The sequence below is a fragment of the Carex rostrata genome, chromosome 3 (assembly GCF_964058835.1).
Source record: "Carex rostrata chromosome 3, lpCarRost1.2, whole genome shotgun sequence".
In the NCBI taxonomy this organism is placed as follows: domain Eukaryota; kingdom Viridiplantae; phylum Streptophyta; class Magnoliopsida; order Poales; family Cyperaceae; genus Carex; species Carex rostrata.
Genome location: NC_135920.1, coordinates 9634476 through 9696811, shown reverse-complemented (window position 1 = coordinate 9696811; position 62336 = coordinate 9634476). Strand labels below are relative to the sequence as shown.

Here is a 62336-nt window from a genome sequence, read left to right as displayed (position 1 = left end):
AGAAGAAATATACATTAGTGGGTACAACCACAATTAATAAAAAGATAGACCAAGATATGTACTACTATAACAGGGAATTGAATGCGAAGACTCATAGTTGTTAGAGGATGCGCGTACCTGTCGTTTCATGTCCTTGGAAAATGATCAATGCATCACTTTCCTTCTTTATTTGGAGTTAATAATCTGAAATTGACCTATATGATATGATCTATAAAAATATACAATGATTCCCGCCTACATTAGAAAAAATTGTATAAACCATAATTTTTTTTTTTATGAAACTAACATAATTACTTCTTTTTTTTTTTTTTTACAAAAATCATAAAAACTGAAACGTCATTTCAATTCGAACTTTTTTTTTTTGGAGACCGGAATGACAATTCAATCCGAGGTATTTTCACAAGTTTTACAACATCATTGTTTTCAAAATTCATGAAAACGGTTTGGACCGAAATGACAATTCGGTCCGAAAAAAAAATACTTCGGACCGAAATGGCATCTCGGTTCTTATAATTTTTTTAAAAATCAAAACAACCTAGTTGATTTGATCAAATTTATTTTTTTATTTATGGTTTCTAAACAAATTAACCTACATTAGAAAGGGACAACTTCAATAATTTTTCCTTTTCTGATCCAGACCGTCTATTTAAAACAATCTATCAGATCAATACAGTGATATATATGTCTAGGATAGATATTTGATGATATCGCCAGATCAAGATATTCATCCGTTTTGGATCGTGCAATACAAATGGGGGCGTTCAATGTCTCTAGCTTTGTCGAATGATAACATAACATTCCATCGAAACCTAATAAGTATTATTTTAGTTGTAGTGAAAGTTGACTTCAAAGTCATGTGATCCTGAGACATAATCTCAGCTGCAGTGTTCCAAGGAAAAGACTAGTCAAGATAATATCTAAAATAGGTTAATTATCTTCTCTTATCTTTATACGGTAAAGAAGCCGGTCGTCAATTTCATACAATTGCAAGCGAACCCGCGATTTCTAGGCCATACAATTTGTTCTCCTTCTAGAAACAAACAATACAATTTGGTCAAATCAAATTCAAATTATTAGTCTCCATTTGGGTTAGCCTCTCATCATAATGGCCTGGCTTTTCTTACCCTACAAGTCTACAACGCTGAAATGGGCTACAGCCGTGCAATTCGTAAAGATGGTTGATGATAGATAGCACGCACTTAAGGCAAAAGGAGCTTCTGATCTGCACTACACCTTGCACAGCCGGAGAGGATTCTAATTTTCTGAAACTGTAAGCCCCTTCTTGATACGTTCGGATGAATTAAAGAATAGCTAGGAATAGCATGCTAACTTTAAATTTGGAATAGCTGCTAATTCAACATTTTAATGAAATAGCAGAATAGCAGCTAATTCGAGCTATTTCTTGTGTTGAGAATAACGTTTTTTTTCATCCAAATGTGAAATAGTGAGAATAACATGCAAGAAATAGCAGCTATTCCTGAGTTAGCGCTATTCCAGCTCAATCCAAACGCACCCAATTATTAATGAAGAATTTGAGTTAGCACTATTTCAGAACGAAGAGATGAATTTGAGTTCAGCACAAATAACTTTTAATTTTAGAGAGAGAGAGAGATCGCAGGACCTGCTCTAAGACAAATCTTTTATGTTGCAGAATTATCAATCACTGTCTTTCTTGAGGCTCATCTTAACGATAGTAATTGAGATCAAATTGTAACTGTCAACCATTTTGAAGTTTGAAATTTGAACATATAATTTTTTGTTCTCTCCTAGAGAACAGAGATTGTCATTAATCATCACTGACGCTTTTATAATGTTCCTTTTTCAGCAATTTCATTTGTTGTACACTTGTACAGTTGTACTACTGTCCCTATGCCTCTTAAGCCAAAAGTTCCAATTCCGATCTGTAATAATGATAGCGGTAAAGTACATTTGTTGAAAACATAAAAAGATTGTTTGTTTGTCACGGAATGAGATTTGGCGTAGAAGGAAATTTACTTTTGAAAATATGAGAACCTATGAGTATGGATGTGCACATAATTAATTTTAAAAATATACTAAAATTAGTGTTCAGTTGTACTTACGATTAATTGTGAGATATCTTAAATTATTTTAAAATTATTAATTTCTATTTAGTTAAACCAATAATGTGCTATAAATTTTTCCATGACTATTTAATTTTTTTTCATCTATTTAGTTAGACCAATAATGTGCTATATATTTTATCGTATACTAAATTTTAATTGGTAGTAAAAAAAGGAGAGAGGGCGTCTGGGAAAGATTTTATTCTGTCAGATTGCACAAAAAAAATTCCCAACATTTTACACTGTCGTGGAAATTTGGGTGGGAAAAAAAATGGAAAGCACTAGAAAATTTTGACTTTTAGAGTCATCCGAACGGGTATGGAAAATTATGTTGGTATAAATTTTCAGAATATTCGGATAGTTAGAAATTAATTGAAATAATCAAATTGAAATAGAGTTATTCGGATCATGCGAAACACTTTTCTTAAGCATATTCCGTCTTATCGTGAAAGATGGAACCGCAACCAAGATAATTTGGAGTTGTTGCTCTTTAAGTATGCCATAGAAGCAACTGACGATAACTCCGCAATATTAGCATATATCATAATTTGATAATTAGGATAAAATGAAAAGTTATGTGGAAGAGTAAGAAATAGATATATTTCCTTTTCCTATTCTTGGATACAAAAGAGAGATAGGAGATCCGATTAGATAGTGAAAATCGATCCGTCCAAAATAAACTTAGTCAGTTTTATAGAGAGAAAGCATGTAATTAAAAGAAATGCTAATGAGAATTGAATTAGAAAACAAACGCATCCTTTTGACTTATTTCCTGTCCAAAAGAGTGATACCGTTTTCAAATAATAAAAGGGTTTTAAAAAAAATTAATTAAAGTCATTAATTAGAAAATAAATGGAATGATTTAATGCAAAGAGAGAACAGAGAGTGCCCAGGCGCCTCTCTAGTTTTCAATTTAATTTGATATGGATATATTCGGTTTAGTCCTCAATATTACAAAATATTACAGACAAAGATTTTAGTTTATAATTTTGAGTTTTTAGTACTCAAGTTCCAACAATCCCCCACAAAACTCAAAATTTAAGAACATCAAACGGTATATGAAATAGAAACAAATTGCTGGATATTAATATTGTGCATCGATGAAGTAATTTAGAAACTTTTAACTTCATCTAGTATCGATAAGAAACAGAGTGAACTATGTCTTGAACTCGTTCCTTTTATTCAAAATTCAACCACCACACACACAATATGGAACTTCTCGTCGCGGTATGCGCATTAATGGCCTTACGCAAGTCTTGGATTTTCATGAGAGTCTTAAAGGCTTACCCATGCCTCACACCGCGACCGTTACAGACACTCTCATATAGGTGAGTTCCTATCAAGGATATGTGTAGATTCATATCCTGCGAAAATTACCGCCTCGGTTCTCATTAAGAGCTAAATTGCCTAACCTACCATCTACATAGAGCACACTCATCATAGGAATGAGATTGCCACTGCAAGAAGACCCATTAGGGCAAACACCCATCCCCTCGATAGACTTTAATTGTTGTCCATCATCAACATTTTCATGACAATGAATTATCATTCATTGCTTAAGTTTGTAAGTAATTTATTTTACTTTATTTATTTGTGATTACTGATTAGTAATAATCTTTAAAAGTTTATCAATAAATTTAAATAATTAATCATAGTATCATGCTATATAAAATTAATCAAATATATTATTATTTATGTATATTATCATAACATGTTTATTATAGCATGAGTTAAATATTTCAATGAGCATTTAAATTCTCAATAACTACAATATCATTTCATTTAATTATATTTTAAATATAACATTATAATTAAATACATATTAGTCATCATGATCAACTAAATGAGCATCACATTTTTGTTTTCCTATCAAACTTATCATTATATCATTTTGCTCATTAAATAAAGGACATGTATTTAATCTTTATATATGTTTATATGATATGTATACATATCGTAGGGTTAATATAATATTTCTTCAAATATTTAAACCCCCGCATTTTCAATACACTAAATTTAATTAGTTTTCTTGATAAATTCAATAAAATGAAATTCAAGCATTAAAACTGATCATTAATTATTTTTATGATTAATTTTATTTTATTTTTAATTTACACCTCCAAATTTCGTACAATAGTATCTGTAAAAGATCATATATCTTGATATCTCCAAATTTATTCAAAGTTATCAAGACAAATTTGATATAATGCGATTCAATCATAAATTGATGGTTATATATTCTTTTTTCATAGATTTTTTTTAATATTAACATAATTAGACTATAAAAAATCATGTTAATAAACATTCGGGTCATAGTAAAGGTAACAATTTATTCAACCAAAACTGAAGAATAATAATGAGAAGGATTCATTCATTAATTATTTGTTTAATTAATCATAAAGATGAATTGAATCCTTATTACTTATTACTCTTTTTTTTTTATCCGGTCAATAATGAAGACCGTTATAATCAATTCATAATTACAAAGGTAATTATAAGGGCATTTAATTAGGGCTTTTCAGTTTTCTTAGTCATAATAATAAATTATATTAATCGGTTATACAATATAGAGTTAATAATTATGACAACGGTTTGATACTCTGATGTCTCGTAAATTCTTAGATTATTAATTTTTTATTATTTTATTTAATGATAATTTTTCAACAATAGCCCTAAAAATTTATTTGCCGATGATTTTAAATTTATTTTTATTACAAATAGGTTCATTATTAAATATTTACCAAAAATTGTATTCTTCATTTTAAGAAAAATAATTCGTAAATCCAATTAACTAAAAAGTATGATTTATATTGTGATCCGATAGTATGATTTATATTGATCAATACCTCTAATTAGATCTTTAAAGTATATTTCTGAAATACTAAACACGGAAAAATATATCCAAATTATTTAAACCCGGTAGAACTCGAATTGTCAGATTTTTCAATTAACAATACAACATCTAATATATAATTTGATCGAAACAGTCAAATCATAATTCTTGATAGATCGTCTAAATAGATTATGAAATCTATTGTTTCTAAAATACTATATATCTATCAATAGTAAGTTCGATTTACTGTAGAGTTTAAAAGATCACAATCCCTTTGATTAGCAATAAATATTCTAGGCTACCTGCTATTTTAATTGAAAATTAAATCTTTGTAAGTTTAACTTACGACTTTAACTATATAAATAATTAAAGCAGTATTTGTATATACACTGGATATTGGATATTGCTCTGATTATGATGACAAATTATTTTCCAAAAATCACAATCATATTTAGAAATTAAATTAACTAATTTAATTTCATGATGCACTCAGTCAACCAAATATTCATTATTATATATAGATTGATTGAAGTTGACAAGTTGTTAGTAACTAATATTAATATTATTCTGTTTCTTCAGAAGATAATTTCTAAATCTAATTAATTGATCTCAAAATAGCAAATCAGATTTAAAATTTTACTTCTACTTCTGATTTTGTTTTATTTAATAGTTTATTGATCAATTATTTATAATATAATTGTAAATACATCAATTACAGCACTATGTAACTGATGTTACAGGTCATTACTAGATAAAAGTTTTTATATCTCATTCAACGAACCAATATTTATCAATTTCTTTCTAATGTTAGACGAAACTGATATTAGATGATACAATTATATAAACCAGATACAATCTAAAAATTTGATCGAAGTGGTCAATATATTATACTCTCATATTAATTAAATTAATGATTTGTGTAAACAAATTATTAGACCAACTAATTGCAGAGTACTTAGAAATCTACACATCCAATTTCAAAGTTTCAAATTTACTTTAATCACTATCCGAATCCGGAAATACGCTTAAGATTATTGGTATAAATTTTCAGAATATTCGGATAGTTAGAAATTAATTAAAACAATCAAATTGAAATAGAGTTACCTGGATCGTGCGAAGCACTTTTCTTAAGCGTATTCCGTCTTATCGTGCAAGATGGAACCACAACCAAGATAATCCGGAGTTGTTGCTCCTTAGGCACGCCATGAAAGCAACTGACGATAACTCCACAATATCTAGCATAGATCAGAATTTGATAATTGAGAAAAAATGAAAAGTTATGTGGAAGAGCAAGAAATAGATACATTTCCTTTTCCTATTCTCGGATACAAAAGAGAGATAGGAGATCCGATTAGATAGTGAAAATCGACCAGTCCAAAATAAACTGAGTTAGTCAGTTTTATAGAGAGAAAGCATGTAATTAAAAGAAATGCTAATGAGAATTGAATTAGAAAACAAACTCATCTTTTTGACTTATTTCCTATCCAAAAGAGTGGTACCGTTTTCAAATAATAAAAGGGTTTTTTATGGAATTAATTAAAGTCATTAATTAGAAAATAAATGGAATGATTTAATGCAAAGAGAGAACAGAGTGCCCAGGCGCCTCTCTAATTTTCAATTTAATTTGATATGGATATATTCGGTTTAGTCCTCAATATTACAAAATATTACAGACAAAGATTTTAGTTTATAATTTTGAGTTTTTAGTACTCAAGTTCCAACAAATTAAATCCTAATTGACCTCAAATCCCACTAATTTTCAATGGAAACTGGATATCCAAACAGGCCTATCCCTTCTTCTTTTTTTAATGAAACTAACCCACCCAATTATTCGCCCTATTATTGGTTACAATCTAGTTTTAATAATTTTGGTAGCATTCCCTTGACTGCATCAGTCAAGTTTAAAAAAAAAATAATAATAATTTTGGTAGCACAAGTTAAGTATTATTATTCTTCAGCTGAAAACTGGATCAGTAATTCTAGATACCAAAACACAAGCAGAAGAACTCCCAACAGAGTTTATTATATAGCTCATAAGGAATAGTTCATAAGAAAAATAGCAAAACACACAGGAGAAAAATACAAAGCACCCAATTTTAACCCTGTCACTTCTTCTTCTTTTTAATCGGCCTAGATGGCTTTGAAGCAAAGTGATGCTTCTTGTACCTCTTCTTCTTGCGCACTACCTCATCCTCCTTCTTCTCTCTGAATGGCATCCCCATCAGAGAGAGCAGCGCCTTTGCCTCCTCATCATTTCTTGACGTGGTCTTAATAGTCACTTCCATTCCATGCTGCTTACCCAGGTTCTCCAGCTCAGGAAATGCACCCTGGTCAGTCAGACCCAAGGAGTAGTTCCCAGTCCCATCAAAGCTTCTTGGATTTAAGCCTTGGAAATCTGTAGTACGTGGCAGAGTGAGGTTTATCAGCCGATCGAGGAAGGAGTACATGTACTGCATTTATGCATCAAAGGACAGGACATGAACTGTTAATAATGGAAGGAAAAAATAAATGACAGGAAGTGTTAAGAAAGACCTACTAATATTCTGGGTAAAAAAAAAAAAAAAGGCAGTGGACTGTTTGTACTAAAATTTAACTCTAACAAGAAATGTAGGACTAAATAAAAATTCTGGTGGCAGCTCCTAATAATGTTTTGGCAATGGGGTATGGTGCTGGTATACAGTTATTGATTGCCACTTCTGTAACTGTTTTTCCTTTTGTTTTCATATCAGTAAAAATAACATATATAGATATTTCTATTCCCTATTTTTTTTTCCTCCCAATATGAGTGCCTTGAGTTTCCTTCAGCAACAAAAGGTAATAAGATGAAGTCGATTTTATTGTAATTGCAGCATAATGACATACATACAAATATCATGCATGCAAGTAGAGAAATATGTACCTTGCCACGAAGGGTCGCCATAAGTCCAAGAGTGTTCCCCTCCCTTACTTTGAAGCTAGCAATCGATTCTCTAGCAACTGTTTTCACCGGCCTCTGGGCAATGATTGTGGTCATATTCTTCATTGCCACCTCGAACCCCTTTGAGTTCTGTTGTGCATCACCAATCCCACTGTTGACAACAATCTTCTCCAACTTTGGTACCTTTAATCAACAAATTATAAAATTATAAAAATGGTAAGGTCAACAAGCCTACACAAGCCCCCATACACTTGATTCTAGTCCAAATTATCCTTTGCAAAATTCTTAATTTTTCCCACAGTTTACTTTATTAGCAATTCAAGTCCTGGACACTTGGTATCTCGCGAATTAGCAAGGGAAATTGAAAGACAAAGAGCATTAATTATTGGTAAGCAAAAGAGCAAACACCTGGTGAATGTTGGTGTATCCGAACTGTTCCTTGAGAAGGGGAATGACTTTCTCGTGGTAATGCAGCTTGAGACGGTGAACCTTCTCCTTCTCTGCGGGGTCGATGAGAACGATGCCATTCGGTGACTTTGTCAGAGTCGGAAGCGGCGCCGTGGAGACAGAGGCTCGTACGGCTGTTGACCGAAGCCTACTGCTCAGGAGAAGCCGAGGTATTTGACAGCGCAAAGAAGAGTTTGGAAGGTGCGAATGCAGCGTGTGTATTGAGTTGATTGGCGGAGCGGTTGTCGCCATGGCTGTACCACGGGAACGGAGGTGAAGCAAGATATCAATTAATCTGTATTCTCTTCTAGATAAGATGATGAGATAAAGGCGCCATGAGAGAGAGAGGGGAGGGTGTGTATTTGGGCCATGAATAGTGTAATTAAATAAATGCGGGCTTCGCATTTATTTAGTAAAATTTTGGGTGGAATGGATGGGTCGGGCCGTTGGGGTGATTCTTCCAAAAAGCCCGGAACGTGGTTGTTACGAGAAAACGAGATATATGTGCACTGGGCCACTGGCTCACTCTGGCTCTCTTTTTCAAAGGTTGACATGAATTAAAAGAATAAGCTCAAAACATTATCATATATGAGCACATAAAATTTTGTTAGTTAGTTCGAATTAGATAGTGGAAATTCGAAAATTGTATGTTGTGAAATTTGCTGTACCAATAGTTCGTCGAATTCGAATTATGCTTTCTAAAACGATCCGAAGGGCACATATCCATGATGATTGGTATCACATCATTGCCTATAAATCATATAACAAAAAACAATTCTTTAAACTCCTAAATAACAAAAATGACTGATTGAATAATCTGTATATATCATGCTATACTCGTACAAAAAAATATACTCAATTTTATTTCGATATGCATAAATGCATCACGAGGCAAAGAATCAAAATTTGAGGATTCAACTCTCTTTATGGCTATTAAAATGAAGCCAAAACCTCACAATTTTTATAAACGTGTAATTAAGATGATTTAAAATATATCTAATAGATTATATTGGTTAATTTCCGCATGAAACAAAATGTTGACACGTTATATACCAATAATAATAGACATTAAATATTTTTCTGTAATATTAATAATAACAATAACAGTAATAATAATTGTTATATTGTGCACCTCTCATTCAATGTTTAATCGGTCACTAGACCAATTAATTAATCTATAATGTTATTTTGAACTTTGTTATATACATCCGACGACTATTTTCACTCAAAATAAATAACGAATCTAAAAGCTAATTAAAGGTAGTTAAGCCACCTATATGAATTTAATTTTAATAACTTCATAAGTCATTATAATGTTTATAAATATTTATAAAATAAAATTCCAACTTATTTACAAATTTTAATTATCTAATTCCGTCCTGTTCAAAATAACACATTATTTATAAAATCGAGAAACCAGTCCAACAACTATTAAGTGGCTGGATTGTTTCTATCAAATAAAACATATAAAAGAATTACAAATTCTACCTACAATAAATTCACTTATCGCGGGTGGTAAGAAGAAATTTTGCATCAATATCAACATCTTTTGTCCGCTACCCCTTATAGGGGTGCAAACAGATCGGATATTATCCGATGGTATTCAAAATTTGAATATAGATATCGGTGCAGATACACTACAGATAAATACAGATACAAATATAATATAAAATTTTAATTATCATTATATAATTTAATAAGTAGGGGGAATTACATATATACCACTCAAAAACATTGAAATTACATATTTACCACCCTAAATTCTATAATTACATATATACCACTCAAAAACATTGAAATTACATATTTACCACTCTAAATTCTATAATTATATATTTACCATTCTAAATTCAAAGAACTCACATATTTATCCAATATAATTTTAACATATATCAAATATATTCAAAACTCAGATTAATTATGTTTAATATTCTAAAAACTATAATTAATCAAGAAAACCAGGTAAATACGAGTATAGCTTTTAGGTTCTATTTTCATCTGATACACTCGTCTAAGCACATGCATGCAAGATAAAATGTATTCTTAGCAGCCTCCATATTTGAAAATTATCTTGTATTGATTCTATTAAATAATTATTCAATTACTATGATTCCCACCATACTGGTACATATCTCATTTCTTTTTTCTTTTTTTTTGAGAATGGGAGAGATGGAGTTTTTAGTGTGCAGGAAGATAGAGTCACAATTTTGGCAGTAAAAAAAAAGCGGGAAAGTCATACGCTAAAGGGGAAAGAAGAAGGAAAATAATTAAGTCGTTAATTATATTTTATATAATATTAAATATAATTAGTCTCAGTTTTGGATTAGTTGGATAAATATGTGAGTTCTTTGAATTTAGAATGGTAAATGTGTAATTATAGAATTTAGAGTGGTAAATATGTAATTTCAATGTTTTTGAGTGGTATATATGTAATTATAGAATTTAGGGTGGTAAATATGTAATTTCAATGTTTTTGAGTGGTATATATGTAATTCCCCCTAATAAGTATTATGAAAAAAGTTATGTATATATTTATATGTATCTGATCTATTTTCGTTTAATATCTGATCTGTATCTATAACCGTTAAATATCCGATTCGAATAATTTGAAAAATAAAAGCAAATATAGATATGGCCTTTTAGCACTATTCGATCAGTATCCAATCCGTTTGCACGAATCTCAATAAAAAAGATTATGTGCGAATCTCAATAAAGATCTACAGTTAAAATCGCTTCTGGATATCGGTCAAATTTTAAATATCCGTATGCCATTTGAAAATTCAAAATTGCAACATGACAGCTGTTGACCGCTTCCGCTTGTGAGCTTACCAACTTGTTATCCTTGGGAAATTGCACCACATGTGCCTTTCAAAGATAGTGTATAAAAAAAGAACTAATCCACCGATTGTTTCGATTCATTGCAGGGGGGCACAATGCATACGGGACGTAGACTTGACTCGGGAGGAAAAACATCAATTTAACACTGTCTACTGACTACTGGCCCATCGAGCAGACCCACCTGGACGCGTTTTGGACTTGAATATATATATATATATATAAAAGAAGAAGTGAAGTTATTATCTGCTGAAGTCTATCTATATCTATCAGAGTATATACCTAATTGACCAATAAGGAATTGAGGATGACAGACATACTATGTGTCTATGTATATACTTTGTCGACGGATCATGTTTGGCAACAAAACACAAGTCCCTTCTCTGCTCAATTCTGTATCTATCAGCTTACCTAATTAACCACTCAAACTTGACCTATAAGGAATTTAGGATGACAGCCGGGATTAGCACCAGACTATCCTTATCAACGTATCGTGTTTGGCAATAAAAGCTCGGAATTCTTTCATACTTTCCGTCCTTAATTTGGTTGAAGATGTAGTCATGATGATTACTCAAGTAACATAATTTACATATTCTTTTATAAAAAATATTATTATTTGATCTTTGACCTAGTCATCGAAAGAGCCAGCAAGCATTGCACTTTTCGCCTTCTATGTTCCTATTCGCACTCCTATTTGTCGGACTTCTGTTTTCCTACTGTTAATAATTATTATTAACAGCTAATTTTGTTGAAGATGTATTCATGTAACATAATTTAAATATGTTATAAAATAAATATGAACAGGCATAAAGAAGAATAAGCAAAATAGAGATGAAAAGATGTCAATCTCTTTATTCATATATTTCTCATGTGTGTACAATACAAGATTACAAAGGCTCTATTTATAGGTCACAAATTGTGAATGAAAAATTATCTAAATTAATTACAAGAATAAATGAGAAAATTAATTCCAATAGTAGTGGGATATGAATTCCAATAGTAGTGAGGATAGTGGAGAATGGATGTTGGGAGTTATGGACATCCACATTAATATTTTATTCATAACACTCCCCCTTGGATGTCCATTACATAAGAATATGCCTCATTAAAACCTTACTAGGAAAAACCCTATGGGATAAAAACCTAGTGAAGGAAAAAGAGTACAATATTATTCTAAATACGCAACTACAGCCTTACCAGGAAAACCCGGAAAAAAACAATGGTTAAGAAAAATATAGTGCATATTAACTCCTCCTCATGACAACATCAGTCAAGATCTTTAATTCAGCGAACTCCAATATTACGAAGTAGCTTTTTGAATATTGTAGTAGGGAGTGCCTTAGTGAATAAATCTGCTGGATTTTTCACTTGAACAGATTTGCTGAACATTAATAACATTATTCTTTTGGAGATCATGTGTGAAAAAAAAAATTCATCATATTAAATAATCTCCTGGTTCTTTGATGAGTGTTCACATTAAGTCTCTATTTTTTCGCATCATTATTGATCCGGAATGGCCCAACCGGTCATGCCAAACTATAAGTATATTCTTATCTGTAAACTGCTGGTTCACAATAACATGTACTTCAATTGTACTAATATATGAGCAGTACAAGTCGGAGGAAAACATATGTAATTTGTTTTCAATAAGCATATATTCAACATTATTTGTCTCAGCATAATATCCATTTCAGCGGATATTCTTAAATTTTAATAAATTTCTTTGAGACTTGGAATAATATATGCAACATCAATATATATTTGTGTTCCTCCAAATAACAACAAGATAACATTTTCGGAGCCTTCAATCAATTTTTTGTACTATCCAAAATAGTACTAATATTGACTTCTTGAATTACTAAATAAAATAATATTTTTATTTTATTTAAACTAATAAATAAAGTATAAGCAAATAAACAATAAAACATTAAAGAGCTAAAATGTAAACTATGTATAGCTTAAAAAAACTATCTCTGTAACTTTATGATATAGTACGAAATGAGTAATTATTAATTCAGAATCATATATGATATACCATGGAACGAAATTTTTTAATTCAGCTAATGATTATGAATCATAAATTCTCGGTAACCGTCAACAAATCTTAATGCAGTTCCATATCCTTATTTTAAGTGATTCTGGAATGGATTTGGATCTTATTGGATTTTGTTTCAAATTAATAACAAACTGATACATCTACTCAGCTTCTGTCGGTTAAAAAAAAACTGATATATTTCGAGAGTTATACTATCGACAAAATATATTTTCATTATTAATAACATTATTGATCAAAATAATATCAACATTCATTGAAACATAAAAGGAAAATAAATCAATGCCGAAGACTCAAATTAAGAATATCATATAAGGATGACAACACTCGTAATCGCTTAATTATTTCTAAGTTACAAAGTTAAGAAAATTATAAAACATATAACCAATCAATTATGTTTTATACAAGAGCTAATCTGATGTCATATAATAATTGACTCTACAATAAATAATACTTTAATAAAACTAAGTTTTATTAATTTATTTATTTTAGATACAATCGTTACTAATTAAGAGATTATTATTTTTCTTTTTCAAATTACTATCAAAAATACAAATAAGCAACATCAATTTGAATAAGATTGAGATTACCTTCACCAATTTGTCTCATTTTTTTTTTATTATTATTGGTGCTTGGTATAGGTCAATAAAATATTTCAACGTACGACAAGTACGTGACCAATAACATCTATCCTCACAATGATAACATGAATTCTCTTATTTACTATTATGTCCATTTTTCTCCTTTTTATTATTTCTCCACTTCCAGTGGAAATATGTCTTTTCTTCATTATCACGTCCACATCTACAAATTTGTTTATAAATTATTATATGTTGATACATTCACTTCAGGGAATGAAGCATAATTTATTGGACGAAATTCATAATTTTTTCATCAACACCTCGATGTTTTTGTTCAACCACAAAGAAACAAAAAGTTTACTCAAAATAAGTAATATTGTCCTCAGCCTCGGTACAAGATAATAAAATGCAAGCTTAATATACAAACCATATATGGCGGTCCAAAGGCCACTCAATTCGAGCAAAGGAGCAAATAGATTTTTCTTTTGGGTACCAAGCAATAATCAATTTTATGCTTAGACAAGCAGCTTGTGGTTTTAGCTAATGTTAATTCCACAGTAGCTTGTGAAATCTTCTTCAAGAAGAACTTCTTAATATCTCTTGAAATCTTCTTCAGGAAGATCTTAATATCTTTTGAAATCTTTTTCAAGAAGATTAAACTATTGAGAAAAAAATAACAAAATGAACATCATACAAAATTAAAAATAACACGCATGAAGCGTGGAAAAGCAATCGGTTCCAAAGATTAAAAATATAAAAATTCTCGAAAAAGAAAAGGAGCAAAGAATGAAAATGGTCAAGTCGAGGATATGATAATTTCAGATAAAACTTTAGAAGAGAATAAAATTATAAGTAATATTGGAGTTCCAGCAGAAACTCAGGTATCTGAAATTCATGAAAATAAAGAGATCTCGATAAATTATATCATGAATGAAATAAGATGGAACCGAGATGAAATTGATATCAATAATATTTTTGTATATAATATAGCGCTAAACATAATAAATATTGAGGATCATGACTAGAAGTCTATTAAAGAATGTCGATAAATAAATGATTGGCCAAAATAGAAAGGTGCAATTGAGGTAGAGTTAAACTCTCTTGAAAAATGAAAAAAATTTGGACTTGGAGTCCTTGTACCTCAAGATATAAAACCAGTAGGATATAAATGAATATTTATGAGAAAATAAAATGAGAAAGGTGAAATTTTGAGATATACTCACCTGTGGTGGATGCAACAACTTTTTGATATATAATTAGTCTGGCAGTCCATGAAGGACTTAATTTGCACTTAATGGATATTGTTACAGGCTATTTAAATGGCTCGCTTGATAATGATATTTATATGAAAATCTCTGAAAGATTTGAGATGCCCGAAGCATGTAATTTAGGTTCTCGAGAACATTATTCAGTTAAATTGAATAAATCTTTATATCGATTAAAGCAATATGGATGCATATGCTATAATCGTTTAAGTGAATATTTATTGAAACATGGATATAAGAATGATACGACCTGTCCATGTATTTTCATGAAAAGATATAGAAATGATTTTGTTATAATTGTAGTTTATGTTGACGATCTAAGTATCATTAGAACTCCTGAAGAGCTTCCAAAAGAATAAATTATTTAAAGGAAGAATTTGAAATGAAAGATCTCGGAAGAACAAAATTTTGCATTGGATTGCAAATTGAACATTTAAAAATGATATTTAGCATTGAAATGAAAGGTCTAAATTTTGCATCAAGAAAATTATATTGCAAGAGTGCTGAAATAATTTTATATGGATAAATAACATTCATTAAGCACTCCGATGGTTGTAAGATCATTAGATGTGAATAAAGATCATTTAGACCTCGAGAAAACATTATTCAATTAAATTGAATAAATCTTTATATGGATTAAAGCAATCTAGACGTATGTGGTATAACCGTCTCAGTGAATATTTATTGAAACATGGATATAAAAATGATACAATTTGTCCATGTATTTTCATGAAAAGAACTGGAAATGAGTTTGTTATAATTGCAGTTTATGTTGATGATCTAAATATCATTGGAACTCCTAAAGAGCTTCAAAAAGCAGTAAATTGTTTAAAGGAAGAATTTGAAATGAAAGATCTTGGGAAGACAAAATTTTGTCTTGGATTGCAAATTGAACATTTAAAAAATGGTATTTTTGTGCATCAAGAAACTTATGTTGAAAGAGTGCTAAAAAGGTTTTATATGGATAAATCACATCCGTTGAGCACTCCAATGGTTGTAAGATCATTAGATGTGAATAAAGATCCTTTTAGACCTCGAGAAAATGAAGAAGAACTACTTGGTCCCGAAGTACCATATCTAAGTGCTATAGGAGCACTTATGTATCTTGCTGGGCATACAAGACCAGATATATCATTTGCTGTAAATTTATTAGCAAGGTATAGTTCTTCTCCTACGCGAAGGCATTGGAATGGAATTAAACATATACTTCGCTACCTCCGAGGTACAATGGATATGGGTTTGTTCTTTTCAAATGTATCCAAATCAGAATTAATTGGTTATGCGGATGCTGGATATTTATCTGATCCTCATAATGGCCGATCTCAAACGGGCTATTTATTTACATGTGGTGGAACAGCTATATCATGGCGATCTGTGAAACAAACTATAACAACCACATCTTCTAATCATGCATAAATTTTAGCAATATATGAAGCAAGCCGAGAATGTGTTTGGTTAAGATCTGTGATTCAGCACATTCATCAAACATGTGGCTTGTCTTCTGAAAAAATGATCCCGACGATCATATATGAAGATAATACTGCATGTATTGCTCAATTAAAGGAATGATAGGAGATAGAACAAAACATATTTCACCAAAATTCTTTTTCACACATGATCTCCAAAAGGAAAATACTATTAATGTTCAGCAAATCCGTTCAAGTGAAAATCTAGCAGATTTATTTACTAAGGCGCTTCCTACTACAATATTTGAAAAACTAGTTCATAATATTGGAGTTCGCCGACTTAAAGATCTTGTCATGAGGGGGAGTTAATACGCATTAAAAGAATAATGTACTCTTTTTCCTTCACTAGGTTTTTATCCCATATGGTTTTTTCTAGTAAGGTTTTAATGAGGCATATTCTTATATAATGGACATCCAAGGGGGAGTGTTATGAATATAATAGATGGTCTATTCATTTGTAACTCCCAATATTAATCTCCACTACCCCACTACCATTGGAATTTATATCCCACTACTATTTAGAATTCATTTTGTATTTATTATTGTAATGGTTTTTCATTTACAATTGGTAGCCTATAAATAGTGGCATTGTAATCTTGTATTGTACACATGAGAAATATATGAATAAGAGATAGCCATTATTTACATTCTCTCCATTTTGTTTGTGTTTGTTTATTTTTGCTTTATAACAAAAACAAATTTGTCAAGGAATGCGGAGACATCAATCGTAGTAAGAGGTAAAAGATATTGACATAGTAACTTTTACTTCATGCAGCACAGTAGTCTGTTTTTGCTCTATTGTCGGTGCGCTGCATGATACAAAGACTGCTCTGCCAATACATTTACCCATTAGAATGGCGCTATTTTCTTTCGGATCCCAGTAACGCATTGCCACCAACCTCTCCAGTCTCCAGTAGTACAACTAAAAACAGAAAAAGAAATATAGAAAAAAAATTCGAAAAGAAACTCAAATAAGGAGGAAAGAAATTGTTTATGGAGGCTTCCTAGGAAGGAGTAGAGACCATTAAACTATCTCTCTCTCTCCTCTCCTCTAGAAACAACCGTGGGTTTGCGTTGCGTGTGAAAGTTTGTTGAATCCCATATCCCACAGCTATATTGCTTTAATCTATTAACAATCTAAAAAAGGTGGTTTCTTCTCCGTTTTATGGTGGTCATCACAGTCCAGACAAGCCACCATAAAACGGAGTAGATGCCGGTGATGCCGGTGATGCCGGAGTAGATTCGTTTCCCTGTAGATATGATTCCCCTGACATAGAGATGGTACCCTACCAACCAACTATTGGAGTAAATGCCGGTGATGAATGAAAGGGCATTTATCCTATCTTTTTCATACCTACTCAATCCTTTATTAAGTGGCTTAGTATTACCTTCTTTAGATTACTTTTCGAACTTAGCTATTTTTAAGATGAATAATTATAACAAACCCCCTACTCTCATCCCCCCATTTTCCCCGCACTCTCTCTCTTCCTTAACTGCCATATATCCCCCCCACTAATTTCCCTAAAAGTTTCCTTTTATCCCCCCCACTAATTATAAGAAACCCCCCACTCCCATCCCCGCATTAATCATGCCTTCCTCTAATATCAATTCCTGCATTAATTATTCCTTTAAAAACAATCTCTGCATTAATTATACTGTTATCTAAAAATAATTTCCGTTAATAATGCTTATCTATTAATTGATGTTCAAAAAAGTATTTATCATTATTTCTGAGAAGTATTTATCCTTGTAACATAGAGTATTTATCCATGTAACATAGAGTATTTATCATTATGTCTGAGAGTATATATCATTGATGTTTTACTGTAAGTTGCAATTATGTCTGAGAAGTATTCATCTATGCAATACAAAGTATTTATCTATGTAATATAAAATATTTATCATTATGCATGAGAGTATTTATCATTGATGTTTTACTGAAAGTTGCAAGTATGCATAAGAAATATTTATCCATGTAACATAAAGTATTTATCCATATAATGTAAAGTATTTACCCATGTAACATAAAATATTTATCATTATGTCTCAGAGTATTTATCATAGGGTGAGGGGATTGTTTATTTAATGGTCTCCAGTTGTGCGGGGACGATTCAAAAAAAAAGGAAATTTTGTGCGGGGACAATTAATGGATTGATTTATTATTTCATAAATAGAGATCATTGCATAGGGTTTAATACCTGACAAATTCAACTTAAATACTTCGATGCTTCAAGTTAAATACTAACAGTTTTTTAAACGCTCATTAATGATTGAGTGGTCCCCCCATGTTTAATGGTCCCCAGTTGTGCGGGGATGATTCAAAAAAAAAGGAAATTTTGTACGGGGACAATTAATGAATTGATTTATTCTTTCATAAATAGAGATCATTGCATAGAGATTAATACTTTGAAAATTGAGGATAAATACTTTGATGCTTCAAGTTAAATACTAACAGTTTCTGCGGAGTATTAATTATTGAGCGGTCCCCCCCATGATATTTTTGGCAGTTTGTGCGGGGTTTTTTGCGGGGATAGACTTGCGGGGATTGTTATCAGGGTCCTTTTAAGATATGATTAATGTGTTGCTTACTTGGTTGTTTTGCTAATGTGATTTTGAGAAACAACAAGATTAGGGTATCTCTGACTGAACTGATACCTGTAGTTATACTATTTCAGTAATAGAATGGACTTTTCAGCATCTTTTAGAAAGGAAAAAAAAATCTTCTAAAGATATTCTATTCCCGCACACTTTTAATGTTGGTAATATTTCAGCCATTTTTATTAATAACCCACAAAAAAAAGTTTTTTACAAAAATAACCTCAAAATCTAATTTTTTTCAAATATAACCAAACCGCCAGGGTTGCTGGCGGTCCACTTCTATAGCGGACCGCCACTATTCCTGGCGGTCCACTTTTTTTTTTTTTTTTAGAGATCTGATTTTTTTTCTTAATATTTTCATTTGTGAAGTTTTAGTTTTTTTTTGTTTAGGGTATTTGTCAAAAAATTAAGGACTTGGCATTTATTAAAATTTTAAATTTCAAGTTCTGACAGCTTGGGCGGTCCACTAGGGACCAGACCGCCAGTATCCCTGGCGGTCCGCTAGCTGTCTTATAAGCACGCTTTCTCTCTCTCTCCAGCACACAGTCTCATTTGTTAAACCACAGAGAAGAAAGAGAGAGCGATTTTGAAGCGATTTAGAGGCGATTGCTACAGGTATTTTATTTTTTATTTAATTATTTTCTGTTTAATTTTTAATTAATAATTATTATACCCGCAGTATGTAAATACTATAAATTAGTCTTTAATTAATATTATAATTAACTTTTAAATTGCAAAAAATAATGAATCTATTATACTGTAATTCTTATGAATTTTTTTTTTAAATGTAGTTTGTTAAGGAAAAAATGTTGGTTGCACTGTACGTGGGCGGTAAGCTAACTAAGGGTGTAGAGGGCGTGTATTACTCGAAAGATGCCTCATTCGGCTTGCAGGTTAATGAAAGAACCACATTTATTGAACTTAAGCAACTAGTATACGAAAAGACTGGTGTAAACCCCAACCGGTATGACTTAGAATTGGCTACCCGAATTGACACACAACGGGCTGGGGCGGGTAAACCTTACTTTGTGAGTTTTCCTATAACAGATGAGGAGTTGTGGAAGGCTGTGTACCAACAATTTGAGTCTAGGGGGGTCGCGATGATAGACTTATATTCCAGGAGGGTTCCCCAGGCCGGGGCTAGACCTTTTAGTGCGGCTGGGGCTGGACCTTCTAGGGCTCCCCCTGTTGGACCTTCAGGTTATGACAATTCGGCTTATGACAGCCAGGGGTACCACCACTCCCCTCATGACAGCCAGGGGTACCACCACTCCCCTCATGACAACCAGGGGTACCACAGTCCCTGTTATGACAACCCGGGGTACCAAAACTCCTGTGAGTTTACTGAAGTTGTACCACCACCACCACCACCCAGACAGGCACCCATTGTTACGTTATGAAATTTTTACAATTAAATTCGAATGATTTAAAAGAAAGAATCGATAAATCATGTTAATAAAATGGAAGTTTAAACCTTAATTAAGGTTCCCCTAAATAAGTAAGTTAATTGTGAATTGAAACCGCGTCGAAATTTCGAGATTTCGGAATTTTATAGCCCCAGTGCGGATTAGGTTGACCGCAGTGCGGGTGGAAGCCATCCGCAGTGGCTCAGGCTTTTTCTGGGATTTTGCCAAAAAAATGACTAAGTAGTGAGTGCGGGTGAGGGATCCGCAGTGCGGATGAGTTTAGCCGCACTCATGAATTTCTGTATTGCACTGAATTTTCCTGAAATCGGCTAAGTAGTGAGTGCGGATGAGGGTGAACCGCAGTGCGGATCAGGTTCATCCGCAGTAGGCTCGGACTTTTCCTGGATTCGGCTGACAACCGACTAAGTCTCGAGTGCGGATTAGGTAACCCGCAGTGCGGATTGGCTAATCCGCATTCAGGGTAATTTTAACCCTAAAACCCAAATTAAACCTTCTCTCTCTCTCTCTCTTCCACCATTCCCCATTTCTAAGTGAAATTCGTCCAAGAGAGAAGGAAAAGATCCCGTGAGTTTCCGTTTCGTTCAGACTCCCGATTGTTGAGAGAAATCGAGTTTGGAACCGAGAAAGCAGCCGAGGATCTCTCAGAACCCTTCTATTTGGTATTTCTTTCTCTCCTTTTTGCTTTCGAAACCTCGAATTTTCTCGATTTCTCGGATTCTCGTTTTAAACCCGAGATTTGTGCTCGAATTGCTCGAGGACTAGTTCCTCTACACTTCTTACTAGTTTGTTTGTCATTCGTTTTCCCGATTTCTTCCGATTTATGAAATCTGATTTCTAGGGTTTCGTGCCAAAATTGAAAGTTGGCCTAATCGTGATTTGATTTGCTTAACCCGACCAATTAGACTTGTAATCGGTAGGGTTGCCTCCTGATCGTGAATTTCTAGAACATTTAACGACTGATTTGAGATTTTGACCAAATTAGGGTTAACCAAACGGTAAATTGAAATGAACCGAGAACCAAAGTAGTAAAGCGGTGATTGATGGTTACCAAAGTGACATAGTATAAGGCTAGAGGGCCTAGAAGGAATTGTGTACCGTTTGGTGAGATTTTGGTAAGAAAGAAGGAACCGAAAAGAATCGATACCAAACCATGAGAACTGATTTAGGACTGTACAAGCCCTAAGTAAACGTATAGACCACTGAACCCGAATTAAACCAAGTATACGTATGATATAGGTGTAGGCTCGGTCGAGCAAGAACTTGCGAGACCATACGAGACGTCCGATCCTTAGCTTAAGCGGTACGCTCGTCAAACAGGTGCGGGATTCTTGGACTTGTTTGATACTTTATTTTCAGGAATTAAACTGTTTATTCGTTTGTCATGTTGAATGATTAATTGTTGCATATTTTGGAATTCATACTGCATATTGATTCTTGCATAAATGAGAAGGATTGAATGGTTTTAGTTAAGGTTGATTGGCATGTTGGTACGGTTATTAATTGTTTAGTTCTATGAATTGTTCTTGTTGTGAATGAATCTGCCAGGCCGACCTGTTTAGGTGGCTGGTTAAGGTAACGGTGGCCTATCCGTTGACCGGTGTTTATGAATTTGCCAGGCCGACCTGTTTAGGTGGCTGGATAGGGTGACGCTGCTGACTTATGCGTTTGACCTGTTATAATTTGCCAGACCGACCTGTTTAGGTGGCTAGATAGGGTGACGCTGCTGACTTATGCGTTTGACTTGTTATGGATTTGCCAGACCGACCTGTTAAGGTGGCTGGATAAGGTGACGGTGAGCTATCCGTTGACCATGTGTTATGATTTTGTGAGACTAACCTGTATGTGTGGCTTTGAGATATATTTGCTTGAGATTTAGCAAAGTTGACCTGTATAGGTAACTTTGATTCCGTGTGTTGCATTTGTGTCAAGTTGACCTGTATTGGTGACTTGTACCCGAACCTTAGGAAATGGTTAAGCCAAACAGCAATTGCAGATGGGTGTCCGATAAAGGTTCAGCTCGGTTGGCCATCTGTAGGCGCTTGTAACCCTACAGATGTGGGTTTGATAACGGTTCAGCTCGAAAGAACATCTGTAATTGCTACCAGCCCTAATGAACTGAGTTAGGAATCGAGTTAAGCCAAAATAGATGTTGTGTTTTGAAATCCATATTGAAATTCCGTAAACTGTGTTTCAGGTTGATTAACTGTTGTCGAGTAGTGGCATTCTGTTATTTATGTTTTCTTATATACTGTTGCATTGTTATTGTTTGGGTTTCATTATTGAATATAGAGTTTGATTGCAAGTCCAATAATCTAAACTGTGGCAAAAATTCACACTGAGAATTTATTCTCACCCCCACCTTCCCCGTTATTTTACAGGTATTGGTGCGATGGATTCCGGAGAGGCACGAGAGTAGTAGGCCTTAGTAGCTTACCAGTATACGACCCTAGATATGTTTTGTTGTATAGATTTAGGGTAGGCCTCGTGGTTGGTATCCGGATGAGATACTTATATTGTATTATTTACTGTCCAGACTGTGTACTCTGATTATATATATTAGAAACTTGTTTTGAATTGCGTGTTGTTGGTTTAAATTGTGATTAGCCTTGTAAGCATACACGGCGTTGTATGCTTACGGCGGGGGACTGTTACTACCCGTGGCCGCGGGGTGTGACACCCATAATCCTTACATTTCCAGCTATACCAGAGTCAGTACCGATACAGTTATCCGTTAATCGAAATGATACTAATATTGATGTTGATGCTATTGATGCCATACCGGAAAGAGAAATGGAAACTGGAGATGAATACCAAGGAATTTGGGAATCTGATGACTTATCAGATGGTGATGCAAATGTACCAGGTTTGTCCAGGGAAGAAAAATTCCCAATCAGGGGTCGGGGGAATAGGCATCCTGTCGCCACATTCAACGATACCACAGCTTTTGAAGAGGCTGACATTAGTTTCTTTGGTCCTCGTGTTGTATACAATCGTGAACTTGCCCCAGGGCAAGTCTATACCAACATAGATGAACTTGTAAAGAAAATTCACGAGACTCACGTTCACGGCAACTGGGAATGTATATTAGAAAAAAGGGAATCAAAAAGATTGGTTGTGATATGCAAAAATGCCCCTTGTTGCGAGTTTCGCCTTTATGCAACCCCTGCGGGTTCGGGGGAAGCATGGATAATTAAAAAGTGTGAACCACCTCATACATGCAAGTCTGCGTCCACAAGGACAGACCATTCAAACCTGACAGCATCACTAATTGCCGATGCAATTGAGGCAGACATTAAGTTGGATCCATCGATGAGCATCAAGGCGGTGGCTATGGCCGTCAGACACAAATACATACATGTAATCCCAAAATATAACAGGTTGTGGAGAGGTCGTGAACTTGCGATTTGCAGAGTATTCGGTAGTTGGAAGGATTCATACAACTATCTGACACCATTGCTCCAGGCTATGGCAAGTACAAATCCTGGCACCGTATTTCAGCGGTGGCATGGCCCCATTTATGACAAGAATGGAGTACTAATAGAGGGAGTTCAACAATTCAAGGGCATAGCATGGGCTTTTGGTCCTTGTATCCAAGCTGTGCCATTCATCAGACCCGTTATCAGCATTGATGCATGCTTCATGTCTGGCCGTTACGAGGGGAGGCTACTGATAGCATGTGCATATGATGCTGAGAACCAGTTGTTGCCTTTGGCGTTTGCAATTGTTCGGAAAGAGGATGGTGAGAACTGGGGATTCTTTATGCAGTTTTTAAGAAGACGGGTGGTTGGGCCAACAAAGTTTTTCTCTGTAATATCAGACCAGCACAAAGGAATAAAATATGTTTTTGATCGTGAAGAATACGGTTGGTCAACACATACTGGCGAGTGTGTGCACAGGTTGTGTATGCAACACGTTGCGGAGAACCTTAGCAAGGCAACCGGAAACGATAGCTGGGTCCTAGAAACATTCAGACGTAATTGCAAAAAGAAGAAGCCGAGAAGGGTGGAAGAGATGAGTAGAGAATTTGCAAAGGTATGTGTTTGTTGATTGTTTACATGTCTTATTGTACTTTGTTAACATATTTTTATTTTAATTGTTTACTTATATTATTTTATTTCCTTATTTATATGTAGTATATGCCGAAAGCAAATCTCTACTTAATGAAGGTGGGCAAAAATAACCCCAGAGATGTCGAAGAGCCACCAGCATACGAGAAAATATTTCAAGCACGTGATGGAGGTTACCGTTGGGGAATTATGACCACCAACGGTTCTGAATCGCTGAATGCAGTCTTCAAGGAGAGCCGGACGTTGCCTGTGGCTGCAGTTGTAGAAGACACTTTCTACAAGTTAAATACCTGGTTTCAGGAACGGCGTGCTAAGGCCGCAGAATTAATAAGGATGAACCAGTCATTTTCAATAAGGGTGGAGGAGAAACTAAGAAAACACAGGAACAAAGGTGCAACTATGACCGTGATCCCGATGGGTAATGATGGTACAGAATTCGAAGTGCACAATCCAAATGAGTACGTTCCTTCCAGCCGTAGAGCAGATGGCACTATGGAGTTTGTGAAGAGGGCTTTCAAGTACGTAGTGCAATTCCGAGAGGCAAGAGAGGTGACCTGTACATGCCAAGGACCCCAACTATCTGGAATTCCTTGTAGTCACGTGATGGCGGTATGCCGAGTGAGAAACTTCTGCGAGGATCACTATGTCGCTGACATGCATCGTACCGATTACCTTGCTTCTACTTGGGGTGGATCTTTCCATTCTTATCCTAACCAGCATGAGTGGCCTGCGTATGTCGGTGATAGAATACTCCCTTCAGAAGGATGGATAAGGAAGGGGAGGAGGAGACACAAACGTGCTATAATGACCATGGACGAGATGGGTGGTAGGAGGCCATCGGGAAATCAGGCTCGCCGTTCCGTTTCTGACAGGCGCAGGGCAGGTATGTAGCATTTTTCGGAATTAATTTATGATTTTATTATATTAATAACTGAATTCTGTTGTTATGTTCAGATGCCATAAACGAACACAATGAAAGAGAAAATGCGAGAGTTGTTGCTGAAGCAACTGGTAGAACACAACCACCTCTTGCGACCCAATCATCTAGTAGCCAAGGGTCTACAAGTACTGCTGCTCCTGCAGCTGACACCAGAAAATCTTCTCGTCTATTGGGTCTATTCCGACGTCGTGAAAGATGAACTTATTATTTTGCTTAGGTGAACTAAGTTATGAATATTTGTGAACTTCAGTTGTATCGTTGAACTTTAATTGTATTTGTGAACTTATTATTCCGACGTCGTGAAAGATACGTTGTAATTTCAGAAGACCATTTCGATGTAAAGCAGAAAAAACATAAAAACCAACATGAAATATAAAATAAAACTGCAATCATAATAAAGAGCTACAGTCCAAAATACATCATAAAAAAACTGCAATCATAATAAATACATCATAAAAAAACTGTATATGTATATATGTATGTGTATGTGTATGTGTATATGTATGTATGTATATATGTATGTATGTATGTATGTATGTATGTTTGTATATATGTATATATTATACATATATTATAAAAACCGAAAAAAAAAAGACCAACAAGCTGTCAGAACTTGAAATTTAAAATTTTAATAAAGGCCAAGTCTTTAATTTTTTGACAAATACCCTAAACAAAAAAAAACTAAAACTTCACAAATGAAAATATTAAGAAAAAAAATCAGATCTCTAAAAAAAAAAAAAAAAAAAAAAAAGTGGACCGCCAGGAATAGTGGCGGTCCGCTATAGAAGTGGACCGCCAGCAACCCTGGCGGTTTGGTTATATTTGAAAAAAATTAGATTTTGAGGTTATTTTTGTAAAAAACTTTTTTTTTTGGGTTATTAATAAAAATGGCCGGTAATATTTTACCTTTTTTATGTTAATACTGTCATCACTGACGTTCTGATTTTTTACATTGTGATTGTACGACATAGATTCTCTTGATTCCCTTCACAAACAATAAAAAACATTTTCAGGTCTAAATTACCCCGCCTAAGATATGTCAATATAAAACTATGAGTAGAACTAGGGTGCTCTTAAGCTCACCAAAGTTTTGGCGAGCTTAACTCTAAAACTCATCAAATCAATTTCAAATGACGCATCCGAACCGTTGAAACCCGCCTACCTTACGTGTACGTGTGATGCATCTACATGTGAAATTTTTAAACATTCGAATTAATTTAGTATAAAGTCAAGTGGTCAAAAAACGTTCAAAAAATGAATGCACTAAAATTAATTTATTAACCTTCTAATTTTGACCGCTTGACTTTATACTAAATTAATTCAAATGTTTAAAAATTTCATATGTAGATACATCACACGTAAGGTAGACGGGTTTCAACGGTTCGAATTCGTCATTTGAAATTGATTTTATGAGTTTTAGAGTTAAGCTCACCAAAACTTTGATGAGCTTAAGAGCACCCTAGTTCTACTCTAAAACTATATAACAAAAATGTTTAATTTTGAAATCCATATATTTTTTATTTTCCAACTACCCCATTTACTTTCACGCCAAACCTAAATTCATCGCTTTTTAAAAAAATATCCACACTTAGAGAGTCGTGCAGGTCTAAAATTCCTTGTTAAATTATGAACAAAAGAGAAATATAAAAAAATGGAAAAAAGAAACCAAAAAAAAAAAATGGAAAAAAAATCTTCACTGCATCCCGTTGCGTCAGATATTCCAACGTGACGATTTCTGATTGGCTCACGCATTATGTCACGACTCACGACTCACGAGCTGTCCCGAAGACGCGTTTCATAATTTACCATTTTTCTTTTTGTACGAAAGATGTTTTTTTTTTTTTTTTTGTAAAATAGAAAAAACACAGAAAACAGTAATCCTTTTTTTTATGAAAGAAAACAGTCATCTCTATCGACCATAGTTCACGGTCACACATCCGCAAGACATAAATTATTCGAAAACAACTGTTGTTTCCTTACGGTTCTTTACTGAAAGCCAAAGAAAACAACAACGCTTCAGCGGCCATTTTTATTAATATCCTTAAAAAAAAGAAATTTTAATACATTAAAATTCCTGTTAAAAATGTCCTAACCGCCAGGCCCACGGGCGGCCCAAAACAAAAGCGGACCGCCCATCCCACTAGCGGGGCGCCCCTGGCACGGGCGGTTCACTTTTCACTTTTTTTTTTTTTTTTAGAGAGATCTTAGTATTTTTATTTGAATAATTTTGTGAAAAAAAAGCTTTCTTATTTAGAGTGTATGCCGAAAAATAAAATATTTGATATATTTACGAAGTGATGTCGTAAATCTTTATAACTTTGATTTTTATTTTTTTGGTGAATTTTGATTTTATTTGTCAGTTGGTGAATTTTCAAAGTTTAATTTTTGAAAAAACTTTAAACAACCATAACTTTGGCTAGGAAATTCGGATTTACGCGTATGAGCACTTTTCGGAAAGGAGAGAACGGAACGGATCCGTTTTGTCCCGGTGAAACACCGGGCATCGTCGTATCGGAAGCATTAGAATTTCAAAAAAATGTCGTTTAGGGTCTCAAAAATTCAGTTTAAGTTTTCGTTCAACGGTAGGCATTAAAAAACAGCGATTTTCAAACCATCTTAATAAATAGTAAAAAAATTCAAAAAAATGTAAAATTTGGTTTCCAAGCACATTTTAATATAGATTAAACATCTAACGGTTTGGATCGGTTATTTGAACTTCAAAACTAGAGAACCGCCCTTCCCACGGGCGCTCCACTAGTGCTTCGTTTAATTCATGAAGTCGTAGCCTTACTCTACATGTATATATATGTATATTATATATATAATATATGTATATGTATATATTTATAATATATATATATATATATGAGTTAGGCTGGGGTGCTATGGATAGCATAGTGGCCTCCCGTGCTACGGCTCAATATTCAAGTTTTCAAAATCCAAACGGTCGATCCGAACCGTTCATCTTATTCTCCATATTAATATCTGCTTGGAGACCAAATTTTATAATTTTCTGAATTTGTTTACTATTTATTAAGCCACTTTGAAAATCGCTAATCCAACGGTTTTACTGTTTTGTGCAGCCACCGTTGGATCAACAATTTTGTAAAATACTTAATAAATAGTAAAAAAATTCAGAAAAATGTAAAATTTGGTCTCCAAGCAGATATTAATATGGAGAATAAGATGAACGGTTCGGATCGACCGTTTGGATTTTGAAAACTCGAATATTGAGCCGTAGCATAGAGGCCTCTGTGCTATCCATAGCACCCCAGCCTAACTCTCTCTCTCTCTCTATATATATATATATATATATATACACATACACACACACACACATATATATACATATATATGAGTTAGGCTGGGGTGCTATGGATAGCATAGTGGCCTCTATGCTATGGCTCAATATTCGAGTTTTCAAAATCCAAACGGTCGATCCGAACCGTTCATCTTATTCTCCATATTAATATTTGTTTGGAGACCAAATTTTATAATTTTCTGAATTTTTTTACTATTTATTAAGCCACTTTGAAAATCGCTAATCCAACGGTTTTACTGTTTTGTGCAGCCACCGTTGGATCAACAATTTTGTAAAATACTTAATAAATAGTAAAAAAATTCATAAAAATGTAAAATTTGGTCTCCAAGCAGATATTAATATGGAGAATAAGATGAACGGTTCGGATCGACCGTTTGGATTTTGAAAACTCGAATATTGAGCCGTAGCATAGAGGCCACTATGCTATCCATAGCACCCCAGCCTAACTCCATACACACACACACACACACACACACACACATATATACATATATTATAAATAAATGAGTTTATAAAAAAAAATTGTATATATGTTTATATGTTTATATGTGTATATGTGTATATGTTTATATGTGTATATGTTTATATGTGTATATGTTTATATCTGTATATGTGTATATGTTTATATTTGTATATGTGTATATGTTTATATGTGTATATGTGTATATGTATATGTGTATATGTGTATATTATACATCTATTATAAAAACCAGAATAAAGACCAAGTCCTTAATTAGTGTTATATTTAGATTTGTGATATCCAACTGACAAATAAAATCAAAGTTCACCAAAAAAATAAAAATAAAAAAATCAAAGTTATAAAGATTTACGACATCACTTCGTAAATATATCAAATATTTTATTTTTTGGCATACACTCTAAATAAGAAAACTTTTTTTTCCACAAAATTATTCAAATCAAAATACTAAGATCTCTCTATAAAAAAAAAAAAAAAAAGTGAACAGTGAACCGCCCGTGCCAGGGGCGCCCCGCTAGTTGAAGTGACCCGCCAGTGGGACGGGCAGTCCGCTTTTGTTTTGGGCCGCCCGTGGGCCTGGCGGTTGGGGTATTTTTAACAAGAAATTCAATATAGCGGCATTATTAAAATTTCTTTTTTTTTAAGGATATTAATAAAAATGGCCCACGCTTCAGTATTTTAGAAATTTTGATAATTATTTTGAACTATTTTATCAATAAGAAAATATCTTTTTGCATTTAATCTAGAAAAATCTCAATCATAAAAAAAAAAAACAATATTAGCGTTGTGAGCTAAAAACAAATCCATTAATTATTGTAGTCTATGTTTCGTTCATAAATTGTAATTTATATTATTTTATTCGTTGAATTTTTATTAATTTATGGATCATTTAAGTTGATGATATGAATTGTAAAACTCTATAATGTGATTAATTATTACTCTAAATAGTCTCTAACCTTAATAATTAGCATGAAATACTAATTGATCATTACAAAACTAGTATGGAGATTAAAAGTATGCAATATAGATTTGAATACCTTTTACTTAAAAAAAACAATAGAGGTGCCATGTCATAGTCAGCTGACTTTCCTCTTCTTTTCTTCCATTTCTTATGTGTTGAGATAAATGAGAAGGATTTCAATATCTTATCTTTTTCATACCTCATATTTTATATCTTTATTTTCAAAATATAAATTGTTTATCTGAACCATTCAACGTAATATTTATACTAAAATATGCATGAAGATGAAATTTTATATTTTTTGGATTTTTTTTTTACTATTTTTTAAGAAAGATACAAAATCGTTGTTTTTGAACCGTTCAAAAATAGTGATTTTCTACCCATCTTAAAAAATAGTAAAAAAAAATTCAAAAATTATAAAATTTCATCCCTAACTATATTTTAGTATATATCATGTTGAACAGTTCGAAACGACAATTTGGACTTTGAAAACAAAAATATAAAATATGAAGTATGATGAGGTATGAAAGACATTAGGCATTGGAACCCTCATTGAGAAGTATTCTTAGCAAAAAATATATATATATATATATTAATTTTATAACTAATTTTTGGTGGATACCAATAGAAGTACCATATAACCTTGGTGTTTTTTGAGGTTACCTTTGTGGCTTTGTAGTTGAGGTGATCGCAAGATTGAAGCAACTTAGATTTCTTACTACTAGAGAAATCTTGAAGTATATATCTCTTTAGATGATTCATTTTATGATTTAGAACCAATCAAAATGATATGTTAACTTTTTTTTGTTTGTTATAAAATTTTATAATTTTCTCTATATTGAAACCGTGAGTTCCTTCACCAGACATTTATGTTTGCACATTAGATATTATAGCTGAAATTTTAATTTTATCTAACAACGTCGTCGGTGCTAGACATGTGATGTTGCTACTTTAAACTTCATTAGATATTTTAGTCTCACATTTTGATTTTGTCTAATCGATTATTTAGGAGCACTCGATGCGATTTAGGTACTAAAATCCCGTTCGTAGTCAATTTTATATAGTTTAAATTATTTTATTATTATTTTATTAAAAGAAAAAAAGTGCTAATCAGCAAACTAAAATTTTCAAAATCAATAACTGTTGCCCTTCATAAAATAGTTTAAAAAAAACGTAAAAAGTATAAATTTTCTTTTGAGAATGCATGCTTCATGTGTCTTTATTATTTTGTGCATCAGTCAGTGTTTTAAAATATAATTTTGTTCATGCATACATAAGACCAATGCATAGTGCACATACAGTATGCAATTGCAGATACAAATTTGTATGCGGAAATATTGTCACACCCCAAATCCACCGGGTCTGACAGCCTGCCGCGTGTATCTATCAGGTATCACATATACACGCAAGGCAGTGGATCTTTTATATGCATTGCCAATATCCTCACTCGCTGTCTCCGTGTAATAAACCTGAAAAATAATCGGGAGGGTGGGGGTGAGAATAAATTCTCAGTGCGAATTTGCCACAGTTCAGACTATTGGACTTGCAATCAAACTCTACATTCAAAAATGAAACCCAAACAATAAACAATGCAAACAGATACATATAATCATAAATAACAGAATGCCAATGCACGACAACAGTTAATTCAACCTGCAACACAGTTTACGGAATTTTCAAGATGAGTTTCAAACACAACATATATTTTGGCTTAACTCGATTCATAACTCAGTTCATTAGGGCTTGTAGCAATTACAGATGTTCTTTCGAGCTGAACCATTATCAAACCCACATCTGTAGGGTTACTGACACCTACAGATGGCCAACCGCTGGACCCTTTATCTGACACCCATCTGCAATCGCTTGGCTTAACAGTTTATTAAGGTCTGGTTTGAATCATATAAAGAAAATCCTTTTTAGAATCGTTTCCAATATTCGTAATATTCAATTGACCTTCCAAATGCATTAACACGTAGGAGAATGCCACCGAGCCACAGACGTCACACAAGTCACCCACGATTTCCATTCACATCTCATACCATAATCACCCTCCCTCGTCCCAACTGGTACTGGGAACATCGAGGGCCGTTCACCTAAGGCCATAAGGATCCTGGAAATCCAAGTCAGCATACAGCCCGACTTGGCAAATTCATTGGATCCAAGTGCTTAACTTCGTAAATCCATTCACATACATTCACATACACAGTTCGTGGTGACTTTCAATCAAAAATCAGATCACAATAGATCAACATAACCTATAACCATACCAGCATGCAAATCATTCAATTCAGATCAATTCGAGTTTAATTTAATTGGGCTATGCAAATGCTCTACGCAATTCAGTGATGCAATCAATGATATTCAACATGACAAAACGAATACACAGTTTAATTCCTGAAAATAAAGTATCAAACAAGTCCAAGAATCCCGCACCTTATTATGACGAGCGTACCGCTTAATTTAAAGATCAGGCGTCTCGAATTGCCTCGCAAAAATCTGGCTCGACTGAGCCTACACCTATATTATACGATTACTTGGTTTAGTTCGGTTACATTCTCAAAACTTAAATTCCAAAAGCCGTCGTTTAATTCGTCAATTCTTTTATACCTTTCGGCTCGTTTATAATCATTTCAATTCAATTCCAATTCCAAATTTACATATATATATGGTCGGCCCTTTTGACGTATCAATTATTTTATTCCAATTCAATTTAATTAAAGGCCCATAATTTAGCAAGGGTTTAAGCCGCTAATTAACAATTCACAATTTACTCCAAGTCCATTTATAACATTTCTAATGCATAGGCTGGCCATAGCCTCAAACAATTTACATCTTACAAGTTGGCCCCTTATATTTATACAACTCATATAAGGCCTTATATTTTACAATTCCTACCCTTTTTTTTATCAAAATTTCCAAGGCTTGTATTTTGCACGAAACAACCCTCAATTTAATTTATTTACATTGTTGGTCCCTGTCAAGTCAAGGGCTAGTACACACACAAAGTCAGCACCATAAAACCAGCAAAACAGATACAAGCCCCAGGTCAGATCAGAACAGGCACATCAGAAATTAATAACACGACTCAAGCCTCAAGTCAGCACCATTTACCGGGAAAATCAACAACCCGAGCAAAGGTGTAATTAACTATAATTCCCTTTACAAAATCCTAACTACAATTCCATTTAATTCATACAAATCACTATGGTCATATATTTTACAATTCCGACCATTCATAAAATCATTTTGCAATACAACCCCTTATACTTAATTTATTCGAGCAATTCGATTGAGTCGGGAAAATCAACAACCCGTACTCGAAACTTAACAATTTCACATCCTACGACATTAATCAATTCATCAATACACACAATTCACGAATTTTAGAAATTAACCGCAAGAGAGGATGTCAAGAAAAGTGATCGGTTCCGAGGGTTTCGCCTCGCCTCGCGGCCATCTCACTCGAGCACAAGCAAGCACCATAGCAGCACCAAGGGAGCACCGGGACAGCACCAATCAAGCACCGAGGCAGCACCAAGCCTAAACCCTAGTTTCTAGGGTTTCAAGGGAGGGGAGGGGAGGGCAGAAACCGAGAGAGAGAGGGGGCGGCTGTGGCTTTTCCGAACCGAGAAAGAGAGAGAGAGGAGAGCAGTGGGGCGGCGGCGGCTGGCCGTGGCAGCGGCGAAAGGAGAGGGGCGGGGCCCCCTGTTTTTGGCGCTGCAGAGAAGAAGGGGGCGGGAGGGGCTGGGGCCCACGGACAGGGAAGGAGAGGAGAGAACGGGGGCGGTTCCGGTGGGGATCGCCGGCGACGGAAGAGGGGAGGGCGGGGCCCTCTCTGGTTTTGGCGGAGAGGAGAGGGAAGGGGGGGCGGGCTGTGGGGGGTTTTCTGTCACGGTTTGGGAAAGAGGAGAGGAAGAGAGAAGGGAGAAGAATGGGGGGGGGTTTAAATGGGACTGCTTTAAGATTCGTGTTGGATGAGATGAGGGGTTGATATAAATTCCAGAATTTAAATTACCATATTTAAGATCCGTGTTAGATTTAATCGGATGGTCCCAATAATTCAGCATTTCATTATGGTCTCTTTTAATTGGTTTAAATTTCGTTTCTTTCATAAATTCAAATCGAAAGTTCATAAAACTTTGTAACTATTTTTGTACATATAATTTGTGTATTTATCTCTAAATTTAAGATTCGAATAATTCGTTCTCAATTCAATTTATTTATTTATTTGCACGAATCTAATTAAATCAATTTCTTCTTTCCTGAAAATTAAAAGGAATTGTAACGGATTTCTAAGTTTCTAATTTACCGAATAATTATAATTTTATTCCTAGTGCTATATTTTATTTTATTTCTAAATCTCAAATTTTATTATACATAATTTCATACATTATTTATATTACGAAATTTTAGTTTCGTTTTAGTCGGTCAGAAAATTTCTGAACGATCGTTTAAATTAATTAAACTTTTTATTTAAGCCAATTGATCGATTTATCCATTTAATCATGTTTTAAAATTTCGGAATGTAACAAATATATATGTTATTTTATTATTCGTTGTTAAAGAAATATAGATAAAATAAAACTAATTTATATCACAAAGATTGTCTAGATCGATCGTTTCTACTCATTACAACATCCTTATGGGTCAAGGGTTCAAGCCTATACGGTACTCAATTCTTTTATGGGCCACATGGAATATTATGCATCTTAATGACCGCATATGCAGCCGCATATTGAAATATGCACATATGAGACTGCATGATATTCTAAGCGCGACAACATACGCATATACGATCAATGCGGTTGAATTTAAAAATACTGACTTTAATGATGCCTCTACTTTTTAATTTTCTAATAATATTTTTTTAAATTTATATTTCAAAATAAAACAAATAGATGTGATCTATATTATTTTCTCTACATTTAAAAAGAAAATTTATGAAGAATTTCATGTACCTCAAAAACATCGAAATTACGTATTTCCCGCTCTGAAATTCTTAATATCATATTTACCCTTCTAAATTTCAAGAACCGGCAAATTTATACATTTTATCATTTTTTTCTATTGAAATTCATTTTAAATTTATGAATTACATGTTTTATCCTTCATTAAAAAATAAAAACTAATAGTATGTTTTCGAAAAATGTCATTCTTCTAATTAGCCGGTTTCCGAGAGAAAATGGCTCAATTCTCTACTTTTGACGCTTACATAAGCATATACCTAAATGTCATTGCGTAAGCGTCAGAAGTAGATAAATGAGTCATTTTCCCTCAAAAACCGACCAATTCGAAAAATTCCATTTTTGAAAAACATACTACATATTTATTTTTTAATGAAGGGTAAATGGGTAGTTAAAAAATTTTAAATGAGTTTCAACAGAAAAAAAATTAAAATGTGTAAATTGTGAGTTTTTGAAGTTCCAAATGATAAATATGAAATTTTCAACTTTAGAGGAGGGAATATGTAATTTTGAAGTTTCTGAGGGGTATGTATGAAAATCTCCCAAAATTTTATTACATTTCAATTTAGTTTAAATATCAATCAATAAGTTAAAAAATTAATGTCCAGAATTTATCCATATTAATATATTTAATAAACTCTTAATATCGACCAAAACAAAGTCGAAATGTTGAAATATTTTATATGTGTGTAGAGAAAATGATATAGATCAAATCAAATAGTTTTTTTAATATTTATGTTTAAAATTTTAAGTTATTAACGTTTAAAAAAAAGAGGAATTATGGAGGCACAAAAAATAAAGATATTTGAACTTTCATCTTTTAGTTTTTTATTTTTGAAAATAAGATAGGGATCAAGCCTCTAATCTTATATTTTATGGTAAATTTCGCTGTAGGTCACTAAACTTTGTTATTTGTCACGAATTGGTCACTCAAGTTTGATTTGTTTCTTTTGAGTCACTCAACTTTGTTATTTGTTCCAATCAAGTCCCTCTATATTTTTTCATCCAAAATTTTAACGGAATATGCTAATTCCGTTAGTATTTTGGATGGAATATGCTCATTCCGTTAATATTTTGGATGGCATGAGTATATTCCGTTAATTTTTTGGACGGAATAAGAATATTCCGTTAAAATTTTGGATGGAAAAGTATAGAGGGACTTAATTGGAACAAATAACAAAGTTGAGTGACTCAAAAGGGACAAATCAAATTTGAGTGACCAATTCGTGACAAATAACAAAGTTTAGTGACCTACAGCGAAATTTACCCTATATTTTAACTTTCATCTTTTAGTTTTTCGACAATATTTTAGAATGCAAAACAAAAAAAAAGAGTACCTTCGATTTAACTTTCATCTTTTAGTTTTTCGACAATATTTTAGAATGCATAACAAAAAAAAAAAGAGTACCTTCGATAAGCAAAGCATAGGGGTGAAAACAAAGTCGGATCATCTGCTCCGTATCCGTATCCGGGTTTCATCCGAGTTCTGATTTTATCGAATGCGGCTGAATCCGGATAATTCTTTGATAAGAGAAACAACTCGGATTTCAGATTTTACCGAATACGGCTGAATCCGGATTTCAGATTTTACCGAATATCCGCTTGTATCTGGAACGCTTCTTCTGACCCATTATATTCCGCTATCTCACTACGTTGGCTGCGGTTCGGAAAGGCTTATATATTAACCATATTTATTTTCCTTTTCAGTTGTGGGACTAAAGTTATTTTGAAGCATTCAGACAGACGTCACAGACCTAGCTAGCGCCTTGTAGGGAAAGAAAAAAAGTACCTTCAATTACTTATGCCTAGAAAGACTGGTAGATATTTCTCCGATCTAAACTTTAAACCAGTAAATATATTTTCGATCTAAAAGTAATATTTTTTGAGAAAAGGTTTATTCTACTCGATTTTGTCCACCATTTGTTCACAACCTTATCCGTTCCCGTCTAACTGTCTTTTAACGGAAATCTATTTTTCTTATCCAATTCGACAAATTATAAAATCACGACAGAAATATTTTTCTCCAAAATTAGCTTTCCCATCTTCTCCTATCTTTCGCTCTCCGATCAAACTCGTTACCACAGGATGAATCAAAAAAGGATGATCGGATCTCATCTCTCCCTTCTTCTCCTATTTCGTCGTAATTGTTCATTTGGCTGCCTCTCGCCTCTCATCTCTCCTCTCTCTCACCTCTCTACCGACGACCGCAACGGCAATGAGAGTGGATAAGAAAGAGATGATCAGATCAGATCGGAAGAATAATCTTGTCAAACCCCACGGCCACGGGTCGTAACAGTCCCCCGCCGTAAGCATACAACGCCGTGTATGCTTACAAGGCAATTACACAGTTCAAACACAACAACAAGCAATAGAAACAAGTTTCTAATATAAAATCAGAGTACACAGTCTGGACAATAAATAATACAACAAAAGTATGTGGTCCAATGAGTAAGAGTGCGAGAGATGGTTATAGGTACTTCATTACCTTCATAGATGACTATAGTCGATATGGTTATGTGTATCTTATGAAGCACAGGAGTGAATCTTTTGAGAAATTCAAAGAATACAAGAATGAAGTAGAGCACCAACTTGACAAGAGAATTAAAGCCCTACGAATTGATCGTGGTGGTGAATACTTGAGTAATGAGTTTAACACATACTTGAAAGAGTATGGTATCATACCACAACTCACTCCAACCGGGACACCACAATGGAATGGTGTCTCTGAGAGGAGAAATCGAACATTGCTTGATATGGTTCATTCAATGATGTGTCAAACGGAACTACCTTTATATTTTTGGGGTCATGCACTCCAAACTGCGGCTCATACACTAAATATTGTTCCATCAAAATCTGTCGACAAAACTCCACATAAGTTGTGGATGGGCAAACCACCCAACATATATTTTCTCAAAGTTTGGGGTTGTGAGGCATACGTCAAGCGTATGATGTCAACAAAACTTGAGCCCAAAGCGGATAAGTGCTTCTTCATTGGATACCCAAGAGAAACAAAAGGGTATAGCTTTTGGCACAAGTCAACGAATATTATATTCGTTGAGAAGGGTGCAACATTCTTAGAGAAGGAGTTTCTCGAAAGAATCAAAAGCAGTGGGTGGTCATGAGATGAATGATGACATTCAAGATGATCATGAAATACCACACGAAGCTCCTTTAATCAGTGGGAGTGCATGGAGTCAAGCTTCAAAAGAAATTGTTGAAGAGACTCAGACTTCAGCACCAAGTGTTCGTTCAACTCGAGTTGAGCTCGAATCTATTCCGCAAGAAATTGTGGATAAATTTCAGGAAGCCCAAGATGAGTCACAAGAACACAGAGAGCTTAGAAGGTCAACAAGGGAAAGAAGAAGACCCGAATTTTACATGGGTCTTCATGAAATCTTGGTAATGGATACCGAAGATCCCTTGACCTATGAAGAAGCAATGGAAAGAAAAGACTCCAAAGCATGGCAGGAAGCCATGGGATCCGAAATACAATCCATGTATGACAACCAAGTATGGGACTTGGTAGATCTTCCTGGAGGAAAGAAAGCCATTCAAAACAAATGGGTTTTCAAGAGGAAGATGGACATGAATGGTAACATGACAACCTACAAGGCAAGACTTGTAGCAAAAGGTTTTAGTCAAATCCAAGGGACTGACTATGATGAAACCTTTTCGCCAGTTGCTATGTTTAAATCAATTCGGATTATGCTAGCTATTGCCGCATTTCATGATTATGAAATATGGCAATTGGATGTCAAAACAGCTTTCCTAAATGGAAAATTGGATGAGGATGTGTACATGGTACAACCTCAAGGTTTTGAAGATCTGAAAAATAGTGGCAAAGTGTGCAAGCTTCAGAGAGCCATTTATGGCTTGAAGCAAACATCAAGGAGTTGGAACAAGCACTTTGATGAAGAGGTAAAAACTCTCGAATTCATTCAAAGTAAGGAAGAACCTTGTGTATACAAGAAGGTTAGTGGGAGCCATATCATGTTCTTGGTCTTATATGTCGATGACATATTGCTAATGGGGAATAAAAAATCTTTGATGGAGCAAACAAAGAACTCATTGAAAACAATCTTTTCAATGAAGGACATGGGCGAGGCTCAATATATCTTAGGGATTAAGATATATAGAGATAGGTCTCGTAGGCTCATTGGTCTAAGTCAAAATATGTATATTGACAAAATCTTGGAAATGTTCCATATGAAAAAGTCTAAGAAAGGAAATATACCAATGAGTATGTCTGTGCAACTTAGCAAGTCACAGTGTGCAACAGCACACGAAGACATTGAATACATGAAGAATGTTCCCTATGCTTCAGCCATAGGTTCCATCATGTATGCTATGACTAGCACAAGACCCGATGTCGCGTATGCTCTGAGCATGACAAGTAGTCATCAAGCTTCACCTGGTCCTGATCATTGGACTACGGTCAAGAATATTCTTAGGTACCTGAAAAGGACCAAGAATAAGTTTCTTGTCTATGGTGGTCAAAGAGAGCTCATTGTAAAAGGCTACACTGATGCTAGTTTTATAACAGACCCAGATGATAGAAGAAGGCAAAATTTCATTGTTATGGGTTGACACCAATAGCAACACAGCTGATCCCTTCACTAAGCCCTTACCATAAGCCAAAAACGAAATTCATTTCGAGTCCATAGATCTACAAGATCATGGAGATTGGCTTGAAAACTAAAAATGACTTCTAGTTTTAGAGTTTATGCATTTATTATGTATATGAGAAACTTTAAAAAACAAGTGGGAGACTGAAGGATGTGTGTTTTGAAAGTTATCTTTTAATAATAATTTATGTGTTGTTCATGATTTTATTACGAATATTATTATTCTTGTTCCTTGAGATTTATATGTTATATCTTTGAAAGTATTCAAGAAGATGCTCTTGGTCTTGAATCATAGAACTCCTAAGATGAGAAACATTTAATCACTAAATAAGTTCACAATCGTGGTAATTAAGGAGGAACATTAATTACCGAGGAAGATTGTCATGTAGATTAAAATACATTGAAGTTCTATAGATGTTGATAAAGGATTATCATTTAATTACATGAATATATAAAATGTATATTTTATATATTGAACATGACCTAAATGAATGGAACATTATATGGATTGTGTTTTGTGTCATTAATGTTTCCATTGTGTCTTTAGAATCTTAGATATGAGATGTGTATGTTTTTCACATGAGAATCATATAATGTGATTGCTATTTAAATACTATCTTATGATAGGAATAAAATAGCAGTTCGTTGTGTACAACTTGTGCGGGAGAAATCTATATGTTAATATTATCATTGTCCCTCAATTTGAGTTATGATATTACTGGGCCCCTTGGTAAAGTGGAATTATATCGCATGCAATATAAATGATGTAGTTATAATTATAATTCACTTGAGAGACCAAGAAAACGAATATAATGCAAAAATGACACGATCCTATTTTGCATATTATTCATAATATCATGTGACAAGGATAGACACAAAATTAGTGGATTGAGTAAATGATTACTATGCCGTTTGGATAACTATAATGTAATGATAGAACCTCTTATAGTCAATAATATAAAGTTGTATATTATTGCCAAGATAACATAGATCCTCTATATGGTCACACCAACTGAAGAGAAACAACAAGTATTTTACATTTCATAATGATGTATAAGATAAAATACATGTGATGAAATGCTAAAATAAAATGTCATAATATGACATGCTTAGACCATAAATAAATTTATGAAGTTATGCAAATATTATTTGGTATAATGTTTGAATACATTATAAGAATAATATAAATATTGTATAATAGAATAATATGAATAATATTATTTATTCATAAATTAATTTATTGAACCAACCATAAGATGAGATTAAAGAGAGCATGAGATGGCTAAACAAGGCTAGTGGCATTTGTGTAATTGATTCAAACCTTACACAAAGGGTTGTCCTAACCCTTGCCTATTTAAGGGGGCTCATTTGGGAGAAAAACATGCTAATTTTCTGCCTATAACCCTTGCCAAAATCAGCCCCTTTGAGCAGCGTTTTTCCTTTCTCCTTGACCGAAAGTTGAGAAGCTTGCTCTCTCATCTTCTCTTGTTAGGTTTAGCCACCAAGAAATCAAATAGTTTGTTGACTTAAAGATCAAGAGGTGGTTGTATCTAAGCCTTGAACTCCACATCCATCTATCTAAGAGGTGTGGTAGTTCGTTGTTTAGGTTCAAGGTGAACCAAGAGGTGCTTTCAAGAGAACGGCGGTTCCAAGAGATCTAGAAGAGAAATCGACTTCCCTCTAGCAAGAGATTTGACAATCTCTTTAGGTATAAATTATTATCTCCTCTTGTATAAGAAATGAATAAATTTATTTATTTTTATTTAGTACACATTAGGTGCTTAATGAAACTATTAAGAAGTTTCTTGTTTGCTATTGTCATATAAATAACGTCCTTTGTGTATTGAGCCAAGTGGTGATAGGAAAAATTTTAAATTCTCACAACATAGGCATACACATGAAATCCTACAAATAGATCGACACAATCAACAACCATACCAGCATGCAAATCACTCAAGTCATATAAATTCGAGTTTAATTTGATTGGGCTATGCAAATGCTTTACACAATTCAATGATGCAATCAATGATATTCAACGTGACAAACAAATACACAGTTTAATTCCTGAAAATAAAGTATCAAACAAGTCCAATTATCTCGCACCTGATTATGACGAGCGTACCGCTTAAATTATGGTTCAGGCGTCTCGAAATGCCTCGCAACGTCTTGTTCGACCGAGCCTACACCTATATTACACGTATACTAGGTTTAACATTGGTTCACGATCGAGAGGTTTACTCGAGTTACTTCTAGGGCTTATACCTTCTTTAATCAATTCCTATGCTTTTGGTATCAATTCGTTCAGTTCATTATTTCTTACCAAAATCCTCTAAAACCTCACACAATCTCATCTAGGTCCTCGGGACCATACAAGCTCTCAATTGGGTAACCATTCACTTACTAGTTCACCAATTTGGTTCTCGTAACAATTTAGTTTACCGTTTGGTTAAACCATAATTTGGTCAAAACCTCCAATTAACCGTTAATCGTTCTAGAAATTCAAGATCAGGAGGCAACCCTACCGATTACAAGTCTAATTGGTTGGGTTAAGCAAATTAATTCACGATTATGCCCAATTTCAATTTTGGCACAAAACCCTAGAAATCAAAATCCACAAATCGGAAGAAATCGGGAAAAAGATTGACAAATAAACCAGTAAGGAGTGTGGAGGAACTAATCCTCGAGCAATTTGAACACAAATCTCGAGTTTAAAACGAGAATCTAAGAAATCGAGAAAATTCGAGGTTTAGAAAGAGAAAAAGAGAGAAAAGAGAGAAAAGAATACCGAATCAGGGAGTTGGGAGAGATTCACGGGCGCTTACTCGGTTCCAGTTTCGATTTCTCGCAACAATCGGGGGTTTGAGAGGACCGGGAAACTCTCTCGCTCTTTTTCTCTCCCTCGGGTGAAGTTTCACTTAAAAATGCGGAAAGGAAATGAAGTGGGAGAGAGAGAGAAATCAGATTTGAGTTTTAGGGTTAAATCACCCTGAGTGCGGACGCACCCATCCGCAGTGCGGGTGGCTTCAGCCGCACTCAGCACTTAGTCGGTTTAAAAACACAGAAAAATATCTCAGTGCGGATCGTTTCATCCGCAGTGTGGGTCAACCCATCTGTACTCGGGACTTAGACAGATTTCAGAAAATGAAATTAACACAGAAAAATCCCTGAGTGTGGACGCACTCATCCGCAGTGCGGGTCACTCATCCGCACTCGGGACTTAGGCAAGAGTTCAGAAAAAGTCCGAGCCTAATGCGGATGCATTCCACCCGCAGTGCGGGTCAACCCATCCGCACTCAGCACTTAGCCGATTTCAGGAAAGTTCAGGTCAACACAGAAATTCATGAGTGAGGACGCACCCACCTGTAGTGCGGGTCAATCCCATCCGCACTCAGCCTATAAAGTTTAAAAATCTCAAAATTTCAACGCGGTTTCGATTCACACTTAACTTACTTACTTAGATGAACCTTAATTAAGGTTTTAAACTCCTATTTTGTTAGCACGATTTTCGATTCTTGCTTTTAATTCATTTGAATTTAATTGTAAAAATTTCGTAACGTAACAAATCTGGATCGGCCGCGACGGCAACGAAATCGTAATTGTTGTTTTTTTGTATTTAGCTTAATGGAACCTTCAATCGTGGAGCGCGATCGAATAGAAGTTGTTTTTGTTGAAGAGCACGGCAAAATTCAAATCTAGTAAGTTATTTCTGTTGAATTTGTTATTTTCGTTGTATGCAGTAACAGATCTAGCATTTCCAATAAAATCTGGAGGAAAGAGATGATAGAGAGGCGATATGGAGTATTGATTTGTTAATTTTACTGTATTGCCCCGTTAATTTTACAGTATTCATCTTGTAAAAATCTGGAGAAAATAGATGATAGAGAGGCGATATGGAGTATTAATCTGTTAATTTTACAGTATTCATCTTGTCATTTTACAGTATTCATCTTGTCATTTTACAGTATTCATCTTGTGGAAATCTGGAGGAAAGAGATTTTATAGTATTTATCTTGTAATTTTACAGTATTCATCTTGTGAAAATCTGGAGGAAAGAGATGATAGAGAGGCTTCTTACTCATCTGAACAAGATTCAATTGAAAATTCTACTGTATACAAGATTCAATTTTACAGTTCTGTTGATTCAATTTTACAATATACAAGATTCAATTGTAAATTTTACTGGAGTATTGATTTGTTAATTTTACAGTATTCATCTTGTGAAAATTTGGAGAAAAGAGATGATAGAGAGGCTTCTTACTCATCCGAACAAGATTTAATTGAAAATTCTACTATATACAAGATTCAATTTTACAATTCTGCTGATTCAATTTTGCAGTATACAAGATTCAATTATAAATTTTACTGTGTAGAAGATTCAATTTTACAGTATACAAGATTCAATTGAAAATTTTACTGTATACAAGATTCAATTTTACAGTATACAAGATTCAATTTTACAGTATACAAGATTCAACCCAATGCGGACGCTAATAATTAACTCTAACTGCCAATAACCGCTAATAACCGCTAATAACTAACTCTAACTACCAATAACTTCCTATAACTATAATTTCCGAAAGTCCAGTTTGAAAGTACATTTATTTTGTCCTGTTGTGCAAGTTGCAATCTTTTTCTAACTATCATGGGACCACTTCAAATAGTTGTTGGATGTTTTGTGATTAACTGATATATTTTATGTGATATATTGTATAATTATACAGCATGTAGAAGTAATTTTACAGTATTCGCGCAAGTTAAAGCTGTAAACAAATGGTGAACAAAAGACTGTGAACAATTAGACGCTTCCATATTTTTTTTGTCCGATTGCCTTAGATCCTTCATGAATCGGACAAACTTTAAGACTTCAAATTCCTTACCTTAATAGCCACATAAAATTCCAAACAAGCTTATTAAAAAAAAAAAAAAATTAGCTAGGTAGATTTGTATTAATTCAAACTTGAGATCGATAAAAGCTCTACTAATCCATCTATGCATCGAAAAATAAAATTACTCTTTCTATATTCTATATATTATTTTATAATATTTTCTATGAACAAAAAATTCTCCACATTCACTGCCTCGGTACTGCCAGTTTGAATGTACAGGATACATGCTGTTTCTACGTGTATCTGCTAACCTACACACAAATCCAGAAATCAGAATCAGCTTGTAATTAGAGCAAGCCGTATGGCCCACATGCCACATACTCTAGCAAAGAAGTATCCTACTATTCTTCCTGGATATTTGGTATTAATTCGAACTATTCAAAATATATCGATCCGTTTAGTCAGATTACCTATATAGTAGTTAAACAAAAATTGCTGATGGGGCGGGACCTCACCAATCGTGTTAGTTAATTTAGAACAGAGATAACAAAAGGTCGGAATTAATACTGGCAACAAGATCAGGTATTTAATGATCCGAGACACCTGGCAATTGCAATGGGAGATAACGTGAGCAATGACCCCATGGGCATGGCTTTATGTTTATTTATTTAATTACTGTCTCCCGTCAGTCTTCATAGTTTTCTTTCTGCAATCTCTTATAGAGCCCTGTTTTGTTTTTGACCTATATGGCTTAAAAAAATTGATTTACGTGTCGCATGAGCAATGTGCATGCTAACCACTTAGAAATTTTTTTAATATGCAGTGTGTACTTCTTTGCATCTCACACATTTGGTTGGAGTCTGAATTGGGAGAAGTTGTTGATGAAACAGGGAAGAGATTATTTATCTAAATGTTTCAAAGTCATTTAGCTTCATTCATATATTCTGAACAAATTATTTTTTATATGTGATCTATAATGTTTTGTTATGTATATTAGAAAGATAACCACGATACGCAACAACGATTAAGGCAATGACATTAATATACCCTCTCATTCAAAGTTACTATTTGATGGCGTGATTCTACCAATTTTCCATATACTAGGAACACTTTTCAAATGTAGAATTTTATTTGTCGGAAAATTAAAATTTCAACAAATGTCAATGAAACTTTTAACTAGAAAATACTAAAAATAAAGAGCCGATATATTGATTTCTTTATTTATTATTTTTATTATTCGCTTTGATTTTTATTTTACTAGCTATTCAAAGAGAGCCATTTCACGGATGGATTTACTGAAGGCAAACTTGATGTGCAGTTGAGTGTTTTTGTCATTTACATTGTTTGCTTTGTTATTAACATTAAATGTGCCGACAGTTCGTCAGTATTTGCCGCACGGAGTGCTAGAAGTGCATTGAACATAAGAAGTTGGGATGTTGTCTGTACTAGCAAAGATCAAAGAGGTCTGAGAGTGTTGGATCTGAAACTTATAAATAAAACTTTACTGGTCAAATGGTGAATGAGATTTTTGGACAATATTGTTCAAGAAAAATGAAAAGACATTATTGTCTGTAAATATGGGTCTAGAATTTCCCCTGGAATTTGCTCTCCATTGTGAAGAGGAATTCTCAAAGATCATTCTATTGTAGGATATGGATTTAATAAACAAATTGGCAATGGTGTTACCACTACCTTTTAGTTGGATAGGTGGTGTTTTGAATTCTCATTGCAACATCAATACCATAATTTGTTGTCTATTGTGCAAAACAGATTTATTTTTGTTGCTTTTGCTTTTTCTAAATCTTATATGCATTTGGATTTTAAGAGGCAACTTACTGACGTTTACTTGTCAGAATGGATGCAATTGAAAATATCCTTTTCACATTTCACACTTGATGATATTTTGGTGGATAAGCTAGTTTGGAGATGGTCCAATAACAACCTTTTTTCTGTAAGCTCATTTTATCAATGGCTTCAATATGGAAGTATTATCATAAAAAGTATCTAACTATTTGGCAGTCAAAGCTTCCTCTTAAGATCAAGATTTTTCTTTGACTTATAAGACAAAACAAAATTCTTACCAAAGACAGTCTATCTAATAAAGGTTGGCAGAGTGACAATTCATGTGTCTTTTGTTCACATCCAGAAAATGTTGATCACTTATTTATTCATTGTTCTTACATACAACTAATATGTCAATAGATTGCCAATTTCAACAACTTTCCTTTTCATTTTCAAACTGTTGAGGAGTTGTAGCTTCTAGATGTTGTTATTCCTCTCAAAGATAGATTATTACTTGTGTTAATTAGAGGTAAATACTTTAGACTGTATGGTTATAAAGAAATAAGGTATGTTTTAATGGAATCGAATCAGTCTCCATTAAAACCTTAGGAATGAGAATACTGTCTTTAACTTCTTTTTGGTGCCAGACAAATAAAGATAACTCTTTATTTAAGTTCTCTTATATTACCCTCTGCTGTCAAGGATCTCCCAGATCAGCTCTTGACAGAGAAAAAGGAAGCAGTGTCCCTACTCATTGCCATGTCAGAGATGAGAGGGACCTACCGGAGGATGTTGTTGCCACTCAAATGCCTATTGGAGTGGATGGCCCTCAGGTCCAATGTCTGAAAACAACCAAGACAAGGATGATGATGATCTTTCTATAAATTGGAGTGATAGGATTGAAGTCTTAGTTTATGTTATGTTCGATGTTTCAATATGAAATTGTTGAACATTCACAATGTTATATCCATAATGACATCGTAATAACATCTTCCCATGCATATAATGTTAATTTTTTCATCATGTCATTTCTTTACAAAAGGATAAAGACATTACATTTTTTTTTATTTCATCAGTTTTCTTTAGATTGGCATTGTGATTCATAATGTAATACATATAGATTATATAATAGATCGTGCTTCATCCCTAGATCCGCATTCAACTCAAGTCTCTAATTCGTTAAATTTCAGGAGAAAATGCTCCAATGTATCGTTTACTTCATTAAAAGTTGGTTTCCCTAATGAAATAATGTCAAATTATAGTCGCAATAGTATCTGATGCCAACTGTAGTGATTATCTAATGCCCAATTCAAGTCCGGGAAAATTAAGTATCAATCGGACTAAGGTCCATCAAGTTAGACTTGAGACTATGGGTTAGAATGTTTGTGGTCAGGTCCGATATTAGTTGTTTCAATTAGTATGCACAATTAGATACGTATGTTGACAAGATTCGATGGTCAAGGCAAATAATAGAGTCCCATCAAGTTACGGAAGAGGAGGCTGTCCGATGGCCATCAGATCACTTTTGTGTTCGATGGGTTATCTCACCCTTAGATCTGCTTTAAGATTCGTGTGTACGGATTTTAAAGCAGACACAAAATTGCGGACGCGAATCCTAAAACAAATCCAACATTGAGAGAACTCATTGAACACAAAAGTGATCTGATAGACGTTGGACGCCTCCTCTCCCTCAAGTTACACAAGCTACCAACTTTTTTTTTTTTTCTATTCTAACCAAATACGATAAAGAGAAGAAAGGTAAAAGATTCTTCTTTTTACTATCAAGTGAAAGAATTTCTCAAATAAAAAGTATTAACAAAATTGACCCCAACCCCCCAACTCTATAAACCCATTCCACGAGCCAGTCATATTTTTGTCACCATAAGTTCGGATACGTGTATCCCTCATTTGCCAATTGACAAATCCTAACACGCCAACCAATCTCCATATAAATCCCAAAAGAAGAAATTTCAAGAAGATTCTCATCTTTCAGTCACTAGAATTGCGAGCCTCTCTCCTCTTAATCCTTCTGCTAATCTCCTTTTCCAGTTCTTCAACCCCACCCACCTCCTCCAGTTCCTAAAATTATTATTAAGAAAACAAAGGAAACAAACAACAAGTCAAGCACCACACAAATTTTTTGATTAAAAAGGTCAAAAGACCCATCTTCATTGAAGAAAGCACCACACAAATTAAGAGCCAAGTAAAAGACAATTCCAATTTGTCCTCGATGGTCTGCCTGAATTGTAAAAAGGAACAAAGTTTAATTATGAACCACTTACCTTTGGTCCCAGAAACAGCCCGTATGGCACCCCAGCGAACTTGTCCGTGTGGTGTATCTGCAACCACGCACATCATTAATTTCTCCGTCAAATACAAAACTTAACCAATATATAAATTTAATTATACACAGATTTTCTATAGACATAATCTTGTGGCAGGTCCGCCAGCTATCATTCAAACATTCAATCCATTGCCAGGTAGGTGACTCAGCACATGTTATACCATAGAATATGTTCTATAAGAAACCTGAGAGCCAAAAGTACACTCATGAATAAGAGATACCGAGGCGGTTTGGAAACAGGCAACAAACCTGGTGGGCAGCGGCGACTCTCCGGAAGTAGGGCACGTTCTCCACGGGACCCACCGGGAATCGCCGGTGGACCAGCCCGTCGTGGACGAACATGTATGCGATACCAAACAGAGTAATCCCTAGGCCCTGTAAAAAACCGACACGTGGACATCAGATTATTAAATCCATCATTATCCCATCTTTCACGTCTATCTTAACAAGTGGATTGTTCCCTACATCCCTTGCTTGCTTGCTGCTATTTGATTATTGGTATTAAAAAACAAAGCATGGTTTCATGTCGCACTCCCATGCTATATTGCTATCAAAATTAATAAGCACCGTATTAAATAAAGTACGTTAACATAGAGGTGAGGTGAATCTGTCAACGAGGTTGAAGTGATATTTTTAAAAAACAGAGAACAAATAGCCCTTTACTCAGCAGTCAAAACTCACATCTTCTCCTTCATTTACATTATTATTATTTTTAGAATCAACAGTCAAATGTTAGAGGAGAATTGGAGAAACGTACTGCTCCAAAACAGAGACCGGGAACAAGGCCACGGTGGAGGAAGCCGTAAGACATGAGAGCGATGGCAGGGACGGCGTTTATAATCGCAAAGATATCGTTAAGCTCGAACGGGCCATCTCTAGGTCGGTGGTGCGATTCGTGCATGTGCCACAGAGAGGCGTGCCACAGTGCTTTGTGCGCCCATCTCGCCCAAAACTCCATTCCCACCTGAGACGAAGCAAAGCAAAATTCAGACTAATCCTAACTGACAGTGTGAACAAACTAAGATTTTTTTTTTGGTTACATTAAGTTAATAGAATATTTTCATTGGCCAATAAACTCATCCGTTAAAAGTGGACCAATCTCAACTAATGTGTAGTGACTAGGAGTCGACTTATTTTGGAAATTAAAATTAAAAAGAAAAACACAGAGAGAGAGAATCTTTTTAGTCATGCTTACCGCTGCGCCTACAGAAAGAGCAAAGGTACCAAACATTTCAGTCATCGGCACCTCTCCTCCCTGTTTATCACACCAAATAAGTTACAAAAAAAAAACACATTAAAATTGGTATATCAAATGATCTCATATCAAGAAATTGAAATAAAGAAAAAGGTGAGGAATAGAGTACGGACCTCCATTTGCCAAGCAAAGCGATAGTAGACGGCCAAAACAGCCATTGAAGTGATACCCAAGGTGGACATCACAGCCGCAATCAGGTAAGTTTTTCTCTCCGATTTCTTCCTGGCGATTCTTTGAGCAATCTCCTTCCCCACCTCTAGTTCCTCCATCTTCGATGCAACAGTATTCGTGCTCAATTGTTCATCGATATCCACAGAAACGGAGTCTTCATTTGCATATTCACCCGTTCTCTCCTTCTCCAAGACAAAGCAGATGGGCGTATCTCGGCACCGCGTATGCCGCAGTGGTTGCGCGCGAATAGATAGCGGCGCGAAGAGAAGCAGTCGGCCACCAGAAATGAGGTCGGATGTGACCGGACGGCGTGAAACGGCGGCGCGAAAAGTGTTTGTTCTGATGCTGGTAGTTACGGCGAGCGACATGGATTTCGTGTTTCTTTAGCTGTGCTTTTCAGATTTTTGGCTTTTTGGGCAACACCAATCTTGGAAGGTTAAAAAAATGAGGGAAACTAGGTACAATGTTTCGGCCTCGGAAAGAGGCACCGCGAGGCGAATGGAAACAGCTGATTGGAGCTTGGAGGAGGTTTGAGAGAGAGAGAGAGTAAAACGCACAGATAGGGGAGGTCTCTTCTGGTCTCGTCTGGTGTGGGTGTGTGTGTGTGGGGGGTTTTTAAAGAGCGACTCCTCGGGCTAGGTGTCAATTGAATTGTGACCCTCGTTTTAGTTTAGTGAAAAACAAAGCTTTTTAATACTTTTTTTTAATACTTCACTGTCAAGAGAAAATCAAGACTTAATGGTTTCATGACGTGGGCCATACTTTGAATTTCATTGACTATTAATTATTTTGGGTCATTCAGCAGAGCAGACGTATAATGGTGCTCGTTAATTATTATTATCAATTGATTTTATGAGTCAATGTGCTTCAATTGACATATTTCATGGTCTCACACTCTCACCGACTCTCAACACCTATCACGTGAGCTGTTTGATATTCTGATTGCTGAGAAGGGGTAATAAAGAGCCAATAGTTCGCCTGATATATTCTAGCTATAAAATCTTTTACTGCTTGATATTTTTAGGTCCGACTGTTCCACCCAACGAGCTGTTAAAGAGTGATCTAGGTCACACTTGTATTCGATTTTGTTGGTGTATCAAGCTGAGCGAGCGAGTTTGAATTTTAGGTTCCGAACTAAAACTATTGCTCAAGACTGACTCGTGGCTTGTCCGAGCGAGCCGAACTAGCTCATTACTAGCTTGACAGATTTATAAATTTGCATTTTTTTTCCTGATATATTTTAAATTTTCATAACACATCTTATCAATTATAGCTAAAATAAAATAATATTTACATGACTAATTACTGAGGAATACTCTTAATTCAATTGTAATTAAGCAAAATCAACTACTATAAATGAACTTTATAGCTAAATTCATACATACAAATATATCAAAAATCCTAAATTCATACAAACATATTCACATAATAAATTAATGCATATACCAAATCAAACAAATTCATACAAATTAACTTAATTGCTTATAATTAATTCAGACATATTTCATACAAAATTACCAATCAACTTAAACACAATCCAAAGTACAATTGTCATAACACTGGCTATAACATCCATAGACCATAATATCTCCAATCTGAAGTGAACGGATCGGATTAAACTATTAAACTATGTATATTAAATAGCTCATTAACGACCGAGCTGACTCATGACAAGCCAGGCCAAACTCAAACTCATTAATTCTGACTCGAGTAAATGTAGCGAGCGAGCTAATTTTAACTCGATCCACCAACGAACGAGCTGTTACCGATCGAGTCACTGGCGAATACCAAACGGGCCACGAACTACGAGCTTTTTTGCCAGTCCCAGTTCCACCTAGGATTTCTTTTCTTTTTTGCTAACTGCCTAACTTCCACCTAGCATTTTATTGTCAACATCCAAGACGACGCTTATTTTAATTTAAGTTCAATTACAACTCCATATTTTACAAAATATCATCATAAATGTTTGAACAGTAGAAAGATGGATTTCCCAACTCCACGCCTTGATGCCATGATATATTGTTTTTGACACCAATTGTGCTAAAATATGCAAGTACAAAATGGATTCTCCGATGACCATTCAAATTGTAAGACAAAATAATAATTTTCACGGATTACAACTCCGTCATAATAAATTATAATCATTAAATAAGTAGCATATGGAACGAGCCTAATGTCAGGCCGAAAACGGATCGGATATTCATCCGTATTTGAATATGCATTCAAATTTTTGGGAATTTGAATATTCAGATACAAATAATTTACAGTATAAAGAAATATGATTTATACATATGCAGGTACTGTATCAATAATGAAATAACAATAACTATCAAAAATATGATGTTCTATGTTATATATTATCTAAAGCAAAGCTAGAGTGTGATGTGTCTATTAAGAAGATTTAGTGAGTGCAACTTTAAAAGTTTATTGTATTATTTTCAAACAACGAATCCAAAACGATATTCATCTACTTCATTAATAATGAATGTAAATAAATTTTTTTGGAAGTTTCGAATTTATTTAGTACAAAGTCAAGTGGTAAAAAAATAATTTTTTTATAAGTTATTTTAGAAGTTGTTTTATGTTCTCATTTTTCATTATTATTTTTACCGCTTGATCTTGTGCTAAATGAATTCAAAAAATTTAAAATTTTGCATGTACATGTATCACTCATGGAGTAGATAAATTTCAACAGTTTGAATTCGTTGTTTGAAATCAGTTCAATAGACTTTTGGAGTTATTTTCACCAACTCCTCTTAGTGAGCACATTACACTCTAACTTTGTTCTATTATCTATATCATTTGAGTAATTATAATATGAGGAGGGTTCAAGTGCCTCAATTTTTTGTGCCTGCATCATACCTCCATTTTTAAAAACTTTAATAACTCAAAATTTAAATCTTAAAATTTAAAATAAAACCGTTTGATATGAATTACATCATTTTATCTATGCACATGTAAAAAATTATGGCATTTCAACTTTTTTTTTGTTGTCATCTTGAGCTTGTAAAAATGTATACTAATGTGGATAATTTCTAGACGTTAATTTTTTTAACTTATTAATTCACATAAAAGCAAAATCAAAATGTGATAATTTTTTATAGACACACAGAGAAAATAACATAGATCACATCTAATGATTTTATTTTAAGGTTTAAGTTTAAAACTTTGAGTTATTTAAGTTTTTAAAAATAGAGGTTTGATGGAGGCATTTGAACCCCTCTTTTATAATATATATTGTTATATAACTCTTATGATTTATAGAATTAAAATGGAGTTTATTGTCAACATGACATGGATTCTACTGGGTCATATCAGAAATTATTTAATTGAATAAACTTATTTTAGTTTCATTCGATGATTCTGAAATAAATACTATGGAGATGTCAATTCTTTTTTCATAACCTTGGCAGAAGCTGAGAGACGTCAATCTTAAACCTAAATAATTTATATTCATGTGGGACATGGCAAATAACAAGGGGGAACTATTCAAACTATTCAGTGTATATAACATCAATTTTAAAACTTATTGAATTAACTTTAAACGTGAGTCCAAACTATTCAAACCGATATACTTCATTAATTGTGTATTTACATGCAAAATTTGTAATTTTTTGAAATTATTTAGCACCAAGTCAAGTGGTCAAATATGAAAGTTTTGAAATTGATTTAATGCATTTATTTTTCACCACTTTTGACCGCTTGACTTAATACTGAAATAACTCGTAAGAATACAAAATTTGCGTGTAAACACATTACTTATAAAGCATATTGGTTTGAACAGTTTGAATTAGTCATTTGAAGTTTATCTAATAAGTTTTAAATTTTATGTCATGTGACATTGATATCATAATAGCTGGACTTTAAATTAATTGGTTGAACTGTAATTTATTAGATGTTTTATATGTAGGCACTTAATTAAGTAATTAGAAGAGATAAAATAGGCTAAAATCCAAAGGAATTCGGAGTAAGATGTTGAGGGAGCAGGAATTTAATGTTGGAGACCATTTGACAGTTGACACTAGGGCTAGGCAAATGGATTATTGGTCCATGAGTTATCTTGGTTCATATAGACCACTCCTAGTGTACAATGACCAATAACCTTGTATATTGAGATACTACTCATCCGTTTATTTAGGAGCAAATTCAGCTATATTCCTCTCCTTTGACTTAACCCTTCCCTTTACCTAATTTTCGACCTAATTAATCACCTCTTATCTCTGATGCACGAACGATCAAGAAATTGGAAGAAAGTAATGGAAAGATAGATTTGGTTCTGAGATCACACAGATTCTCAATTCTTTGATTAAACTTGATACCTAAAAACTAACTTCTGCCAAAAGACATCACGTCTGTTTAAATACAAACCCTAAAAACAGAAAATACATAAAAGATACATAAAAGACCATAAAAACTCTAAAATTATAAAGAAAGGCCCAAAAGTCCATGAAGGAAGACTCGGATCGCGAATCTGAGCCCGAAAATTAAAAAAAATGAATCATAGATTGTTTCGGATCCGGTTTTGGGCTGTGGAGGTCCTGTCAAAATTTCAGCCCGATCCGACAGACGGATCAAAAGTTACACCCCTTTTCGTGAAGCATGTGCAGGGCCATATTGCATCAATCTCTCACGTGTTGAGAAAACTCTATCTAAAATTCTAAATTCATCTTATAGTTAGTTTGAAGAAAAAGTATAATATTTAATCTTGAAATTTGAATTTAAATATCACCTCAAAAAAAAACTTATATTTTCTTCTTCGATACTTGGTGGATACTAATGAATGCTTTATTCCTTAAAAATTAGGATCTTAAGAAAAGAAGGAGAAACAAACTAGTAATCTCATCTCTTATTCTCTAGAAAGTCTAGAGAGTTATATTTAAATCACTAAATTTACATTTTATGGTTTAGAAATCATTCATATTGACATTGATACATCCCTCATGGAGTAGGTAGCAGAAGAAATCATATTACTTTTCCTCCATGTGAATCCTTCACTACCAATTGTCTACACGAATATTATCAAATGCATAATATATTATCGTATAGAAAGAGTGAGGTTACATTACTATATATGCATAGTATACACGGGTTTATATATTAAAATCTCTATTTTTAAAATCAAACAGTTAATTCCAACCATTCAACATTATCCAAATGTACTTGTAGGTCAATTTTACTTCTTTATATATATGTGTGTGTGTGTGTGAGGAGGGATCCAATTACACTCTTTTCTAGTGACACCGTATTACACTCTTCATTTTCAAACTTTTCAAATTCCAAACAGTAGATCCAAACCGTTCAATATGATGAATATGTTAAAATGTGTTTGCAGATCAAATTTTACATTTTTTAGAAATTTTTTACTATTTATTAAGTATTTAACAAAATCGCTATATTCAGACCATTGAATTTTTGTACCCATCTTAATAAATAGTAAAAAAATTCAGAAAAAATGTAAAATTTGATCTACAAGCACATTTTAACATATCCATCATATTTAACGGTTTGGATCGACTGTTTGGACTTTCAAAACATAGGGTGTAATCCGGTGTCACCAAAAAAGAGTGTAATCAGATCTCTCCTCTCTCTCTCTCTCTATATATATATATAGAGAGCGATGGGCTGCGGTGAGTTGCGAAGTAAAGCGACTATTTTACTTCACGCTCATATTTTGCGATTTTAAAGTTCAAAACGTCGATCCGAACCATTCATCTTGTTCTCCATATTGAAATGTGCTTGGAGACCAAATTTTACATTTTTTGGAATTTTTTTACTATTTATTAAGCAATTTTGAAAGTCGCTGATCTGATGGTTCAAAAAATTTTACTGTTCACAGCAAAACAGCAATTTTCAAAAATGCTTAATAAATAGTAAAAAAATCCAAAAAATATAAAATTTGGTCTCCAAGCACATTTCAATATGGATTAAACATCTAACGGTTAGAATCGGTGGTTTGGACTTTCAAAATAAAAATACGGCGTGAAGTAAAAACGCGTTTTACTTCGCAACTCACCGTAGCTCATCTATCTATATATATATAGAGAGAGAGAGAGAGATGGGCTATGGTGCATTGCAATGCATAGGCCATGGTGTGCATTGGACCATAAATCACCGATTCAAAGTCCAAATGACCGATCCAAACCGTTCATCTTGTTCTCCATATTAATATGTGCTTGGAGATCAAATTTTACATTTTTTAGAATTTTTTTACTATTTATTAAGCCACTTTGAAAATCACTGATCCAACGGTGGCTTCTGATTTTACTGTTCCAAACAGTCACCGTTGGATCAGCGATTTTCAAAGTGGCTTAATAAATAGTAAAAAAATTTCAAAAAATGTAAAATTTGGTCTCCAAGCACATATTAATATGGAGAACAAGATGAACGGTTTGGATCGGTCATTTGGACTTTGAATCGATGATTTATGGTCCAATGCACACCATGGCCTATGCATTGCAATGCACCATAGCCCATCTCTCTCTCTCTCTCTCTCTCTATATATATATATATATATTAAATAGATAGAAAATCACTTAATTTACGGGTAACATATTTCAGAACATTCAAAGTAGTGATTTTCTATTTATCGAAAAAAATAGTATAAAAAATAAAAAATAATAAAATTTAGTCCACAAATACATTTTCATATAAAAATCATATCTAACAGTCTTATTTTGACTTTTAAGTGTTAAATTTTGAGTTATTAAAATTTTCAAAAATAGAGGAATTGTGGAGGCACAAAAAATGGAGGCATTTAAACCCTCCTCTAAATTAATATCACTGTAAATAATTCTCGGAAACCTTCAAGTTAAGGAGTTAACTCTCTTATTTTCATTTTGTTAAAAAAAATATAACCTTCGAATACCACATACATACAATTTTTTTGTAAAAAAGTGGGTTTATGAAAAAAAAAATATTCGTGCTGGTTTATCTAGCAAAATTGATGAGAATGATCCGCTCTAATTGCGATAAGAGGAATGCAAAGGCAAGATGAATCAATCTGCTAAATTTAAAGTGGCAAAAGTCATATTGAGAAATCATACAGAAAAGGAACATATAGATGCAATTAAACAACTCTTCGCATTGATTTTCTGTCGTTGTCTTGGGTCTGAGATGCGACCAAAAATGCATATCTTAAAAGCGAAAAACCAGAGGAAACTCCAATAGGAGAACATTGGAATCATCTTTTCAATAAAAAGTTCCGTATGAAAAATATTCATTCAGAAATCCAAATCCATATATAAAGGTTCTTACAAAATTTGAGAATCAATAATTTTTAATTCAGTGACTAAATATATGTGTAGTTACAGATTGAAAATTTGAATAAAAAGTTCTTTATAAATATTTAAAGGTTGAAAGTTTGTCTCTCATTTGTATTTTGAAAAATAGTTAAGAATATATTGTGCATTTATCTTTATTTTAAAAACGAAGACTTTTAACTCAAAAGTGATATGCCGACAACCATAAAAAAAAAAAAAAAAAAAAACTCAAAAGTGATAGCTCGATCTCCACTTTCCTAAAGAAAAATCTTGTAAAATTTAACTGTCTATTCAACAAAAAAAAATTGTACAAATTTCCTAGCGAACAATTGATACAAGGACCCGATTTTTTTATTTATATCCAAAATAAAATATAAATTTAAAAAACTAACCAACTAGCTAATGAAATTGCAAAACTATCCAAACCGGTTAACCATTAACCGGACTCAAATTAAATTTCCGGTTATTGGTTTCCCGGACCCATTGAAATAGTCCGGTTAACCATTAACCGGAAATTTGATTTGAGTCCGGTTAATGGTTAACCGGATTTGTGCATTTTCCTTTTTTTCTTTTTCTTTTTTCTTTTTTTTTTAAACAGAATTTTTTTATTTTTTGTATTAAAATATTAGAAATGTTGAATATATTTTTTTGAAAATAGATGGAATACAATATAATTTGATTTATTAGAAAGACTGCAACAAATAGCCCGGATCAATATTTTTCAGATCGGATTTTTCGTGGCTGTAAGAAAAATTAATATATCTCTTTATGTGTTATTGAAAAAAAAAAATGCTTAGATTCCGAGTTATTGATCCCGGTTCAAAAGTCACTTCTATGTAATCTATAAAATATTGTGATCCTTCTAGGACATTTAATTTATGAAAAGTTGTATCTATTTTTGAAAAAAAAACAAAAACTTTAATTTATTTAATGATTGTTTTTAAAAAAGAATTCTCAAAATAGATACAACTTTTTATAAATTAAATGTCCTAGAAGGATCACAATATTTTCTAGATTACATAGAAGTGACTTTTGAACAGGGATCAATAACTCGGAATCTAAGCATTTTTATTTTTTTTCAATAACACATAAGGAGATATATTAATTTTTCTTACAGCCGCGAAAAATCCGATCTGAAAAATATTGATCCGGGCTATTTGTTGCAGTCTTTCTAATAAATCAAATTATATTGTATTTCATCTATTTTCAAAGAAATATATTCAATATTTCTAATATTTTAATACAAAAAATAAAAAAATTCTGTTTTAAAAAAAAAAAAAACCGGTTCACTGCTAACCGGACCTTCTTTCACGTGCCCACACCCCAATGCATGACCTCCACCTTTAAAAATTTTAAAAAAAAAAGGTCCGGTTAACAGTTAACCGGATTATTTCAATGAATCCGGTTAATGGTTAACCGGAAATTTAATTTGGGTCCGGTTAACCGTTAACCGTTAACCGGTTTGGATACTTTTCGATTTTCATAACCCGTTTGGTTATTTTTTAAAATTCCTTTTATTTTATGGATATAAATAAAAAAATCTGTACAAGGACTATCATTGAGGAGTCCGGCTAGTATAACATCAGTGTTGTATAACACTAACTTCAAAATCAATTAAATAGACTTCAAACAACTAATTTAAACCGTTCAAACCCATTTATTTTATGAGTGATGCGTTTAGATATAATTTTTTTTATATTTTCGAGTTATTTTAGAATCAAATCAAGCGATAAAAATGTTGAAAAATGAATGTATTAAAATTAACTTAAAAACTCACACATTTGACCGCTTGACTTAATACTAAATAAATTCGAAAAATTATAAATTTTGATGTAAACACACAACTAATGAAGTAGATCTTGGATTTATTATTTGAAATTTATTCGATAGGTTTTGGAGTTGGTGTTATATAGGCCGAAATGACACTGATGTTTTACTAGCCAAACTCATCATTGAGTATAACACATGTTGTGTGAATGTATTATTCATAATAATATTTGTTAAAACTTATTTTTTACATGTATCATACAGTTTTACATTAAGAATTGATCATGCTCGTGTCATATTCTTATACGTTGTGATTTACATATAATTGACAAGAGTGTAAAGAACTTGTCTTTGATTTAGTTGTAAAGGCACATGACTCTCATGTAGAAGTCATTGGCCTTTAAAAGTATATTAGATTGCTTGATCTCCAACTAATGATTTAAAAAAAAAAAAACAGATAAGTGTAAACAAGTCGGGTGGTCAGGCTCCGTTTAGGTCTTCAATCGAATTTACTATAGACATATCGTAAAAGAAATAATATGTGACTAATTAATCAAGATAATAACATTCAATCCAAGATTTATTTTAAGCGGCCGGACAGGTTTCATTTAGCATTTAAACATTTTATCTTTATTTTCGTTAAAATGACTAATAAAAATGACATGATTACTCATTACTTATATAAATCATAATTAAAGATGAATTGTTATAAAAAAAAAAAACACACACACACGGAATGTAAATTATCATGAATAATTTTGATAATCAATTTATAATTAAAAAAAGAGAGTATAACTTAACACTAAAATAGAAAAAACAAATTACATAAATAATACTAAAATATGTTAGATCAAATCACTTAGTTCCCTCTTAATTTATTAATGCCAAAAATGGATGACACGTTGACTGATTGCACGATTAATTGAAACCTTTTGCAGGTTGGTATAAAGTTTGGAGACAAATCGGGGTGATGATATTAAAACAACTTAATTTTATATTAACACAACATCATCAAAATATTGTACTATATAGACAATTTTATCCTTCATTAAGTGTTTCCTTTAAAAACCAATTCTCTCTCATATATTAGCACATAATTGTTTTTCCTTAAAAGTTATGTTTTATAAAGTATGTTACTTCATAAAAAATATGTTTTTTTATCATATATTATTTTAAAATATGTTCCTTAAAAGTTACAATAAAATATGTTTATAAACTTTATGTTATCGTATAATAAGTATTCATTAGAGGTGCTACTTTTACCCGATTACCCGGATCCGACCTGGATCCGATTAATTTGGATAGGGTATGGTTTAAAAAATATAATCGATTAAATTATGGGTATGGTTACAAAATTAATAATTTAATATCCGACCTAGATCCGAACCGGAACCGATACAGTGAATTGATTTTATTATATTATTAAAATTTATCAACATTGTATATATCGATTTATTTTATACAACTTCACAAAAAAATATTTAACAATCTACTATAAAAAAAATTGTCTATTAACATTTTATCTTCTTTTTTATGCAATAACACTAAGAAAACAACATTATTATTTATATAAAAAAATCATATTGAATGCAAATTATCATTAATAATTTGACATTCAACTTATAATTAAAATAATAAATTAAAAGTACAGCAAAAGACTACAAACTAACAAATTTATTTGGTCGCAATCCGCAAATTGTTAGCATACATAGCCTTTAGCACCATATAATTAAATAACGAACAACAAGAAGTACATCATCACGATTTTGAAACTTCAAATTAAGAAGTTGATTGCTTTCATTTGCATAATTCAAAAATTGATTTTCAAAGTTTTCTTCTTATAAGTTAGGGGATTGATAGATCTATTCAATTAACAAATATAAATTAATTACAAAACATCAATAAAAAAAATTGCTAACAATTTTAATTAAAATAGACTAATAAATTATAAGTATCAAAATAAAGAAGAAAAAAAATAAAAAAAAATATTTGAGATGGAATATATCATATATTAAAGCAAGTGTATCTTAATATAAAAAAAAAATTACAAAAAAAGTTAAATATGTACCATGAGTGATGAGTCATGAGAAAAGGAAAGATCAACAAATTTATGTAGCTTATGATTTTATATGAATGCAAAATATAAAAAAAGGGAAAAAAATCTAGTAATTATGGAAACTAAATAATTTAATGATCACTATATTAATTACATTATGAACAAAATGGTAGTTGGAGAAACATTTAATGAGAATTAAAATTGTCCATACATTAAATTTTTATAAAATTGTTGTGTTAATATAAATGTGTGTACTGTCGATATGCCTACGCACGAATCGTACCTTCCTACCGGGTGGATATTCCAATTTCCAAAAATAAAAAAAGGGAGAGGACTCAGGTGGCGATGGTAAAGATGGATAATAAATTAATAAGAAAAGAAAAGAGACACTGATACCACCAGCATATTATTATATTATATTGTGCCGAATCAGCTAAAAAGCGGGTGAAAATGGTTGGATACGGATCGGACAGTGATCAAACAATATCTTTATTTGTCATAATTTTTTAGATACGGATAAAGATAAAGATAATTTTAGATATGCATACGGATCGAATAATAAATACTATGAATACTGATTAAATATCAAACAGATACGAATCAAATATGAATATAATTCAGATAATTAAAAATATTATTAATATACTAAAGAATAACATTTAAATATAATTTTTTCATTCATAAATTAAATCTAATATTTTTATAATAAGTTTGTTGATTACAAAATATTTATCATATTATCAAAACATTAATCACTAATTATGTCATAGAGTTATATTGTTCATCGAAATATATATGTATATGAATATACAATTTAATAAATTAATTTAAGAACATGGAGTACATTTGTTGTGGTTTAGAGGTGTAAACAGTCGGATACGGATAATTATAGATAATTAAAAATCTAACCGTATCTTTATCCGTTATAATTTTTCGAATGCAAATATAAATAGTCTCGAATACAGATACAAATCGAATAATTTAAATAACTTTTTGGATTCAGATTCTTACGAAAT

At 33.2% G+C, this 62336-nt stretch overlaps 2 protein-coding genes across 4 annotated transcripts; both read right to left on the bottom strand.

Moving 5' to 3' along the window:
* Window positions 1–6917: 6917 nt before the first annotated feature.
* On the bottom strand, window positions 6918–8591 carry LOC144551361 (Ribosomal L5P family protein). Its single transcript, XM_078299310.1, has 3 exons — window positions 8240–8591; window positions 7814–8014; window positions 6918–7364 (listed from the first exon to the last, which is right to left on the bottom strand). Exons 1-3 carry the CDS (start codon window positions 8528–8530, stop codon window positions 7020–7022), a joined length of 837 nt encoding a protein of 278 aa, XP_078155436.1. The 5' UTR covers window positions 8531–8591; the 3' UTR covers window positions 6918–7019.
* A 39636-nt stretch (window positions 8592–48227) lies between these two features.
* LOC144551355 (beta-carotene hydroxylase 2, chloroplastic-like) lies at window positions 48228–50820 on the bottom strand. Of its 3 annotated transcripts, XM_078299302.1 has the most exons (6): window positions 50181–50810; window positions 50008–50067; window positions 49570–49776; window positions 49062–49187; window positions 48751–48807; window positions 48228–48547 (listed from the first exon to the last, which is right to left on the bottom strand). In XM_078299302.1, exons 1-6 carry the CDS (start codon window positions 50604–50606, stop codon window positions 48458–48460), a joined length of 966 nt encoding a protein of 321 aa, XP_078155428.1. In that variant the 5' UTR covers window positions 50607–50810; the 3' UTR covers window positions 48228–48457. The 3 variants fall into 3 exon arrangements, with proteins under 3 accessions (XP_078155428.1, XP_078155430.1, XP_078155429.1); XM_078299304.1 differs by lacking the exon at window positions 49062–49187 and having other exon boundaries at window positions 50181–50820; XM_078299303.1 differs by lacking the exon at window positions 50008–50067 and having other exon boundaries at window positions 50181–50815.
* Window positions 50821–62336: the final 11516 nt, after the last annotated feature.

Bases quoted from the DNA above. Each gene is read 5' to 3' on its own strand.
- LOC144551361 (XM_078299310.1), bottom strand. From the start codon at position 8,530: ATGGCGACAACCGCTCCGCCAATCAACTCAATACACACGCTGCATTCG. The intron at 8,015-8,239 runs GTGTTTGCTCTT...TGTTGATTAAAG, and splicing joins GATACACCAACATTCACCAG to GTACCAAAGTTGGAGAAGAT. The intron at 7,365-7,813 runs GTACATATTTCT...GCATAAATGCAG, and splicing joins TGGCGACCCTTCGTGGCAAG to TACATGTACTCCTTCCTCGA.
- LOC144551355 (XM_078299302.1), bottom strand. From the start codon at position 50,606: ATGTCGCTCGCCGTAACTACCAGCATCAGAACAAACACTTTTCGCGCC. The intron at 48,808-49,061 runs GTTTGTTGCCTG...GCGTGGTTGCAG, and splicing joins GAGTCGCCGCTGCCCACCAG to ATACACCACACGGACAAGTT. The intron at 48,548-48,750 runs GTAAGTGGTTCA...TAATAATTTTAG, and splicing joins GGCTGTTTCTGGGACCAAAG to GAACTGGAGGAGGTGGGTGG.